At 45.6% G+C, this 72,089-nt stretch overlaps 3 protein-coding genes and 1 pseudogene across 3 annotated transcripts; all 4 read right to left on the reverse strand.

Moving 5' to 3' along the window:
- Window positions 1-7,994: 7,994 nt before the first annotated feature.
- LOC142435692 (PRAME family member 27-like) lies at window positions 7,995-8,990 on the reverse strand. Its single transcript, XM_075539884.1, has one exon. It carries the CDS (start codon window positions 8,988-8,990, stop codon window positions 7,995-7,997), a length of 996 nt encoding a protein of 331 aa, XP_075395999.1.
- A 7,456-nt stretch (window positions 8,991-16,446) lies between these two features.
- On the reverse strand, window positions 16,447-17,369 carry LOC142435693 (snurportin-1 pseudogene; annotated as a pseudogene).
- Window positions 17,370-23,247: 5,878 nt separating this feature from the next.
- Window positions 23,248-43,349, reverse strand: LOC142435694 (melanoma antigen preferentially expressed in tumors-like). Its single transcript, XM_075539885.1, is given in 4 exon segments — window positions 23,248-23,371; window positions 23,373-23,559; window positions 23,562-23,846; window positions 42,311-43,349. Coding segments are annotated over 4 exon segments (1,635 nt in total).
- Window positions 43,350-67,540: 24,191 nt separating this feature from the next.
- Window positions 67,541-68,536, reverse strand: LOC142435695 (PRAME family member 27-like). Its single transcript, XM_075539886.1, has one exon. It carries the CDS (start codon window positions 68,534-68,536, stop codon window positions 67,541-67,543), a length of 996 nt encoding a protein of 331 aa, XP_075396001.1.
- Between the last annotated feature and the right edge of the window lie 3,553 nt (window positions 68,537-72,089).

Raw genomic sequence — 72,089 nt, forward strand, 5'->3', positions numbered from 1 at the left:
TTCCTAATGACTGTCGATCTCTCCAGGAGTAGAGGCCTCATCAAGTCCCTCAGATTGACTGAGAGCTTTGAACCAGTGACTTGGTGGTAAGCACCCCAGTGGATTACCAAACATGCGACCTCAATTGCGTGTCCCTAGAGCACATTAGGGATTATTAGATCACACTGTCCCTGCATCAAGGATTGACTTTTGGAAAGAGCCCTCTGCATTCTCTTCTCAAGTGCTCTGATGGGAGAAACATCACCAATTAGGGTTCTTAAAACGACCAACGTTAATGGTCCCTCTGTTTAGGTAGCTGGAATCCAAATCTAGGGCATCACCTGCAGGAGAAGACTCTCCCTGTGTGCTCTGGGGTGTCTTCCTTTTCTGTTTGCAACATCTCTGCGCTGGACCCCCCTTGGCGAGCACTGTGTGTTTGGGTCTCAGACTTAACTAGGGCCTAAGAAGTTCGCCAGGCGGGAACCGCACGTCCAGAGAAGCTCCCTGGTCTAGGTCTCCTTTCTTCTGCTATTCAGTTAAACACTTATCAATAGTACTATCCCGGCTTTCCTCTGGTTGCTCTATGCTTCATATGCTTTGGGCGGCCTCTGGTTTTAATAGTTCCAGGTCTGGCTGTATGAGGTCAGAGGAAGCATGAGGTAGCATTTGATAGCTTTTGTTTTCTGACCCACCCGCTTCTCTCATTCTGTTAACTTTAGAATTAGTCCATTGACCTTGGGTGAGGTTATTGATATGTATATTCCAGAAATAATGACTTATGTTTGCACGTGTTGTGTGAGAGTGTGTAAGTGTATTGTGTTACGCTTCTTTGTTCTTCATGTATAACATTTTTGCGTGGGGTGTGGCTCTCCATGTGTGTGTTGGTGCTTGTTAGGAAATTCTGACGTCATACTTGTGTGTGGTTGTCACTGATATTTTTCTCACAGTATATCATGTTGTGCTTTTTGTAGTGGTGGTGTTGTATTTTGATTTCATTTCTTCTTGATTGTGAATTTTATTTCTCCCTCTTATTAGATCAATATGTGTTCCAGGAAACAGAATGATAATCTCTTTACAGAGAAAAGTACCAATCACATATGAGGGGAAATACAAGAATTCCCAGACTAGAAGTGCAGTTCTTTGCCCCATGGCTTTGCTGGGTTGGAATGGGTTTGATGGCCAAGAGTGAGGTTGGGGACAGTGACCCATCTTTGTTTTGAGAGATCAGGCTTCGTCCATCACAATTAGCCTTTGTAATAATCACTTACAACGGAATCCTGTCCGTAGTCCCCTCTACCTTTCCTTTCTCAGAACAGTCGTGATCCTCAGCAGTTTCTCATTAAAAACCCATGGTTCGCTGAGAGATCCCAATTAGTTCACTGCAGCACATAGGATTTTAAGGGATTAAGGGTTTTGATGAGGATCCTTAATCATTTCACAGTGATAGAAGCAACACCAACCAGAAGTAATTGTCTTATTATGGTGTGTGAAGCCCAAATTCAGGGCATCTACCTGAGGAGAATGCTCTGTCTTCTTTTGGGTGTATGACCGGTTCCCAGTATACTGATAGCATATGAGAGTGTGAACTGACTCTGAAATCTGACTGTATTTTAGCATCTGGCTTTACCTGGGCCTAGGTAGATCACTGGGAAGGGATTGCCAATCCAGAGTCACACCCCTATCCACACCCCTTTCCTGGCTGCAGACAGCTATGTATTCTATCAGCAGGGTGTTCTGTCCTTGAATCCCATGAGAGATGAAAGTTCTGTTTAGCCACACCTCAGAGAAACTCGCTTCCTTTCTATTTCCTTGGGGTTGTGAAGGGATGAGTGCTTGGATATGCCAGACACAGCTGCCCCATGCAGATCCTGACCTCCCCATCTCCTTTCGTTCTGCAGGGAGATCAGGCTTCTCTCTGCTCACTTCTCTAAAATCACTTGGGAGTTAGAAGGATCAGGATCTACAGCTCAAGAAACTCCCCCGACATCCACGTGACATAAATTGAGGAGGGATTAAGGATTACTATCCCACCCTGATCCTTCTACTAAGGAATGTCTTCACACAGGATTCCATTATAACAGATCCATTCATGGAAGCCACATTATTTCACAAAACAATAACACAAACCAAACTCAGGAGCAAAGGCAATGAGGACAGAAAAATATAGGGAATGACAAGCCTCCCCGTGTCTCTATACCCTGTTTATGCTGAGTAGAGCAACTGAATGCACTCGGATGAACACATCCTGGAACGCATGCAGTTCCTGCAAAACAGAAAGGCTGATGTTCAAACCGTGATCTTCTGGTTTGGATCCCAATAGATAAACCATTGATACAGTGCAGCATCCCATGATGTGCAAGACCCCTCCATGGTTTCTGAGGGCGTAATTAGTGCCTGGAGCATGGAACATGTACTTCTCTGTGGAGCACCTGGTGGGAGTACCCTGTAGATCCGTTCCAGGATCCCACGTTGTCTCATAAAAAATAAAATACACCAAACTCTACGCAATTGCATCCCTTCCACCTCCTTGCCATCCTGCAGGAAACATTAAGACGGATCCCTAGTTTCCTCCTGGCTGAACATGACAGGTTCTCAACCTATGGGTCGCCACCCCTTTAGTGATTGAACGATCCTTTCAGAAGTGTCCCCTAAGACCATTGGAAAACAAGTATTTCTGAAGGTCTTAGCAACAGAGACACTGCTCCTCTATTCATATGCAGATACGCCCACATACTACTGCCAGGTGTGAAGAGAGTTACCCATGCTACACCATGTTTCAAGACCAAATGTCATCTATTTGTAATTAGAAATAAATATTTCACATAGCATGATTACATATTGTTATGTGATTAATGGCTATCCTTTAATTATGTTCCATTTGTGAAATGAAATTCCTACGTGTCTGATGTTTACATTATGATTCATACAGTAGCAAAATTACCATTATGATGTAGTAAGAAACATTATTTTGTGGTTGGGGGTCATCCCAGTAGAAGGAACTGTATTAAAGGATCGTGACATTTGGAAGGTTGAGAACCAGTGCTATGCATCATAGGCTCCCGGGCTTATTGGTATCACTCCATGCCCCCTTCCCAGGAACACAGAAAGAATATGCACACTATTGCTGACAAATGAAAACTTATTTCCTGTATTTTATGATGCACGTTAAAGTATCACAAAATCTTTCTCCCTTTATACAAGGAATAATTCCAAACTATGTAAGGATTCATCAAGCATAAATTCATTCTTCCCTACTATCCCTTGGTAGAAAGATAAACTTAGGGGACTACCTGCAGGTCAGTGGTTCTCAAACTTCCTGATGTTACGACCCTTTAATAGAGTTCCTCATGTTGTTGTGACCCCAACCATCAAATTATTTTCGTTGTTACTTCCTAAATGTAATTTGCTACTGTTCTGCATCATAATATAAATATCTGATAGTCGGGATGTATTTTCATTGTTTCAAATTGAACAGAATTAAACACAATTAAAGCACAGTATTAATCACAAACAATATGTAATTATATATTGTGAAATATTTACGTGTTTTCCGATGGTCTGAGGCCACCCCTGTGAAAGGATTTCTTGACCCCCCACAGAGATTGCGCCCCACAGGTTGGGAACCACTTCTGTAGGGGATGACTGTATCTGTCTGTTGGGATTGGATCAAAGTCTTTGTCACCATTTCACATTTGGTGTCCTGACATTTCACTTCCTGCTCCCTCAGGAAATTTGTTGAATCCAAAATATTTCCAGAGAGTCTGAGACGTCTCACATGAAATGTCTGGTCCAAATAAGAAGCAAACGAGTTCAGGCAGAACAGTGGCAGCTGCAAAACACCACTACACCGTGCTCACAGACTTGTTGCACCAGTTAGAAGAAATCCGCAAAAAGAGGAAGTTAAGGTCTGTAGGAAGCATCCAGCTGACCAAGGTGTTTACTAATGGGTGACTATTTAGTACCCTGAGTCTCTCTGTCTCTGCAGACAAAAGCATTGCAAACTGACTATTTGTGACTTTGCTGCTAAAAAGCAATGAGGGATAACTCAGTTAATTAGGATCTCTTTGAGGCTCTCTTGAATCTTGCATATCCCTGTGATTGTCTTTGAACCTAGTGCTTTTATTATTCTAAGGTTAAGAAACTGTGACTAGTTGAGTTACATTTGCATAGATAAGAGTTTAGGAATGTTTAAGTGCTTTGATGTTTGCTTTGTAACCAAGTCCCTGTGTAAGAAGAGTATATATACCAAGCTTCCAATATACTGTAGACTTCAGTCCATTGGATTGGAATCCTCCCTGTCCCATGCTTTGTACATAGCTCTTTCTTTTCCTTTCATCCACATGCCTCACTTCAAACCCAGCTTGATGCGGGACAGCTGGTCTAATCCCCCGCAAAGGTCCAGTCCCACCAGAGTTCAGCTGCCTCCAACACAAAAGGTGTGCATCATCACCAATTAGGGTAGCGATGAGAAGATGGGGCATTCCAAAACACTTCGTCCTTGCACGGTTACATGGATGAAAAATCGTTTGGGATCACAATAAGGAATTAGTGGATGATTTCTAATCAGCGCAGGTGTGCCAAAAGGACAGGCTTATCTATCTTGAAAGAAATGTGACCAGATTGCTGCTTACAGCCTTGGATGATGGGATTTCAATTGACATACTTTGGACAGGTTTTGGGGAGGGATCATTCCCTGGAGAAGCACAGGGAGACTAAAGAAGTCCCTTGATGTGATGGATTGATGGAGTGGCTGCAACAAGGGCCTGAAACTTACAGTCGTGAGGATGGAACATGAGTGTGCAGTCTGTCCTTCTGTCGTGCATGGGGTCCCTGCACATCAGATGTGACTCTGACACAGAACAACAGCGACGTCGGCCATCATTGAATTCACACTGTTCTCTGTGAGATAACAGGGCTGTTCGCATCCCTCCATGGTGATTACAGGGCAGTCATGTGGAGTGTAATCCACCTGTGATGAACGCAAATGGGCTGTGTGCTTCCCCCTGTCAGCTCTAGTCTACTACAAAGCAGGTGTGCACAACTGAAGCTGCGATGCGATACCATCATTTAGAACAGGGTTATATTATTTACAATCACTGGATTGAACGGAAGGTGTGGAACGTCAATGGGCACTGATTTAGATGCTTGCTTCTTGGGACTTAAAGCTTTAAGAATGCTGACATTGTTCTTTTGAGGGCCAGGCACCTACGAGTTACTATGTTATACTTTGCTATTGCATGTGTTTCTTCAGAGATCTCTTCTCTTGAGGAAATGCAGCATCAAGCATAATTGTATGTATACGGTAACATAATTTTATATATATATATATAATATAACTTTATTGGTAGAGCTGTTACACCTCTTATAAGAATCCATACATCACTTGTATCAAGCACATTTGTACATATGTCACCACCATAATTTTCAAAACATTGTTTCCTACTTGCGCCCGTGCTATCAGCTCCTCTTTACTCCCCTCCTTCCCCCACTCTCCCACCCTCGTGAGTTAGTGATATATTATAAATTATTTTCATACCTTACACTGTCTGCTCTCTCCCTTCACCCATTTTTCTGTTGTTCATATCACTCGGGGGTGGGGTGGGTACTACATCTATCCTTGTGATCGGTTGCCCATCTCCTCCACTTCTGCCCACACCTCACACCTGCCCTCATGGTATCGCAACACCCATAATTGCTTCTGAAGTTTTATCTGTCCTGCATTCCTTGTGTTGAGAGCTCTCATCTGTCCCAGTGTCTTAACAAGAGTACTCAGTCCCATATTTCTCTGGTGGAGAAAGTTGTGGACTTGAATTGTCAGCCTTCTAGATAACAGCCCACACACAAGTCGTTACACCATTAGCATTCTAAAATATATATACTTACCTCACTACCAAAAAAAGTTTTAAATTGTCCACAATTCTTCTCTTGCCTGGATCCACAATCAATGGTATGGAAACAGTATTCAAAATATCAAAACACATTTTATCCTAAGGAAATCTGTTGCACAACACCTTGAGGTGCAGAACAGCAAAGATAGTCCTTTGAGAATTAAGGTATTCCTGACCAAGCCATGGTATTCTCCATGGTCTTCTACACATATGGAAGTTAGACACTGAAGAAGGAAGACCATAGTAAAACCGCTGCACTAGAATTCTGGCGCTGGAGAAGATCATTAAAGGCACCGTGGACAGCTAAAATGACAAACCAAAGTGCCTTCATAAAAGTGTGGCCAGTGTGATCCTTAGATGCATGGAGCGCAAGACTTCTCCTGAACGTACTTTGAACATATTGTCAGGAAAACCAGTCCCTGCAGAAGGGCTTCCTGCTTGTCAGAGTGGAGGGCGGATAAAAAGAGGAAAGCCCTCATGGAGATAGAGTGACACGGTGGCTGCATCAATGGGCTCAGGAATAGGGACAATTGTGAGGATGGAGACGACTGGTCCGTGTTGGTTCTGTTGTGAAGAGGGTTGCTACGGGTGGGGTGTGATTCTACAGTAACTCACACCGACATCAGTAGGTATGCTCAAGGTTTTTATTGTCATGATCATTAAATATTTTGCGACTCTTATCACAATCCACACATCCAACCATTGTGTCAAGCACATTTGTGCATATGTTGCCAACATCATTTTCAAAACATTTTATTTCTACTTGAGCCGTTCATGTCAGCTCCTTATTTTTCCCTCCCTCCTTTTTGAACGCTTTGTTTGTTATAAATTATTATTTTCATGTCTTACATCATCCGCTGTCCCTCTTCACCCACTTTTCTGTTGTTTCTCCCCCTGGGAGGGAGTTACAAGTCGATCCGAGTGATCGATTCCCTTTTTCTCCCCACACTTACACCTTACCCTCTTGGCATCCCTACTCTCATTATTGGTCCAACGTCTTTATCGATCCTGGATTCCCTGTGTTTCCAGCTCTGATCTTTATGAGTGTACATCCTCTGGTCTGGCTGGATTTCTAAGGTAGAAATGGGATCATGATAGTCAGGGGGAGTGGGCAGAAGCCTTAAAGGACTAGAGGAAAGTTGTATGTTTCATTCATACTGCACCCTGAGTGTCTCAACTTCTCCCCGACACACCTTCTGTAAAAGCATGTCCAATTGTCTACAGATGGGCTTGGGCATTCCACTCTGTACTTCCTCCCCACCACCCGCTGCACCCCTATTGAAATTAGTATGATTTTGCTCTGGGTCTCAAATGCCTGTAAAATAATCCCATTGACAACTCATGATCACACAGGCTGGTGTCTTTCCATGTGGACATGTTTGCTTTTCAGCTAGATGGCTGACTGTGTATCTTCAAGCCTTTAAGTCTCCGAATGCTATATCTTTTGATAGACACGCACCATCAGTTTTCTCCAACACATTTGCTTATGCACCCACTTTGTCTTCAGCGATCCTGTCTGGAAGGTGAGCATCACTGGGTGTTCTTAAGTTCGGCACTCTTGCGGCAGGAGAAATGAATAGCACGGGTGCATGGCTTTGGAACAGGCGTTTATTTTCTACTATTGCAAGTGGTAGGAGACAGAAATGTGGGGCAGGGCTCTCGGCACTTGGTTTCTCCCTGGAAAGGAGTCAGTGGAAGGTCATGTCGCTTTTTAGCATCGGGGACACCTGCAGGCCTGAAGAACTCCATGCGCCTGGGCATCCATGTCGCCAAGGTCCTGCATATGCCCAGGGAAGGGGCCGTGGGTGACAGGGATGTATTTTGCTCCTGGCTTTGATTCGTGATGTGGGTGAGCACATCTGCTACCTGCTGCTGAATCTCCTTTTCCATCACTTCCAGAAGATGGATGTGAAGCAATTAAGGCTTGACTTCAGGAAGGCTGATCACGTTAGATGCATCCTCTGACCGATACCTCCAACCTCCTTCGTCATCATGGCAAACTCAAGCTCAAGCTCAAGAACTCAATCCAAACCGCTCTAATTTAGGAAACACTAGTCTTTCCAAATACGACATTGGGATCCCAAGGTAGAAGTCAGGATTGAGAACAGATGGCAAAGGGTTGTGGCACTAGTTGTCCATACGGATGCAGATTGCATCGCACAGGGTGCGACAGTGCCTGTAAGCAAGGCGTATTCTTTGGGGTCCATGGAGCTGCAAGGTCAGCCTCAGCTGCTCCATCACCTCTGCAAGGGTATGCCACGGCAGAGTTAACTGGTGGTCCATGTAGCAATTGAGGGGGACAGGAAGCTCTAGAAAGGCAAAGTTGCACCTTGGGAAAGTGTGAAACAGCAGGGTCTGTAGGACAGCCATGGACAACGGGTTTCCGCAGAGTTTCAAGGTTCTGAGTTGAGAGCAGTGACCCAGAGCAGGCTGCAAGTAATCGCAGTCCGAGTCCGTGATGCCACAGTCCGCCAAATCCAGGTGGGCCAGGGTGGCTGAGACTCTGTTCAGCAGAGCAGGGAGGAACTCGTAATTGGAGCCAGGCCTGCGTACACCACTCAAGTCAAGGGATTTCAGGTGGCTGGTGCAGGGACATGAGGACAGGTATGTCAAGTCCTGGTCCATAAGCAAGGAACGGCGTATGTGCAGGGTCTCTAAGGGCGCCTGCAAGCTTCTGAGCAGCTGGTGGAGGTGGTTACCAAAGAAGTTCACAGAGTGCAGCATGAGGGTGTGGAGCTGATGCAGACTGAGGAGCTGAGTGGTGAATTGTTGAAGTAGCTTCTGCGCCTCGTCCTCATCGTTCTCCCCGGGGACGATGCAATACAGGGTGCATTCAGAGAGGAGGAGTGTATGCAGTTGGACCATCTGGGACAGGTAAGGAGAGAACCAGTTGAGGCTTTGCAGGTCCCAGCTACCAAGCAATCTCATCTCCTGGACAGAGTCTAGCTGCACTTTGTTGAGGATCTCCCCAAGAATGGGAAGCGGGGCAACATTCCGAACAAGCTCGAGCTTCCTGCAGCACAGGTGTGGCAGGTCCTTCGTCTGCTTGACCCTTTCGATGAGGAAGGTGAGCATTTCATTTGGGATGTCTTCCTGAAAGCACAGGTCAGTGAGCACCGTCATGCCAGCCAAGGCTGGATATTTCTCCACTGACCTACATTTGTCTTCTTTGAGGATCTGAGTCTTGGGATGGGTGGACTCTGGATCCTCTGATGACATTACAGAGGCAGTAGACTGGCGTCCAGCCCACACTTTCCAGAAGTTGGTCCCAGTGTTCATTTGTAAATCCAGCACTTTCAGTTTGCATCTCCTGTGCTTAACCTTCTGGGAAAGCAGTATAGCAAGGCCATCAAGGGCAGCCTTTAAGATGTCAGGGGGAGACTGACAATCTTCCATCAGAGCCCCCAGAGGGAGCTTGAGGAAGGGCCACACCCCAACCATGGCCTTCACTGTCTCTCTGTAATCTCCGACAACAGCTGCCACGAACAGGGGAGGGAAGAGCTCTGTGGGCAACCACTCCAGAGAGGCAATGGCTGAGGCCTCATTCTGCAACACGCTCTGGATGGCCAGGTCCAGGAACCTGGGTGGGTTCCTGCTGCTCATGCTGATCAATCTGCTCCAAGAGCGATCCTGACCTGTGAATGAAGAGAAAGGGTCTGCTCAGTGTTCTGGGAGAGCCAATCTGGTTGTCCTAGCCCTCCACACTCTGGACTCCACTGTCATCCCCTTAGCCCCTCAGAGAGCAGCTCGCTGACCATGCTAATCTTTCCAGTAACTCACACTGGTAGAGGCTGGTCCACGTGGGCTTAGATTTCAAACTGGATTCTTCTTCTTCTGACTCAAGTTGACCCAGAGGCTGTGGAATCCAAGATGGGCAGTCAGGAGTCTGATGGCAGACAGTGACCTCAGCAGCTGGGGAGGTGAATGAAGCAAAAATAAGTAGGAAATTTGGGGGACGCTACCTCAAGTTTCAAAGACTGAGAGTGAGACGAAAGGGCCCGACATTTCAGAGCTAGGGAACACTTATCCATGGGACTGGAGGTCTCATCCTTTCAGCTCAGGGGCTCTGACAACAGATGGTTTTGCCTCTCTGGATTCATCTGCATCGCTCATTCCCTAGATCATGAATGCAGAATATTCAAACATCACAACAGAGTGAAATCATCTGGAAATAGAAATTCCACTCAAAACTTACTTTCTGAGTAAGAAGCCGGATGTCCGCATTCACTTTTTAAAAATTTCTTTTAATGGAAGACAGATGTTTCTTTCCTTTTATTATATACGTTTATTGGGGGCTCTTACATCTCTTATCGTAAGCCACACATGCATTCATTGTGTCAAGCACATTTGCAGGGATGCTAATATCATCGGTTTCAAAACATTTTCTTTATACTTGACCCTGTTTATATACAATGAGAGGGAAACCGATCCATGTACTTATATCTATATGTTAAGAATTAAGGTTGCAGATGGACATGGGGCCTAGATTCAAGTACTACCTCAACAAAAGTCACTTGGTCCTAATTATCTGCATTCTGTGATGCTCACCTTCCCGATACCATAACGTAAGATGAAATGTGGGCATAAGCAAAGGTGGGGAAAGCTGCCTGTCTATGAAAAGATATAGCATTTGGGGTGTTAAGGGCTTAAAGTTAAATAAGCAGCCATCTAGCTGAAGTGGTTTTCTTGATTTGACTGGTATTGATAACTTATTGAAAATGAAATGTTCTGACTGAAGCCCTTACCTAAAAGACATTTTGTGGGAGTTCATTATCAGCAGGCAAAAGCAAAGCTGGGGCCATGAAGCTGAAGACTTGAATCAGATGCAGGAGAATGCAAATATAACCTCAGACACATTCCACTTGAATGTCAAGAGCATCTCAACAACAGATGTGATCAAGTGAATACGATCGACAGAAAACTGAACCAGCTATAGCATGACATCAATAGTATCATGTATGAAAGAAAAATCCTTCACAAAACAGAAAAGAATGAATGACCTAGCTGGACGCAAAGGAGACTCTGAATCCTGAAATTGGTAGAAGCATCCCTAAAGCCAATGGAAGAAACCATCAAGAGCTGAGCAGAACATGTAAAACAGAAGACAAATTACACTATTATAGTGAGATATGCTTCTCAATGTGAACATCACCAGTGATAATAGGAGGTCAAAGAGGTGGTAAGAGGAGTCCATTCCGTGCATGTAACAGATAAAGGAGAGGTGGGAAGGAGGTGAGACCCAGTTAAAGCTTTGTCTGACATAAAAGCAGGAAAAATAAAGGCAGAGCCAATTAAATACAGATTCGTTTGGGGTTTCCTCCTGTCGACAGGAAAACTAAACATAGTCATTTCTGCCAAGATCTTTGTTAATAGCTTTGTAATAAAGAAGGGACTTTCTTTTATCCATCACATCATCATTGAGGAGGACAAAAGACTAAGCTTTCGCTCATTTACATGTCTTAGTCTACAGGAGACCTCCCTTAAGTCTACACTCTCATTCTTCCCCTGTGCTTCAGCATCATTTACCTGTCTTTCCCAGAGCAATCTGTTCCACCTTGCTTCCAGGACACGGTGAGATTCCGAGCTACTGATCTTCCCCGTGTCCTTTCAAGTTCAACATGAGTATTTGGTGGTCAGAAAATGAGTGTTGGTTCTCAAGAAGGCAGTGGGACTATTCCCTGCATTAGGACAGACTCGGGAGCCTTCACAGGCAGTGGTTATGCATTGGGCTGCTGTGACCTGCATGGTCAGCAGTTTGAAACCACCAGCAGCTTCGCAGGAAAAACACTGGGCTTTCTTGTCCCATGAAGAGTTATCGCACCAGCATTTCTAAGGGGCTGCTGAGTCAGCAGTGACTCCATGGCAGTGTGCTTCAGTCTGAGAGGCTGTCAGAAAGTGCTCGACATGTAAGGTCAAACCCAATGCAGACAGAGCTGAAGAACCTTCCTTAGAATTTTTTAAGCACAAGGAACTGAAGAAGACCACAAGTGCTAGAAGCAAAACAAAACAAGACAGAACAGAACGAATCAAAAGTGCGAATTTCACAATCAAAACTCTATGGTTCCCAATTTTGAAAGATGCTGCTTTTGTTAGGACCATTTGTGTCATTCCAGATGCACAGAAATCCTATAACCTACGAAGGAAGCACTGTTCTGTCCTGTCCTCCCAAGCCACCACTGTGAAACAAATTACCACACAAATATTCTATGAAAAATGCAGGGGCCACAAAAACAAGATGAAGGAACACACAGAGTGGGTTTCCTAAAAGAAGGAGACATTCAACCATGACAAGAAGTAGCGTATGAAACAGGGATTCTAGGACAAGACCCTTTCCCTCTGTCCATCCATGGATCTGGTCTCCCACGGAGAGGCCGCTGTGTTCTCCCATCTCCTTACACCAGCCCTCCAAGATCTGCGTCCCTCCCCATCAGCTCCTCGCAACCATTCAGGTAGTTTTCATGTAACTCTCATTCAACTCACAGTTGCAGACGCTGACAAGGCTCCAATTTCAGTCTTGGCCACGGTCCTTGTTGAAGTAGATCCGGTGCATGAAGAATCCAAGAAGGCAGGTCGAACGGCAGACTTCTTCGTCAAGAATGTTGAGCCTGAAAACTTCCAGAGAAGCCAGGAAAATGTTGACAAGGTTCCGTCTCAAGTCCAGAAACCTTCAGGTCAAGTGAAGGGTCTAGGTGCGGAACAAAGCTCCAGAGCATTCAGAGAGTCCTTTTAAAGGATAAGACCACACCCACCAGGAAGCTATTGCTTCCCCTTCATTGGCTGTTCACAGTAGGTCTCATCATGGAAGTGATGGCATTTCATGAGATCTCATCAGCCGGGCTGATGCCATCAGAACGGACCAACTCCTGAGAATCCAGACCCAGCCCTGTTCACACAAGCCCTCGGCCATCAGCCCTTATGCACTGGGAGGGAGAGGACACAGAAGATGGTGAGGGTTGTGTTGGAGGGTGAAAAAGGATTAAGTGGGTGTTTATAGAAATAGCTTTATTGGCCCGTTTCTCATACATGCAATATAGTTTTGTCATTATGGATGCTCCTCTTTGTAGCGCACTTCCTGAAGCACAAACTTTCTTCCACTGTAGCTCCTCCGACTTATGAAAAACGTATGAAAAGGAGTACAAATGCCTCCTTGGCTTCCTACTGACTGTCAATCTTTCCAGGAGTCGATGGCTTCATTAAAGCACATGGACTGGCTGACAGATTTGAACCAGTGACCTGGTGGTGTCCTGACCAATGTTTGAAGGACTGACCTCTGCAGAAGGATCCCACACACTGTCTTAAATCTCAAGTGCTCTCAGGATACAAGCATCAACCTAAGAGATTCCATGACTGTAACTCTGTGTGGGAGTAGAAAGCCCCATCTTTCTCCCATATATAAAGTGTCTTGTCTGCTTTTGCCCCATGGGATGCTTTCCACTTTCTCTCAAGGGCTGTATGAGCTTTGTTGGTAAACAATGCTGTGTGTCTTTGAGGTGGCAGACTCTCATCTTTCTCCATTGTAGAAGCTAGTGGTTTTGGAAGCCTCCAACTATTGATTAATAGACAAGCACAGCCCACTACCTAGGCACAACTCCAAAACTGACATCCTTCCGTGCCCATTTCTGTTAGGTCGAGGGAACAGAGCCCAAAATTGAATGCACATTTTTAATAGTGTTGCTCCAGGAGAAGTAAGTACCACAAGAGGATAGCTTTACAAAGAGACATTTATTTTATCTTAGGCAAAATATGTTAGTGTCAGAAGCTTAGACATGGATATGAAAGATTGGATGTTGATTGTCTTGTACTGGGATGGACTGGTAACTTTTCAGCATCTGTGTGCATTCCATGGGGATTCCACGAGTTTTGGCATCCAGGTTCTTCTGAATCTATAAGGTTCCCCTGCAGGGACCCTGGGTTCCAAGGACATGCTCTGCTCCCGTCTGTTGGCCTCTCTTTTCATGTCTTGTAGATGAGAGATGTGAAGCCAGCAAGGAATGACTGGGCTAAGGGTGTAAATGTCAGATGCTTCCTGTAATCGTCAACCCCAATCACCACATTGTTAGAGCAAAGATAGCCTAATCCTCTTGAACCTAACTCCAAATAATATCATTTGCATAGTGAACATGAGGGTTTTCCAAGTGTTACAGTAAACCAGAAGCATAAGTGAGGATTAGTAAGGAAGGCAATCACATTAGCTTTCCACATGCATGATGATTTCATCCCAACTTCCCTTACTGGGAGAAAATCATAAAGTAAGGAATCTGTAGCCTGCAGGGTCGCCTTGAGATCCTCCATTGCCTCTAAAAGAGTATCCTAAGACAGAGAACTTTCCGTGTCCTCATAGCAATCCTGAGACACAAGGAGCCCTAGAAGGGAGAACTTACACAGAGCTTGTGTGCTGAAGCAGGTCCTGCAGCACAGCCATGGAGACTGGGTTTCCACCCAACTCTAAGGTGGTGAGCGCGGAGTACTGGCACAGAGCAGGCTGCAAGGCAGTGAGCTCAGAGTCATCGATGTCACAGTCAGCTAAATTCAGGTGGTTCACGGTGGCTGAGACCCTCTCTAGCAGACTTGGGAGGAATTCATGTCTTAAGGAATCCGTGAACATACCACTCATATGCGGGGACCTTAGTTGGCTGCTTCAGGGACAAGAGCACAGGCTGTCAGGCCAGAGTCCAAAGCAATGCAGTGCTTTTAAAGAGAGAAACTGCGAATGTGTAGCCCACAACTGAGCAGCTGATAGACGTGGTCATTGAGGAAGAAGACTGCTTCCAGAACGAGGTGCTGGAATAATGCAGACTGAGGATATGAGAGGCCAATTTTGCAAGACACTTCTCCACTTTGTCCATGGTACATGACACCAGGGGATCTGGACTTATGTGGGACTTACGTGGGAAACATGGAGTGTGCTCTGGTGACCCATCTGGGACAGGTAAGCAGTAAACCAGTTGAGCCTCTGCAGGTCCCATCTGCAGTGGATTCCCACCTCCTGCACAGAATCCATCTGTACCCCATTTAAGATCTCCTCAATAATCAGAAGCTGTGACAGATCTCCTTCAAACGCTAACTCCTGACAGCAGAGGGTAGGCAGGGTCTTTCCACAGTTGACTCTTGTAATGATAATAGTGAGCAATTCATCTGGTACTGATTCAAGAAGGCAAATGCTTGTGAGCAAATACATAGAGGCCAAACACTGAGGCTTCTCTCCTGCTATGGGATCCTTCCCTTTGAGAGTCACAGTCCTGGGTTGGGTTGTTACTGGACGCAATGGATTGGGTTTCAGACCACACTCTCCAAAACTTGGTGTCAGTGTTCAGGCATATATCCACAACTCAGAGTTCACATCCCCTGTGTGGAATCATCTGGGAAGCAGGATATCAAAATATCCTGTTGAGAATGCCAAGACTTCATGAGAGCCCCTAGCGAGAGCAGGATAAAAAGCCAGGACACTACCGTGGCCTTCGCTGCGTGTCTGTATCCACCGACCACAGCTGCATGACAGTGGTGGGAAGAGTTCATGAGTAGCGACCCCAGGACAGCCATGGCTGAGGCCTCATCCTGCCACACACTCTGGATGGCCAGGTCCAGGAGCCTGGGTGGGTTCCTGCTGCTTATGCTGATCAATCTGCTCCAAGAGCAATCCTAACTTGTGAATGATACGAGACGTCTGCTCAGACTTCTGGGAGAACTACACTGGTTGTCCTTGCCCTCCAAAACTGGGTCATGGCACCCAGAGCTCCTCAGAAGGGAGCTTTCTGGCTTTGTTACTCCTCTTATCAACTCACAGTGGGAGAGGCTCTCAAGATCCATGTGAGGCTTACTTTTCAGTCTAGCTACTTCCTCTGCGTACGTTGGCCCTAAGGTTTTCGAACCCAATATGGGCAGGCCGATGATAGACCTCAGCAGCTGGTGAGGTGGATAAATCAAAGATCAGTAGGAAATATGGTCATTGCATATTGAATCAAACCATCCCAAGGCTAACTAACTCTACAGGAAAGGCAAACTCAAGAGGCATAATGGTGCGTTCATCAAACTGAACTTGGAGATCTGTATTGAACTACAACACTCTGGGTGATGGGGTATCTATGGGAGTACAAGAAAGTCTTGTCAATACAATGATGAGTAAAATTTCCTCACGAATCACTAATGAAGACGCTGAAGTAGTTTTCCAATCACTTCAGTATGAAATTGACCCAACATGTAGTCAAGCCACATAGATAATTATTGGTAATTGGAGTGAGAAATTAGGAAACAATGAGGTAAGGAAAACAGTTGGAAAATATGGTCTTGGTGATAGAAGGATTCGGGAAATCACAAGGTAAATTTTGCAAGTATACTTTAGACAAACATTGGTCACAATAAGGCAATCTTGTTGACTGATGAATAACCTGACTCCTTCCCCCCTTTCATGTCAGAGAGTCCCAGTAGTCATTTATTGTAAAATATGCTCCTATGTAATCAAAATTAAAACATTTTAATTAATATCATTGTTCCCTTTAATGTTTTAGCCATGATGGTACTATTTTTATTTTATTGACCAGGATGTTGTTATCAATGCTATACCCTGCAACATTCACTAACTCTAAAGAATAACAGTATTAATTTTCCTGGCTGATTTGCAGAAGCTGGTGCCTTGCGTACTCTTGCTGGGTGGTCTGCAGACCAGGGGCACCATGTAAGGCCATAGCCAGCCCACCAGGGGGATGCTGCCCGGGATGTAGTGGATCTTCTTGTGGTAGAAGAGGAGCCCGTCCACCTCAAAAGGGAAGCGTGTGGCCAGCACCTCACACAGCCTCTTGGGGTGCACTGGAAGTTCTGGGCCCCACAAACTAAAAAGGATTGAGCTTTGTTTGCTCTCCCAGGTCGCCTTCCTCGGCTAACTTCACATGCATCCAGTAGAACCAGAAATCAGTGGGGCAGTCATAAACGGGATGTCCCCGCTAACACAACAGGTCCAGAACGTAGTAGGTCTGCTGCACCTCGCTGTGAATGCAGTGCACAATGGTGTCCATGAGCTCTGCCTGCTGCCTCCGGGCAGGAGGGAAGGAAACCTGTCCACACAGTAACCGCTCTTGGTGTAGGTGCTGGTGCAACCCCTGGAGGCCACGATGAACGCTCTTTTTCCAACGGGGCACAAGACCACAATCCACTCCTGCCCCAAGTCCGCGGGGACATCAATCAGCCACTCAGAGAGCATCAACTGATTGGCAAAGTGCTAGGGGAGTTTCTCGTCAATGTCAACATCCATGTCTTCGTCATCTTTCCTGTGTTCCTCCTCCTCACTCTGCACTCCAGTCCAGTCATCTTCAGCCAGCCTTCTGGCCTGGTTCACAGAGGCGAGTCGCTTGTATTTCTGCAGTTCAAATAACGACGGTGCAGCTCATCCTGCTCCAAGGAACTGCACTTGGGCTTGTACTGGGACAGGAGCGGGTGTGAGGCTGCACATCCGTTCAAATCTCGGGACACAGAGAATCTGCTAGCCAGGGCTGGACTCAGCTCTTCCATCATTCCATCAAACTTTTTGAACAAAATAAATGGCAGCTATGCACGACTGACTTCTGCCTGTGCAATCCACGGAAATCAAGTCCACTACAGAAGTTGGACAAGTGTTTCACTACAAAAGAGACCCTAACACCAAGATAAGTTAAGGACAAAGTGCCTTCGTTTATGAAGGACACAAAGATGCAGACACATTAGGGTTGCCATTCCCATGAAGTCTTCATACCATCAGGCTAATCAAACACGGGATTTTACTTCACTAAGTCCTGGAATGCAGGCAGCTGTACAAATTCATGAGTAATTGTAAGACCACTGATCACAATAAGAGGGGGATTATGGAAGCCAGAGGAGGACCAAGATTGGGACACATAGTTTATGTTCTAAAGACTTTGGCACTTTCAAATGAAGCAATTGAGCAAGATGCTAGGGTAGGACTCCTGATTATGCAACCTACAGTCCTGTCCATCAAGGACATGCCCAGGGAGCCCTAAAACACTGCTCCTCCCTGGACCATCTTTAGAAGCATGCAAGTAATGCAATTTCCAATGCACCCTACCAGAGCGCAAGATGAACAACTTCATTGTTACATGATCTCAAGGCATTTCCGGAAGTGGTTTTTGGTTTGGGGTTTTTGTTTTGTTTTTGACATTGGAAAGTTATGTGTAACATCCAAAAAACTTAGTGCTGAGACATAAGCCCTAACTTAAGAGATTTTGGAGGAGGTCATTATGTGCAGTCAAAAATGAAGCTGGGGCCATGAAGATGAAGAAATGAATCAACTACGTGAGAGCACAAATATAACCTGAGATCCATCCCACATGAATGGCAAGGCCATCTCAAGAACAGATAGGATTGAGTGAACACTAACAGCAGGAAACTGGACCAGCTGTGTGATGACATCAATAACATCATGTATGAAGAAAGCAAAGTCCTCCACAAGACACAAAAGGTAGAATGACAAAAGTGGACATCTAAGAGACTCTGAATCCTGCCATTGGTAGAAATGTAACTAAAGCAAATGGAAGAAATGATAAAAGAATGCTGAACAGAACATTTCAAAGAGCAACTTCAGGAGAAAAATTAAAATATTAACATGAAACATGATGCCCAAGGGGGAATCCTTCAAGTTATAGTAGTGAGAACATCGGGAATGTCATTCGGTAGATGTGGCACAGAAAAGAGAAGCGGGAATAGGCTCACACCCCAGGAAAGCTTGGCCTGACTTTATCCAAAGAAACATAGTCAGACAGGCATTTTCTGCACAGCTTTCAGTTAATAGCTTAGTAATCAAGAGGGTCTTATTCATCCACCAGGTGAGAATTGACCACAGAAGACTAAGCTATCTCTGGTTTACATGTCTAGGACATGTTTGTCTACCCTCCTTAAATTTTCTGTTTTAAGGGTTTGTGGTGGGGTTGTGAGAGGGTTGAATAGTAAGGGTTCAACTTACTCTTCAGACACGAGAGTCTCAGCAGCAGTGCTGTGGGTCCACAAAAATGACGGCCACTAAAACGCCTTGATAATTTAGAAGAGTTGTTATTCAGTTGTCATCCTACATTGAGAATCTAAAAGAAATTCCAGGATTGAAGTCTTGAGTGGATATTTAAGTCCATCATTAAAAGCAAACACTCACTTAGAATCTGTCTATAATTATTAAGCAAGCACATGGTTTGCACTAAATTGCATTCTCTCAAACAAAGAGTAAAAGGAGCTTCTTGCCACTGTCCATGCAGATGAATGGAAACCACACAGGACAGAGTAAACCACCCCTGTGGGATTCCACGACTGTAATTCTGAATGGGAGAAGAAAGCCCCATCTTTCTCCCCTATTTAAAATACAGGTATCACTGAATTGGCCATTCCATTTCACCTCAGTGGACGGGATCACCTACTTGGGGACCACTATTATATGTCTTTATGGGAGCAGGCTGTCATCACTCTGAACTGGAAACAGCGGTGGTTCTGAAAACAACAGTTGATTAATAGATGAATAAGTCCACATTGGAGCCCATCCCCCAAACTGACACCCTTCTTTACCTGCCACACTACAGAGAATCATGATCTCAGCAAGATGATACATTTAAAAAGAGGACCTGATGCAAAGGGCTTAAGTGGAGAGCAAATGCTTTGAGAATGATTGGGGCAGGGAATGTACAGATGTGCTTTATACAATTTATGTGTATATATATGTATGGATTGTGATAAGAGTTGTATGAGCAGCTGATAAAATGTATTGTAAAAAGATGATACATTTAATGAACCATTGCACAAAAGCAAGCTATTAAGATGCATCAAGTCCCTGAATAGGTACTGAGGTGTGAAGGAGATAGAGGGTAAGCACAACCCCCTGATCTGTTTACCCTGATTAGACTGGGTAGAGCAAATATATTTATATGTTCATAATGCAATATTGAATGCACTCAAATCACATAGGCCTCAAAGAAAGACAAGTTTGGAATGCCACACCTCAACCTCTAGGACCTTCCCCACTTAGCACCTCAGAACTATTTAGAGAATTTTCCTGTAACTCCCTATTTCAAATCACCATTGAAAAGGTTAACAAGGCTCAGATTTTAATCTTGACTCTTATCTTTGATAAAGTATTTCCACTGGGTGATGAATCCAAGATGGCAGGTCAAAGGACAAACTTCTTCCCAAGGGTGTTGAGACCAACAATTTCCATAGATACAGAGATAATGGCAGGATTAGGTCTCAAGTCTCCAAACATTCAGGACAGAGGAAGGGTCCAGGCCCAGAACAAAGGAGAGAGCTTTCAGAGTCATTTTAACTCATAAAACCACACCCACAAGATAGCTAGCTTCCCCATCATTGGCTGTTCACAGTAGGTCTCAGCAGGGAAGTGATGGTATTTTTGGTCGTTTTATCCACCAGGCTGATGCCATCCTAACAGAACACACCCTTTGCGTCCAGACCCAGCCCTGTTGAGATAAACTGTCAGCCATCAAACCTCACCCCCTGTGATTGATAGTACATAGAACATTTTGAGGAGATGTGTCAGCAGATGAGAGTGGATTAAGCAATTGGTTACAGAAATGGCTCTAGTCCACAGATTGTCACATATGCAAAATAATACCCTTATTGATATTCATTTGTGTAACTCATTTCCCATAGCACAAACACACTTGTACTGTGTCTCTTCCAACATAGAGCCAACTTATGGGAAAGAGTAAAAGTGCCTCCTTGGCTGCCTACAGACTGTTGATCTCTCCAGGGGTAGATGACCTCATCAAGCCCCACAGATTGTCGGGTAGGTTTGAATGAGTACCCTGGTGGCAATCAGCCCAATGCTTTACCAAGCATGCCACATCAATTGCATTTATCTGGAGCACTGCAGGGATGATTGGATCACATTGGGCATGTTTAAAGCATGGACCTCTTGAGAAGAGCACAGTATATTCTCTTCTCAACGGCTCTTATGTCAGAAGCATTACCAATTAGGGTTTATAAAACAAGGAAACATCATTTTCTTACTGTTTAGGTAGGTGGAATCCAACTTCAGGACCTCACCTGGAAGATAAGGTTCTCTCCCCGTGGGTTCTGAGGTACCTTCCTTATATCCTTGCAACATCTGTGGGATGCTAGATCCTGGCCAGACTTTCTCTCCCATCTGCATCAGGAAGTGCTTCAAGTCTGGCTGCCTTCCAGCTAGTTGGGTTGCATCATTTGCATTTGGTAGGATGTGTGCTTGTTCTTCCAATCCTAAACTTCCACTCCAAACAGAGATGCTTACATACTTTCCACACTGATGAAATTCGTGACCTCAGCAAGTTGACACAGATCTTGTACCCTTGCACATAGGCAAGTTATAAAGACGTATCAAGGACCCTCAATGGGTATGGAGGTGTGAAAGATAGAGGGCAGTGGTTCTCAACCGTCCTAATGCGCGACCCTTTAATAGAGTCCCTCATGTTGAGGTGACCCGCCCAACCATAAGATTATTTCCCTTGCTACTTCATAACTGTCATTTTGCTATTGATATGAATCGGACGACCTCTACGAAAGGATCCTTTGAGACCCCAAAGGGGTCAAGACACACAGGTTGAGAACCTATGTATTATAGAAGGTAAGCAATACACTCTAATTTTTGTATTGTTTCTATTGAGCAGAGCAAGTAAATACATAGGTGAATAATACAACATAGAACACATTCACTTCACCCAAAATGGAAACATGACCGTGTTGTGTTTCACAGGCCCATTATACAAGAACTAATTGCAATATATGTAAGGTTTTCACAAACATAAATCCATTCTTTACTAATATCCCTTGTAGAAGGCTAAACGTAGGGGACTCCCTGTAGGAGATGACTGTATCTCTTTGTCATCATTGTACATTTGGAGTCCTGGCTCTCCACCTCCTATGTGTTTAGCCCAAGATGTTTCCAGACAGTCTGAGACTTCTCACATGAACTACCTGGTCCAAACAAGAGGCAAATCAGCGCAGGCTGAGCAGTTCCAGCTGCAAAACACTGCCACACTGTGGACACAGTCTTGTTGCACCCGTTTGAAGATATCCTCAAAAAGAGCAAGTTAAGGACAAGCGTCAATAGACCCTGGCTGCCTCCAAGGCAGAAACTGTGCATGATAACAAAGTATGGATAGCCATGAGAAGGGGCATTCCCAATACTTCGTCGTTGAATGGTTAAGTGGATCAAGAGAAAGTTGTGGCAACATAGCAAGGAAGCAGTGCTCAATTTCTATTGAGGAGGTATGCCAAACGGACAAGTATATATACTTTTATTTGTGTTTATAATATTATAACATAACATTATCTATATATAAAGAAGTATAACCAGATTGCTCCTTACAGATGTGGATGATGGGACGTCAAGCTACATATTTTGGACCTGTTTTTTGGAGAGATCAGTTCCTGGAAAAGGACAGAGAGACAAAAGCAGGCCATTGACGTGATGGATTCAGAGTAGCTGCAACGAAGGCCTCACACTTACACACGGTTGTGAGGATGGCCCAGAGTGTGCAGTCTTTCCCTCTCTCCTGCGCGGGTCCCTGTGCGTCGGAGCCGACTGAATGACGCTGAAAAAAACAATGTCTGCCATAATCGAATTCACGTGGTTTCCTGTGAGATAACAGGACTGTTCACATCACGCTCCTTTTTTCAGAGGGACATCTTGGGATGGGAAAGGCTAGATTAGCTGCGTCCTTGTCTTCTGATCCCAAGGAATTCAGTCGGGTGTGGTTAATCTGCAGATGATTTCAGTCTTTCTTTTCTCTTAAAGTGTCGTCCAGACTGTGTGCTCAGGATCTAGGCTCTAACAAAGATAAGATGCTGGAGAAGATTCTTATCAACAGTCAAACTTTTTTAGCATTATTGGTTTTACCTGTTTCATTTTCACTGCATCGAAAATGGGATACGATTCAATAAGATCAAGGAAGAGCTGTACCTCTGCCTTCAAATTCAATTCTAGAACATTTTCTACAGACCCTGTAGTAGTTGCTCGTGTACTTTTCTTGTTGGTTTCTCCAAATGAAGTAATTATATACAAAACAGAACAGTCCCATTCTACAACTTCAGCGCCAAGTCCCCGGGTCACAAAATATGGGAGGTGGGGCTCCAGGTCCTGCTGCTTGTTAGGTCCCAGTTCTGCGAGCTCTGGCCCAGCTAGCATGGTTGGACTTGTGGTGGAGGCTCAGGGATGGGCCTCTGGCGCGACTGTCCTCAATCTCGGGATAGCTGCCTACCCGCTCCAAGCAGGGACGGGAATTGGCACCTCAGGGCCAGTGGTAGACTGCTATCCACACCCATCTTTGTTAAAACTACCAGGCGAGGCAGCTGACACCTTGTGCTGTCCAGACTCCCCAGCTCAGCTCATAGCTCTCTTACCTCTTAGCATTTGGCAGCTGGTTCAGGATGGCGGGAGGCCCGGCCCGGTGACTGCCCCTAGTCGATGCTTCTTTACTTCCTCCATCAGGGCCGCCACCTCCTTCTGGTCTCCCTCCTGCTTCTGCCTCTGCTGCTCCTCTGTCAGGCTGCTGCATCACGACCTCGAAATCCACGTGGGCCTGCCGCTGGTCCAGTCGCTGCAGGATCTCCCGCACCTCCATCTCCAATTGGGAGTCCTCGGTGCGCTTCCCCATCACCTTCACGGGGTGCTCCGGCTCCTTTGGCACCCTCTCTTCCTGATGCTTCTCAGTCTGCAAGTTACACGAGGCTCCAGCTGCAGGGCGTCGTCTGTGCTCTCAGGGTCTGTCTTGAAGGTCAACTCCTCCCCACAGTGCTTGCACTTGATGTAGAAGCAGGAGATCGTCAGGCCCGCGTAGTCCTCATGGTTCACCGTCTCTTTGCGCGCACTGACCTTCGTGCCCTTGTAGACATACTCTCCGCACGTCTTACATTTCATGTGGAAGGGGATCCTCAGTTGCACCTTATACAGCTGGTACTTGGGCATCATGAGCTTGGGGATCTTCTTGGGGTGCAAGTCTGGTCGGCAGTATTTGCTCAAAACTCTTCACTCCTGACAATTCAGCCTCTTTCTCTGCTCACAAGCACTGGAGAACTCGGTAGGCTCGGGTTTTAATCCCAATTCCACAATGCTCGGAGCACTTCCGGTGACGCACTTCCGGTGACGCAAAGGCGTTGGCGTATTCATTTTTTCAACTGCTTTATGTGGATTTAGGAATTCCCCGCTGAGATGGATAATGAACGGTGTAGGATGCAACAATTGGGGGGGGGGGGTTCCGCGGGAAGATATGGATGATAGTGCTCTGCATCGAAGAAGGCACAATACTTCATGGAAGAGTAATCTATGGAACTAGGTTTTGAAGGATAAGTAGGAGTTGTCCAAGTTAGAGAGGACACAGATATTTGGACCACAGTAACAAAAATCTAGAGATGATTAACCAGCAAGTGTTTCTTCCATTATGCACTGCCTGAGTTCTCTCTCTGTGATTGGAAGCTATTTGCTGAAGTGTGGGGGCTTCTGTGTGTCTATGATTCTGGAATCTATGTCACCAGCATTTGAAAATACAGCGATGAATTCCAAGTGAACGGGTTTCAGCTGATCTTAGAGACTAAGAACAGACAAGAAGGCAGGAGGAAATGGTCCCCTTCTGAGGGATTAGACACTGAAGAGTAGCAGAAATGTGTCTGATATAGAGCCACGGATACGATGAGATGCTGCCACTGAAAAGTAGCTGAAGAGTGACTGGGGTGCGGTTGACGCTAATGAGGAGGATCGAGCAGTTTGCTGGGCTTTCAATTACTGAGGGTACTGGACTCCGCAGGAGGAGAATCACCTCAAGGGATGCTGAGTGGTGTTCAATCAGGAAAGGTGGTCATTATCATATTCAGAATCTGAATTCTGATCAAATGTGTAATAAAGTTGATTACATGAGGAACAATGTGGCCTGAGGATTGGGAGAAGACACACTATAAACCTTTGAAATGGAGACCATACAAGCCAGCTCGATGGAAAAGGAGGAATCGCTTGCAGTACTTTCTGAGGCAGATTAAATAGTGCAGCTTTCAGTACGGAGAATAATTCATGAAGAAAGCAAAAATTCTCATAACTAGAGCAGGAAGAGGATGATACACAGGGGAAAGATTGAAGTTATCCAGAGTCCCAATTCACAGATATCTACAGTCAATGCTCACAGACGCAACCGTTAAGAAATATGGTGATCTACTACATTGGTCTCTAGGCTATCGACACACTACTACTCTCTGTCCACCTGTCGTCTCTATCACTTGCTCCACCTCCATCCCCTGTATTCATCAGTTTCCATCGCTCTTGTTCGGTGCTACGTCATCCTTTCTGAGTCATATGGAGCAATGGACAACAGAAGGAAGCACTGGCTGGTCCTGCACCACCGTCAATGTGTTCTTAAGTTCGGCTCATTGTTTCACGCCATGTGGCAGCCTATCTTGTTGATGATTTTCTTATCCACTGCCCCTCTACTTTACCAAGCGTGGTGTCTTTTTCCAGGGATTTCTCTCTGCAGATAACTTCGCAACAGAATGTAATACACAGTATCTTCATTGCTGCGCCTAAGGAATATTCTCTTTGTCCGTCTTGCAAGTGAGATTTATTGATTGGCCAACCACAGTACTTTTGATGTTATTGGCCACCACAGTCATTTATGTGCATGCATATTTCTTTGGTTTGCCATATTCGATGTTCAACTTACCACCACTAGCTTTTCTACACTCTCTGTCTCTCTCCATGTCTAACGCTACATAATAGGACCAAACACATCAAAAGGGCAGAGATGAATTAGGTTCAAATATGCCTTTCTTTCAGTGGTTTATATTTGTGTAATCCATGTCAAACGTAGTTTACAAAGGGAGAGGACAAGTACTTTTGTATAGAATATGCAGACACAGCCTCACTCAAAGGGGTCCTGGGAGGAGGAATTTCCTGGGAGCACAGCTCTGACCCCATTGGCAGTTCTTGGCAGGAAGCTGGACAGCCAAGCACTCCCGCATCCAGGTGTACTGCCAGCCTTGGCTTCAGCTCAGTGCCCGTTCCCTGCCCCCAGCTCTGAAACTGAGCCCCATGAGCTAAGACTAAGGAGAGGACCATGTCCCAGGCATCGTGTGCCCCATGTCCAGGAGGAGAAATATACACCACTGAACACCTAGCATATGGATTAGGTAGGGGCGCCATGCTGGGGATGGGGAGACAGGCACCCCAAGAGGCCTGTGGGCTGAGCCCCTAGTCAGCCAAGAGGGAGACACAGCTTCAGATATTCTTTTAAAAAACAAAAATAAATCATACAACAAAGAGGTTTGGAGGGCTGTCCCATTTATACACCACATTGTAAATATACAGGGTTTATAATACATGTGCTTCGGTCTGGAGCTTGCATGTCTGTCTGTACATCTGGTCAGTCTTGGGGCTGGATCTCAGGAGCATTTTAAAAAATCATTCTACTGGGGGCTCTTACAGTCTTAGAACATTCCACACATCAATTGTACCAGGCATATTTCTGTAAATGCTGCCTTCATGATTTCCAAAACATTTTATATTTAAGATCCTCGTTTTGCACCCCCTTCTGCCACTCACACCCTCGTGAAGATTTGCCATTTGTCTTCCACAGAAATTATTTACAGAATATACCTTAACAAAATCTTGTTTTCAAATAGAAGGGATTTTGATGGTTATCTCTTATTTTAACAGTCACATGGAGAAGCTGGGGCATTAGTGAAGACAAGGATTAGTGAACGGATTGAAGGAGATAAAAAATAGAAATATTATTAAGTAATCCTTAATGTTACTAACAAAAAGTGTGGAATTAAGTGACTAACAGTAATAAAAATGTTAAGTAAATGGAGTGTAGTGATACATATTTCTGAGGGTCATGTGGTTCATTCATGGCCATTCTGTATATTTAGCTATTGCATGGCTCTCTAGGCCATCTACCCACCTCTTTCTTCTCTAGCCAACTCTGGCGTCTCTATCCACCTCTGTGCCCTCATTGGATTAGGGACCTCACTGACAACATTCTTCCCTTTCACCAGAGTATCATTGCTGAGAGCCTTACCTTTACCCATCTTTGCACTGTAGGAGTAGGGTCTACTCATTTAGGACTATGCCCATTAGACATTATTCCATGTGATTACTGTCATAGAAACAGCCTAGACCCATCTATTTTGTTTACATTTTACTGTGGCATTCAAATTAACAACCATCTAAAAGCGGCACCAACTAAGTCCACATGGAAGAAGCACAGCTGTCTATGAGACGTCCCAAGAGAATGGAGAACAAAATGCAAGTATGGAGAAGGGGAAGGTATCAGAACTGAGGTTGTGAGCCCCTCTTTGTAGAAGGCATTGGAAGAGAGAGCGCCTGACGTCCAGCTGCAGCGCACCTAGTCGGACTCTGCCTCTGGCAGATCTCCTCTGGTCACAGTTTAGGGAAGTGAAACGCGTCTCTGTCAGAAGGAGATTGCTGTAAACTTTCCTGTAGTCGATGGGATTGTGGTATTATGGAAGACCTGCTCAGGTGACCTCCCTCTGGACTCCTCAGAAAGTTCTCTCGGTTTTTCCATGAGAGAAATCTTCCCTCTCACTTATTTTAATATTTAAGGTGGTCTTTTCTTTCATACCCTTTATTTATTTGAATTTAGTTGAATGCTTCCACGATGCTTCTGAATGTATCAGTTATCCCTTTCTACCCCAACCTACCCCTTGCCCTCCTTGTGTCCCTACTCTCATTATAGGTTCTGAGGGGTTTATCTGTCCTAGATTCCTTGTGTTTCCAGTTCCTGTCTGTGAATGAGGGGGAGTGCGGAGTGGAGGCCCAAAACCCATCTGTAGGCAACTGGACATCCCCTAACAGAATTGTTTCAGGGAGGAAACGAGCCAGTCAGGGTGCAGTGTAGGACTGATGAAACGTACACATTTCCTCTAATTCTTTAATGATCCCCCGCCCACTTCCGCGCTATCATGATCTCGATTCTACCTTACAAGTCGGGCTAACCAGAGGATGCACGCTGCTTGCAGATAATTGATCACAAGGATCGTTATATAACCCCCTCCAGGGGGATGGACAAGAGAAAAGTGGGTGAAGGGAGACATCAGACAGTTTAAGACAAGACAAAATAATACTATTTTATAAATTTCCAAGGGTTCGTAAGCGAGTCAGTGGTGGGAGGGAGAGGGAAAAAATGAGGAGCTGATACCAAGGGGTCAAGTGGAAAGCAAATGTTTAGAGAATGATGATGGCAACAAATGTACAAATGTGCTTGACACAATGGATGGGTGTTTGGATTGTGATAAGAGTTGTAGGAGCCCCCAATAAAATTATTTTAAAAAGAAAAAATAAAGAGTATTTCAATAAGGTATGGAACACAGGAAATTGTCAAAAAATCAATCCAGGTCAGATGATCCCTTCAGGGCCAGTGGTAACAGTGGTGATACCTGGAGGGTGGAGGGAAGGTGGGGTACAAAGGGGGAACCGTTTATAAGGATCTACATATAACCTCCTCCCTGGGGGTTGGACAATAGAAAAGTTGGTGAAGAGAGCCGTCGGGAAGCGTAAGATATGACAAATTAATAACTATTTATGAATTAAGAAGGGTTCATGAGAGAGAGGGAAGAGGGGAGGAAGGGGGAAATTAGGAGCTGATATTAAAGGCTCAAATCAAAAGCAAAGGTTTTGATAATGATGATGGCAACAAATGCACAAATGTGCTGGACACAATGGATGTATGGATTGTGATATAAATTGTATGCACCCCCAAAGAATGATTAAAACACTAAGGGGAAACCACAACAGGGTCATGAATGAGACATGCATATTTTATTAGAGATTACAAGATAGGTACTTGTAACCATGCAGTCAGTGTATATCCGCTAGGGTCTGACTCCTGACCAGGGGTTAGCAAACTTGGGCTTGAGAGCCTTAAGAGTAGCGGTTCTCAACCTGTGGGTCCCAACCAATCTGGGGGTGGAAGGAACCTTTCACAGGGGTCGGTTGCCAAAGGCCATTGGAAAACACATGTTTCCAATGGTCTTAGGAACCTAGACACCACTCCTCTATCCGTCTCCAGATGGGTCCGCCCACATGCAGATAAGTTCACATAACAGTACCCGGTGTGAAGACTGTTCCCCATGCGACACCATGCTTCAAGAAAAAATTTCACTTATTTGTCATTAGAAATAAATATTTCACAATTTAGAGTTACATATTGTTTTTGTGATTAATCACTATGCTTTAATTATGTGCAACTTGTAACCATGAAAATGCCTCCGGCATATCAGATCATTACATTATGATTTACAAAAATGGCAAAACTACAGTTATGAAGTAGCAACGAAAATAATTTTACAGGTGGAGGTGACCACCACATGAGAAGCTGAATTAAAGGCTTGACGCACTGGGAAAGTTGAGAACCACTGCTTAAGAGGATCTTTCAGTACATACATGTGTCTCTAAAATAAAATTGTAAATTAACTTATCATAGTTGTATTTGAAGGGTAATATTTCCATCATGGTGATTTCATTTGTTTGTAAGACTAGCTTCAAGACACTGGAATCCTTTTTATATTGTTGCTCTTCCAGCTCTAAAGTTTGCTAGCCTCTGCTTCCTGACTATGGAAACTTCATTAAGCCCATCAACGACACACCCAAGACCCTAAGAGACCACTTTCCCCGAGGCTGCTGGAGAAAGAGGGAAGTAATCCACTTCTGATTCACTTTGCCTGAGGGGGAGATGATCTGCTTCTGTGGATACTGATTGCAAAGGAATTCAGTGAGGCTGAATTAGTGTGGGGACTCTGCACCTACATCTCTGGCTATATCTCTCAATAACCGGGCACCATCAGCTTTCTTCACCACGTTTGCTTACGCACACGTCTGTCTTCAGTGATATCAACAGTAATTGTAATGACCACAGGACCATTATAATTGGGAATAAACCCGATGACCAGTGAGTTTGGTTTATTTCATATTTTTAATGGCAGACTTTGGCATCTAACGATCTCCTACATGGTCAGCCTAGGTGATAAATAAGCCAGGTGTGACAAGATGCAGGGTGGGACACTAAGAACTTGATATCTTCAGAGCACAGATTAGATTCTTGGGAGGGGAGTTTTCTGTGGAGGCGGCTACAGAATTTGTCATTTGACAAGAGAGGATCAGTTATAACAGCCAGCAGAGAGAGAGAAATTCACAGCAACCCAGAGAGCTGACCTGGATACCGTGCTCCGGTGAACCTGAAAATTCTACCCACTTCCTGACCCAGTTCCTAGACTCAAAGTAAGTTGATGGGAAGACACACGGCCTCTTCAAGGGAGGTCAGATCCATGGATATTGAACAGCTAAAAAGACCCATCCCCAGACACATTGGCTGCAAAGGTTTTCTCTTTGTACCACTGTTTCTTGGTCACATGCTTTCTCTTGAAATGGTTGATGGTCTAGCTCTCTTTGGTTTGGCGACTTTGTGTCCTTACATCTTCTACTTATGGTCCCTCCATCTCTCAACAACCACTTTTCTGCCAGCTTGTTGTACCCTGGTCCCTTGTGAGGATGGCACAGGACTGGGCAGTGTTTCCTTTTGTTGGGCAGAGTGTTGCTTTATGGGTCAGGAAGCACACAGTGGCCGATAAAATTAACATTTCAAACTTGTGACCGTGTATTTTTAGTTGTGTTTAATTTTTTTTCCTCCACTTCTATCAGCTAAAGGTCTTCAGTTTGTTCAGCTTAAAAAATTTCTCAGGGGGTTCTTCAGTTTCCCCAAAGGGTGAGTGCTTATACCTTACAGGCATTTTGACAATCCTCTTGAAATAAAACCTACTGGCAGGGGGTCAATGCTCACTGAAATAGACCCCCTGTGGATTGCTGACACTGTAGCTGTTTATGGGAGTAGAAAGCTCAGTCTATCTCCTGGGAAGCTGCTGCTGGTTTCAAACTGCTGACTATGTGAACTAGTAGCCCAACATATAACGATTTCCATGTCAGGGCTCCTCAGTTTTTCCTAAGGCCTGGAATAGTCATACTGCCTTCTTGACAACACCACACTCACTTTCTGACCAACAAACTCTAGCATTGAATTTTCAGGGATACAGGTAAAAGCAGTAGCTCTGGATCTCCCTGGTAGTCCTGGAAACCAGTAGGAACAGATTTCTATGAGAAAGACAGGTAAATGAATGAAGGTACCCCAAAATTGAAGGGTAGACCTAAGAAGGTTCCCCTGTAGTCTAAGACATGTACATGAGAGAGCTCAGTCTTTTGTCCTTCATTCTGACCTGATGGATCCAAAAAGTGCCCTCTTGATTACAAAGCTATAAGCAAAGATCTTGGCAGAAGTGTCTGTGTATGTTTAGTTTGTTGAAAAGAAAAAACCACAAACAGATATGTCTGTAAATGCTTCAAATGCCTACATTTTCCTTTGGTCTATGTCAGGCAAAGCTTTGTTGGGGTATCTGCCCTTTCCCACCTCTGTTTTCTGTACTACATATATGGAATGAAATTCCCTTTGTCCTCATATTATAGATTTGATTATTTTCCCCTTGGACAGCATGCTTTGGCATGATAGTTTATCTTCTTACATTGCCCTTTGAAATGTTATGCTCAGTCTTGCTCCTTCATCATTTCTCGCATTTCCTTTAACGACGTCCCCACGAATGGCAGACTCTGAGTCTCTGATTTCCACCTTGATCGTTCTGTTCTGTCTGGTGAATGATTTTGCTTCCTTCATGCATGTTACTGATGGCATCCTACAGACGGCCCAGGTCCCAGTCCCTAGTGATCACTTAGTCAAATCTGCTCTTGAGATGGTTTGGACATTCATGTGTGATGCGCATAAGTTTACATTTTGCTGTATTTGCATGTCAAGGCTGTGGGCCAGAATTCTCAGAGGTATTTCTGTTAGGTTGTGGACATTCTGTCTAATTCCATCCCTACTCTGATGAGATCTGTTGTGATCAGACAACCATGGAGAGGTAGTATCTGTGAGGCTGTGACTCACAAAGCTCTCTGACTCTTGACTGGATCTCCAGGGCCCTGGAACTGAGAGAGTAATGGTTCTTAATGCCCATTTATCTTGGATTTGTCAACTTGCACGGTTTCTGCAGCTTTCAAAAAGCAGCCTGCGACTCACCTGCCCATCTTGGATTCATCAACTGGTGGAGTCACGGGGGTTAGTAGAAATTCCCATTCTGATATCCCAACTTATATTGAGGGCTTCCCAGGCACTACATTTGTGAGTTGAAATGAGGACTACTGGGATGAGAGAGGCCCATAGAGTCTCTAGGAAATCAGGGCGAAGGAACTAGAGTTTGGAGTGCGGGTCTCAGTAGCTTGACTCTAATTGAGGCTTTGGCACAGGTCCGTATCAAACAACGTGTGAGCAGGAGTGGAGAGATTTGAGGCAGGCTGGACATCAGTTCACTCATAGACACAACGAAAAAACATCCCATACCTAAAAAAGTACACCGACCACCACCCACACCCATGGAGCCCTGATGGCTTAGCTGCTAAGCATTGGACTACTCACTGCAAGGTCAGTGGTTTGAAATCACCTGCACACCTTGATTGAACTATGAGACTTTATACTCCTGTAAAGACTGACAGTCTCAGGAGCCCAAAGGGGTTGTTCTACTCATCCTACAGGGTTGTGATGACTCAGAGTGGATACGAAGGTAGTGAATTGGGCTTGGAGTGTCTTACTTGTGTGTCAGACGGAGACTGGAGGATGAAACCCTGCAACGTCTCCTGAGTAAAGATGACTCTTTGTTACTGTGAAAGTCGGCAGCCTTGGAATCCCTAGTGATTTGGAAGAGACTCAAAGAGAGTGAACTTTGCGTGTTATCATTTTGGACGATGTAGCTCTGCTTTGTGTCAATTTCCAGCATAGTGAACTATGAAATGATAAGGCAATGTTTGGTAAAGGGACTAAAGGCAGAATTCAAACATTTAATGCCTTTAACAGTGCTGACAGAAGCCTGGGGATTTTCCCTGTTGTTGATTCCAGCACATTTAAACATGAAATGAATTATCACTACGGGAATACAGTCCACAGAGACTTGGGGTAAAAATTACTATCTGGAGGATAGAACGAGGTGCATTCAGTGTGGCGTTTGGACCCCCAGTTCCTGCACTGTCGTCCTCATACACCTGGAAACATGGGTGCTACAAGAAAAGCCCCCCCAGCACCGAATGATTACAATGAGGGGCAACCCTTCCTGTGCATTGCCTCCAGGAACAGCTGCAAGGCAGAGTTAAATGATCCCCATATGTTTGTAAAGTTGAGTGTGAGGCTCTAAGCAGATCCATCCGAAGTTGATGTAGTCACTGGGGGCACATGACTGATGGAGTCACTTTTAACAAGAAGTGTCGTCTCACAGCACTGGATCAATTAATATGTCTAATGTCTGCTCAGAAACTCTCTACTCTCAATGGACTTTATTAAACTTTGGGAATGATTTAACACCGTTCTCATATTTGAAGAGGAATAAATATGACTGTTTGTCTAAGGGGAATCTGTTTCATAAATCCCAGCAGACTTAATCATATTGGCATATGTGAAGTTCACGGTGATGAGGCCATCTCTGGAACTATGGCTTCTCAACACTCCCTTTTCTACATGTCTTATGTTTTCTACAACACAGGTGTTGGTTGCTAGTGAGTATTGTGTGACTGGGTAGATTCTGTGTCAGGTTTATGGGCTAGAATTCTCAGAGAGTTTTCCTTATGATGTTGTAATTGGCCCTGATGTTGTCTGTTGTGGTGCAATCACCTCTGTGCTGAGATCACTCTGTATGCATGTGTGGACTCTCTCTCAAAACTGTCTACGTTGTTGGTCAGCTTGCACAGCCTGTGCGGGAGCAGTCTGCCACGTGAATTGCCCATCTTGGATTGATCAACTTGAGTCAAGAATAGCCATCATCTGGCATCTGAACTTCCATTTAGGCCTTGGCAAAGTCTAACTGGTGAGTTCAGAAAAGTATTGTATCCCTTCTCTAGGTACATGTTAAAAACTGCTCTGACAGAGGAGACCTCACCTGAGCTGGGGTCAGTGTTTCCAGAATGAGGGGGAAGGATGCATTTGTTGACGTACTGAACTGCGCACACAGGTGAATCCAAGTCACCAGAAAAGAATGATGTTTCCTAGAAACATTAGTCCCACAGGCTGGGTCATGGATCTCAGTGGTTTAGCAACACTGTCATGATGAAGTCGCCCCTGAACTTGCAGTTGGCTATAACAACGTCGTTTTGTTGATGAAATCTCATATGCTACAATCCCCTCTGTGGTGGGATTCTATAGGAAACACAATCGATAGGGAATTCCCTGGTGCTGTGTTTGACTCAGCAGAAATGAGACCTTTCTGAGCGCATTCTTTGTTTCCCTTTCCATGGTTAGGATACTACAACTAGATTGGCATCACCTGACTGACAGCTTGGACCCCACAGGCCTTCTGACCTGGCATAAGATTGTGAAACGACAGTAGTCAGAAGAGCCCAAACTTACACCCAACCTAAAACCTTGAGACGCTTCAGCACCTTGGCTGTCTTCGAGTTGAGGGAAGTTCCTGGACACTTCTCTGGTCAACAAGGATTCACATTCCTGCTGGAGCACCTGAATCAGCATGAAGAGGTACAGCCCACCCAGTCTTGTGGACCTTGCAAGCCAGAGCTTCCTGAAGGACGAGACCTCAGCCATTGCCAAGCTGCGCTGTCTACCCCGTCCTCTCTTCCTGCCTGTGTTCAAAGCAGCTGTTACTGGAAGGCACCTTGCAACATTGAAGGTGATGGTGGCTACCTGGCCTTTCACACGCATGCCCCTGGGGACTCTGATAGGAGCTCAGAAGCTCCCCCAGGACATTTTAAAAGCTGTGTTGGATGGACTAGATGTCCTGCTTGCCCAGAAGGTTCACCTTGGGAGATGTCAGCTGAAAGTTTTAGATTTTTGCGCACACGCGCACAGCAATTCCTGGAACCTGTGGTCTGATCCAGGTGCCCAAGGTTCATCAGACGACCTAGAGGCAGCCCAGCCCCCTAGAAAGAGGGCCAGAAGGTCTAAATCAATGTCTAACAGGCCTTCTGTGGAGTTGGTCCTAGACCTTTGCTTCTTCGAAGCCACTTTGGATAAAGTGCTCACATTCCTCCTTAAAAGGGTCAGTCAGAGACAGGGCCAGCTCCTTCTCTGTTGTAGGAAGCTGGAGATTTTTAATACGTCAACTAGAATGGAAATTATTGAGAAGGTCCTGAAAATGACGCAGTTGAACCGTGTCCAGGAGGTGGCAGTGAATTGCACGTGGGAACTCTCTACCCTGGCCAGGCTAGCTCCTCTCCTGGGCCAGATGGTTCATCTGAGAAGACTGATTCTCTCTGGAATCGTCTTGAACTCCTGGAGGGAGGAGGATGAAGTGAAGAATCTAGTCTCCCTATTGGCTTCACAGTTACACCATCTACACCAGCTCCAGGAGCTGTATCTGGACCCTGCTCAGTTACTGGTAGGTCACATGGACCAGGTGTTCGCATGCTTGGAGGCCCCCTTGAAGATGCTCTGGATAACGGAGTGCTCACTTTCTGAGTCTGACTTCATAGATCTGTCCTTGTGTCTGAGCACCAAGTCCCTAAGATCCCTGAATTTGAGTAGAATCAAGTTGACTGGCTTCAATCCTCAGTCGCTGCAAGTTCTGTTGGAGAGCGTCTCAGACACTCTCCAGATGCTGAACTTGGGTGGCTGTGGGATCACAGACTCCCAGCTCAAATCCATCCTGCCTGCCCTTGGACACTGCTCCCAGCTCCAGCTCTTCAGGTTCTATGGAATCCCGGTCCCAGTGGCTACCCTGGAGGGTTTGCTGCGGCACACCCTCCCTCTGTGCAAGCTGCAACTCTTGCAGTTTTCTATCCCTCTCGAGTGTTACCTGGACCTCCAGGGCCCTCTCCAACAGGAGAAGCTTCCCGTGTATATGGCCAAGCTGAAGCGGACACTCCAGGACTTGGGAAAGTGGAACAGCTTGCTGGTCTGCCAGCATGATACTGCTATAGACGACCATTCAGTCACCTGCATTTTCCAGGACTGATGTGACTATCCTCTAATGCAAATGCATTTATGTAAAAATTGTAAAATTAAAAACATAGACTACACTGTGTAACTTTATTAAAACATGTTTACTTGGATATCATTAAAAATTAGTTCACAATGCCAGGGTATCCTTAGCTGAAACAAGATGTGCTTCATGTCTTATTGTTATGTACATTATGATGATGGTGTTGAAGAATTCTCAGTCACCAGGACACTCAAATAACACACAAGGCATTTTTGCAATCATTCTGTAGGGGAAAGCAATGCTATAGCTGCTGTTTTAAACATGGACACAGTCAAACCATAAAAATTTGAATCCAGTTCAGTAGCATGTTTCCTGAGCAGATTGCATGCACCGTTTTGTCTCTTGCCTGACCTTGTACTTGTTGAAAGCAGAGTGTTCTTTAGAAACGAAGCTGGTGCCGCTATGTTTTGAGCTCTTTGAAGGTGTGATCAGGAGAGTGGTCTCTGGGGAGGGACATCATACTTGGCAATCTGGAGAGGCAGTGAAACGAGGAAGGCCCTCAAGGGGATGGATTGACCCAGGGCCTGCAGTGCTGTGCTAAAACAAAAAGATTGTAAGAATGGCCCGGGTCATGGACGTGTTTCCTTCTCGGTCTCTGGTACATAGATTCCAGATGTTTGTAATCCAACTCTAGAACCACTAAAAACAGGATTTATACTCTCAGAAACCCACGAGGACAGTTCTGCTCTGCCCTACAGGCTCACTAGGCCTGGGAAAGATCTGATTCCTTTAATCAGAATAAAAAATTTAATGATTACAGATATAAAAGTTTCAGAACTGCTAAAATAGTAGTGCATAATTTATCAAGGTGTCACGACGGTCAGGGGAGGGAGGAAAAAAGAGTAGCCAATATCAAGGGCTCAATACAAAGTATATGTTTAATCATTGTAAATGAGGGTGATTGCAGACTGCAGACCCAAAGCCCATTTGTAGGCAACTGAACACCCCTTCACAGAAAGGTTGTGGGGAGTAGACCAGTTAGACAGAGTGCAGGGAATCAGCGATGGAACATACAACTTTCCTCTGCCAGGAATGTAAAGTTGAGAAAGATTTTATTCAGGTAGGGAAAGAACTCCTGGGAAGGAAGTGAGAGCATGGAAGGACGGGCATCTTCAGCCCCCGGGCAGGTTCTGAGACATACGAGTTAGATCAGGGAAATCGCTGCTAGCAGTGAATCTTGGGACATATATAGGGCTTGAGCCAAGGATGTATGTGCTCATGAGGGGAAGGAAGGCCTTCTGGGGCTGCAGGTGCAGGGTCTGAGTCAGGATGTGGTCTGTGAGTAAATCGTCCCGGAACACTGAGGGAAGGGGCTGTACAGACCCGGCCTGGAGAGATGAGCTCCTTAATATGCTGGAGGCAGGGACTGCACAGTCCAGCTCTGGCCTTGAGAGCTGGGGGGAAGGGGCCCCAGAGAACAGCAGGCCATCTTCAGGGAGAGTTAGAGGAAGAGGCTGCATGGTTCGGACCTGGCCCAAACATCAAAACTCTTAATAGTGGAAATAGGTGTGGTGTTCTATGGTTCACTACTTCCTGCTGTGATAGGACAAAGAAGGGGGGATTAAGAGCTGGAAAGTTCGGGCCCGGTTTAGTTGGCAGCAGACTATAAGGGCGAAGCAAGAGTTGGCTGAAGGGCAGGTTGGAGATGGCTTTCATTTGGTCCTGGAAAAATTTAAACAGAGGGAGGCAACAGTAACAGTACACAAATTATTCCCAAAGGTCCCTCGAGGGGCATAATCCAGGACGTGGTTTTACAGAACTCCGTGACAAGGGGTTGATGGTGCCCCACTGAGGTTTCCTTATTTCCCTGACCATGTTATAGAGTCCTTTAACATTTTATTTAACAGCTTTTGACTCATTGATAGAGTGTGTGTACTTTTTTGTCAGCTGTTAGCGGATTTAATGCATGGTGGTTCTGAAGGGTTACCTGAGCCAAGGATGCAATTTGTTGCTTCAAGGAGGTGAGAGACTCTGAGGAAGAGTTTATGACCAGCCGGAGTTGAGAGAGGGAGCCTGGCACAGGGTTCTATTAGGGTTTTCAATAAACTTAAGGTGGATTTTTTGTAGGTTGTTGGGAGACAGCAAAGACAGGACTTGGTGTGAGGGAAGGTTTTGCAGTTTGTGGGTAGATAACGTCTGGATAGGCTCTCTTAGTGTTAGTTTGACACCTTCTTTTGTAAGGGCGGCAGCTTCTGCCAGGTCCCAACGCACGGCTGCCCGCCTCTGACTGTCATATCTGTCTGTATAGACTTGTAAGTTACTGGAGAGTGGGTGTGTCCCAGGACCTGAGTCAAGACTTTAACTGCTATTTCCTTGGTTTGCGTTCATGTAAAGTAAAAAAGGTTTACTGGGTTTGGTAAATGTAAAGGCGGAGATTGGAGGAGAGTTTGTTAAAAAGTTGCTTTGAGTAAATGGGGAGGACTCTGCAGGTTTAGCAGAGGTGGCTGGTTTGAATGAGTGACCTTGTCTGTTTTGTTGCTTTCCTGTGTTCGCGAGGAACAGTCCACTTGATATCCTTTACATCTTTTTATTAACTAAGTGTCAGCAAGGAGTTAACGGTCTGCTGGGAATCATTTGGGTTGTAGCACAGGAAGGCTGCTGCTTGGAGGGAGAGAGAAGTTAAGGGAGTTGGGCTGTGTCTGCTTTAGAACTGTTTTAGGAGAGGCTGCAGGTAACGGCAAATGAATGCTGGTAAGCTGGGTTAAGGGGGATGGTAATACAAAGGCATCATTAAAGGTGGGGTGGCTAAAGGCTTGGAGAGATGACCATCAGCTCCCATAACTGAGACCTGGCAAGGGGAAGTCGGGCTCGAGAAGGAGGGGAGGACTGAAAAGACCGTGTCCACCAAAAGGAAACCGGCTTACCTGCTGCCCTGGTCACTACCCTGAGCACGGAGAAGGAGGGGTCAATGAGGATGCTGAGTGAGGGGCTTCTTCATCAGTCATTGGAGGCCAGGTCAAGCAGTGTTAATGGTGGTTCAAGGTTTGGAGGGACTGACTCTCCATGACTAGGCACTGAAGGACAGTCACTTCTCCAGTGGCCCTGCTGACTGCACGATGGGCAAGGCTAGGTGGGTGGCCGGGGATGTGGGCAATGCTTAGTCCAGTGCCCTTTCTGGCCGCCTGTGAAGTGACTGCTGAAGTTGCTGTTTCCTGAATTCTTCTGACCCCTCCCACCAGACGACTTCAAGACTTGGGCTTGCCATCTTGCCTCAGAATTCTCAAGTTGCCTCAGCCTGGTCTTCTCAGGTGCTAAAAACTTTAAATGCCACATTGACTAAGTCACGTATTGGCATCTGAAGTCCATCCTCAGCTTTCTTACGTTTCTTTTGAGTATTGGTGACTGACTATGTTATGAGTGGCTAGCACCGGAGGCCTCGTTCGAGAGGGAGCGTCTAGCCTGGTGTACTCAGGTAAGGCTCCAGCTAGGCGAGTGAGGAAAGCTGCCGGATTCTCACTCGGTTGCTGGGTAATTTCCTGGAGCTTGTCAGAGTTTACTGCTTTATGAGCGATGGCTTGTAAGCCTGAGTAAGGGTGGGCGACTGAGGGGTTTGGGAGGCTGTGGATGTCACCACTGAGAGCTCAGGGAGGTGGTGCTGAGGGGCACCCAGAATATGGATGAGGCCTTACTGGGGGTGCAGACAAGGAGTCAGGGGGGTTAGAGAAAGATCAACGGGAGTAATGTCAAGGGCCTGATTAAGAGAGTGTTTGGTTAAGAGAACTTGAGCCGGGTGACAGGCAGTACATAGAGAGGGAAGGGAGCGAAGAAAGAAAAGGGCCTGAACATTGGGAACCTCAGATCATTTTGGAGTCTAGTGACAAAAATTGTGAGGTCTCAGAGAATGTTGGAATCGAAAGCCCTGGCCAGTGTGACTCATTGTCCAATTGGGATTGTGGCCACACTTGCTTACACAAAAAGACCGGGTGCTTAGGGGGAATATCCGGAACCAGGCCCCGTTCAGTGAGGTTGGTCAGGAGGCTTCCCAAGGGACTGGTCTTGGGAGACTTAGAGAGCGAGCTCCCCATGATGTCTTAAGCTGCAAGGGGTAGGATCAGAGAAGGGCGTATACTGGTCCCTGTCCACACCCGTCAGTCAGGGGGTGACCTGGTATCCTTGAGAGGCGTCCGGGTCAGAGCTAGGGGCCCCGTGGGAGAGTACTGGACTCCCCGTACAGGAAGGTTCCCTGGCACAGTTTTCGACTTTAACCAGCACACAGGGACTTTGGGTCAGTGACAATGAAAGACACTGCAGGAAGCGAGGGAGGGGAGTGGCCTGGCTTTTGGGCCAGATGTATGAAGAGCAGTCAGAGGAGTTGTTCAGGAGGGAGTTGATTTTAGATAAGGTCTGAGAGCAGGCACTGCAGAACTGGTAGGCAGAAGGAGGAAGTAGATTTTAGAATAAATCTGAGAGCAGGCACCACAGAACTGCCAGCAAAAGATACACAAACAGGTAGAAAGAGCTCAGACAGACTCTGAACTCTAGTCCAGTCAGAGGTGCAGGGACTGCTAGGTACTCACTTGTAGATGCGGAGGATGGCAGCTGAGAGGTCCTGGTTCAAGGGAAGTTGGGAAGGGTGGGTGGGGCGCGTCAGCAGACCTCTTACTCCAGCAGCATTCATGCACCAAGTTGAGAGGTTGAAAACGGAGGACAGGACTGTGCACTCCCCAGAGGATGGACAGGGTCCCCCCCTGTCAGTCCTGCGTCTGTCAGCACCAAGATGAGAGGTTGTAGATGGAGGCATGGAACAGAAAGAATTTAGCCAGGAATGTGAAGTTGAGAAAGATTTTATTGAGGCAGGGAAAGAATTCCCTGGAGGGAAGGGAGGGCAGGGGAGCATCTTGAGCCCTTGGGCCGGTTGTGAGAAACAAGGAATTAGGTCAGGGAAATCGCTCCTGGCAGTGAGGCAGCGCTTGAGCCAAGGACTGATTAGGGGAAGGGAGGCCTTCTGAAGATGCAGTTGCAGGGTCTGAGTCAGGAGGTGGTCTGTGAGTAAATCATCTTGGAACAATGAGGGAAGGGGCTACAGAGAGATACGCTCCTTGGAAAGCTGGAGGTAGGGACTGCACAATCCATTTCTGGCCTTGAGAGGCGAGGAGAAGGGGCCGCACGATCCAGCAGCCCATCTTTGGGGGGGAGCTAGGGGAAGGTGAAGCATGGTCCGGACCCAGTTCAAACAAGTCGAAGAACCTCTTTGGCTTCCTAAGGACAGTCAATCTCTCCAGGAGTAGATGGCCAGACCAAGCCCCATAGATTGGCTGTCCTGGTGCTCTATGTCTCTGTGGAGGCAGACTCTCATCGCTTTGCATTGTAGAAGTTACTTGTTTAGAAGCCTCCAACTAGTGATTCATAGACCAACACTACCCACTACCCAGGCACAGCACCCTAATGGGCATCCTTTCATGCCTACTTCTGCTGGAAAGACGGATCACCTCCCAGGTCATGAATGCTTGATTTTTGTATTTAGTCTGTAGGAGAAGTGAACATGATAGTTAGTAGCTTTACAAAGAGATGTTTATTTAATTGTAGGCATGGAGAATGGGTTTGGAGAAATTTGAGCATCTGTAGTGGGAGGGAGTGGTCTCTTTTCAACGTCTGGAGCGCCCCTCTCCCTTGGAAATCTCCATGAGTCTTGTTATCCACATTCCAGAGTCCAGGAGGTTCCCAAGGCAGGAAGGGACCTTGTGTCCACAAAACAGGCTGTGCTCTGTCTCCTATCTGCACCTATCTGTGTGCTGGCCTCTCTGTTCATGGCTTCAGAAGAGAGATGGGATGTCAGCAAGGGTGGTCTCGGGTGAAGCTGCTGATGTGAGACGCCTGCCGTAATCGTCACCTCCACGTAGTCACATTATCATAGCACATATGTCATGATCACGAACCCAGTCCCAAATGATCCCGTATACATCAGAAACATGAACATTCGACAAATGGGGTAGAAACTCAGAATCAATGGTGAGGATTGAGAAGACCCGGTACGGAAGGTGAGCTGTCTATGTGAATGATGATTGCATCCCAATATCTGTAAGGAGTGCTGCCAGCAAAGCTTACATAGAGAGGCTCATAGGCTTGCAGGGTCTCCCTGAGCGCCTGCATTGCCTCTATAAGAGAATCCTGGCACAGAGACACTTGGAAACCCTCATAGCAATCCTGAGGGACAGGCAGCTCCAGAAGGAAGAACTTGCACAGTGGCCAAGTGTGACGAAGGAAGTCCTGCAGGGCAGCTAGGGAGACAGGGTTTCCACCCAACACCAAGGTGCTCAGCAGGGAACAGTGGCCCAGAGCAGGCTGCAAGGCACGGAGCTCAGAGTCCTCAATTTCGCAGTCAGCTAAGTTCAGGTGGGTCAGGGTGGCTGAGACCCTCCCTAGCAGACTTGGGAGGAATCTAGGGCTAAAGCCTGCACTGAGCGCACCACTCAGATCGAGGTAGCTGAGGAGGCTGGTGCAGGGACACGAGCACAGACTTCTCATGTCCGAGTCCACAGGCACGCAGTACGAGAGGGTGAGGGACTCTAAGGGGGCTGACAGACTTCTGAGCAGCTGGCCGAGCTGTTCATCCCTGAAGAAGTCCGATTCCAGGATGAGGTGCTGGAGCTGATGCAGACCGAGGAGCTGACAGGTCAGTTTTTCAAGTAGCTCCTCCACCTTAGCCATGCGATCTGGTACCGGGCGTTCCAGGATTATTCCCGTGAGGTGAAGTTTGTGAAGCTGACCCATCTGGGCCAGGTAAGGAAGAAACCAGTCGAGGGTGTGCAGGTCCCATCTGCAATGCAACGCCACTTTCTGCACATCGCCCAGCTGCACCGCCTTCAGGATCTCCTCCATAACGGGAAGTGGTGGGAGACCAACAAACTCTAGCTCCCTACAACACAGATTGGGCAGGTCCTTTCCCTGTTGGGCCCTTTCCATGAGGAAGGTAAGCACTTCATCTGGGCCTGTCTCTAGGACTCGCAGGTTTGTGAGGAACATGGCGGGGGCCAAGGGCTGAGGCTTCTCCCACGTTCTGGAATCCTGCCTGGTGTGGGTCAGAGTCCCGGGACGGGTGGTCACTGGATCCTCTGATGAGGTCACAGAGGCAATGGATTCGGTTCCAGACCACACTTTCCAGAAGTTGGTGTCAGTGTCCAGGCATAGATCCAGCACTCTCAGCTTGCATCTCCTGGGGGGAACCTTTGGGGAAAGCAGGATGGCAAAAGCATCCAGGGCAGCCTTTAATATGTCCTGGTGAGAATGCGAAGACTTCATGAGAGCCCCTAGTGGGAGCCGGATAAAAGGCCAGGACCCCACCATGGCCTTCACTGTCTCTCCGTGTCCCCCAATGACAGCTGCCATGAACAGCGGGGGGAAGAGCTCTGTGGGCAGCCACTCCAGGGCAGCAATGGCTGAGGCCTCGTCCTGCAACACACTCTGGATGGCCAGATCCAGGAGCCTGGGAGGGTTCTTGCTGCTCATGTTGAACAATCAGCTCCACAGAGAGTCTAGACCTGTGAATAAAAAGAGGGGTGTGCTCAGACTTCTGGAACAGCCACACGGATTGTCCCAGCACTTTAAAACCCGGAACCTGCCCGCCTTAGCTCCTCAGAGGGAAGCTTCCTGGCTATGCCACTCCTGTTATGAACTCACAGTGGTAGAGGCTGGCAAGGTAGGGGCTGGAAAGTTTTCAAACTGGATACTTTCGCTGACTCAAGTGGGTGCTCGAGTTGTAGAATCCAAGATAGGCAGGGCCGATGGTGTGCAGTGACCTCAGCAGCTGTGGAAATGCATAAATCAAAGATCAGTAGGAAGTATGGTGGTTGCATATAGAATCCAACAATCCTATGGCTTACTGTGCAGGAGAGATCAATTCAGAAGGAATGACTGGGCATTCCTCAAATGGAAATTTTACATCTATATTGAACTAACATGGTCTCTGTTTCGGGATATTATCTATTGGAGGACATGAAAGTCTCGTCAATACAGTGTGCAGTCAAATTTGCTCACCAATCGCTAAACGAAAGAACTGAAGGATTCTTCAAACCATCTCAGTATGAACTTGATCACCCGTGTAGTCAAGAGGCAGAGATGAAGATAGGTGATTGCAATAGTAAATTAGGAAACAGAGAGGAAGGAAAAGAGGACAGGAAATATGATCTTGGTGACTGAAAGAAACCTGGAAATAAAGGGTAAATATTTTAAGGCCAATGACTTCTTCCCCAAGCACACCTGCTTTAACAACACAAATGGCAGCTACACATGTTGACTTTCTATGCAGATATGATGGACAGATCTCAAATAGACTTAATCTGAGGAAAATGTTTTAGGGTACAGAAGAGACCCCAATGAAAAATGTCAATTAAGCAAAGCAAGCACTGTCATAAACGATATTAAGGCAAAATGAAACCAAACATACATGATCTCAATGAAGAATGCTATTAGCATGAAGCCATGGTAGAGACCAAAGATTCAGTAAGGATATTCTGTCACTAAGTCATGGAATACAGGAAACTGTCAAGTTCAGGAATCATTGGAAGCTCATTAATCACAATAGGAGGAGGGATTATGGAAACCCAAAGATGGCCAAGACTAAAAAAAGATACCTTAGCCTTCATATAGCTTAGATGATTGATCTTTCCAAAGAAGGCCGCCTAAGCAACAGAGCTAGGGTATGCCTTTTGACTGAAACTTCCAGTACTGGACTAACCATCAAGCACACACCCAATCTGGTAAGAGACTGCTCCTCCCAGGACGACCTGTAGGAGGGTGGAGGTAATCCACTCTCCAATGCACTCTCCCTGTGGGCAAGATGATCTGCTTTATTGTTCCATGATCTCAAGGAATTTAATAAGGGATTTATAGGTGTTTTGGGGTTTTTGGTTGTTTTTTTTTGCATTTCAATGTTATGTTTACCTTCCCCAAAAGGAAATGTTCAGACTTAACCACTAACATAAAGGAGATTTTGGAGGAGCTCGGTATGTGCCGTCAAAAATGAAGCTGAGACCATGAATCTGAAGAAATGAATCCAATACACAAATTTTCAAATATAATCTGAGACTTAACACGCATGAATGTCAAGACCATCTGAAGAACAGGTATGAGTAACGGAGCACTAACTACAGGAAACTGGACCAGCTGTGGAATGACATCAATAATATCACTATGAAGAAAACATCCTTCACAAGGCAGAAAAGGAAGAATGACCAAGGTGGACATCAAAGAGACTCTGAATGTTGCCTCTGGGAAAATCATAGCTAAAGCAAATGGAAGAATTGGTGAAAGAACGAGCTAACAGAACAATTCAAAGACAAACTGAAGTATTAGAGTGAAACATGCTGCCCGGGGGTTTAATCGTGCTCTACAGACATGAGCATTTTGGCAGATTTGTTGGTTCCAATAGATGACAGCCATGAGCATGTCTTGATGATTTAGAAGAGTCTTTATTCGGTTATCTACTAAAGGTGACTCTGGTTGCAGTCTGAAGTGGACATTTGAGTCTATCTTTAAAGGCAAAACACTCATACATCATTTGTCTAAGACTCAATCAACAGTGGACAGAACCACAAAGGAAAATGAATGTTATTATTCTATATTGTTAGCGAGCCTTACATGGTACAACATTGATATAACATCGCGGTTAATAAAACAAAAATAGCAATATCCTGGTTATGCATCAAAATCCACATTATTGAGAACAATGTTCTGATCTGTAGAACATAAGAGCGCACTTTAAAACCAATCACTGTCCGTCCTCTCCACCCCAACCCAGAACTATCAGACCAATTGTTTTCTCCTCCACACTGTTCATCCAGCCAATCTCATCTAGAGAGAGCTGAAGAGATAATAATACTTACCAAAAATACGAGGCATAGCAAGACAAAGTGACAAAAGAGAACACAGCGATGACAACAGAAGGGTTGTAGCGAGGAGACGAGCCAGTCAGGGTGCGATGCAGCAAGGATGAAACATACAACTTTCCTCTAGTTCTTAAATGCTTCCTCTCTGCCACTATCATGGCCCCAATTCTACCTTACAAATCTGGCTAAACCAGAGTATCTGTAGAAGGGTACAGATAGGAATTGGAAACACAGGGAATCCAGGGAAGATGACCACTTCAGGACCAGTGCTGAGAGTGGTGATACTGGGAGGGGGGGAGGGAAGGTGGGGTAGAGAAGGGGAACCGATTACAAGGATCCACATATAACCTCCTCCCTGGGCGAATGACAACAGAAAATGGGTGAAGGGAGACATCAGACTATCTAAGATACGAGAAAATAATAATAATGTATAAATTATCAAGGGGTCATGAGGGCGGGGAGTGGAGGATGGAGAGAGAAAAATGAGGAACTGACATTAAGTGCTCAAGTAGAAAGCAAATGTTTTGAGAATGATGATGGCAACAAATATAACAAATATGCTTTACCCAAATGATGGTTGTATGGGTTATGAGAAGAGTTGTAAGAGCCCCCAAAGAAATTATTTTTAAAAAACAAACCAAAACCAATCACTAGGTGGACTATCCATGATGGGAGGGTAAAGGTGGCAGGTCACTCAGCAGTCAACAAGATGGCATATAGTGGCTACTGCTAGTCTGTCTCCGAACAGATAATAGAAATAATTCTGTTGTATTTTCTGTTGTGAATTGATTCTTGATTGTGAATCAGTGGGCATTTATGCTGGAAATCATCAGTTCAGATTCAGAGATTTAAGCTATGTGTTAATTCTGTAATGCTAACTATCCATCCCCGTAGTCCCTCTTGAAATGGACTGTGCGAGCGCACACGGCCAAAGTGCTCTTTAGAGGCAAGAATGGCAACACATTGGTGGCACTCGATTCACATAGGCCCTCAGAGACGAGCTTCAAACAAACATCCAGGCTCCTCCCCACACAGATTCTCATGCCACTCCCAAGTCCAACTCACCGTTGCAGAGGCAGACAAGGCTCAGATTTCAGTCTTGACTCTTATCCTTGATCAAGTAGATCCAGTGGATGATGAATCCCAGATGGCAGGTCCAATGGCAGCCTTCTTCCTCAAGGGTGTTGAGACTGACAACGTCCAGAGAAGCAGTAATGATGGCAAGATTCTGTCCCAAGTCCCAAAACCTTCAGGTCAGAGGAAGGGTCCAGGTCCAGAACAAAGCTACAGTGCTCTCACAGAGACCTTTTAAATCATGAGACCACACCCACAAGGTAGCTCTCTTGCCCCTCATTGGCTGTTCACAGTAAATCTCAGCTGGAAATTGATGGTATTTTATGAAATCCCATCAACAAGGTTGATGCCATCGTAAAGAACCAGCCCCTTAGAATCCAGACCCAGCCCTGTTGACACAAACTCTCAGCCATCACACCTTACCCACTGTGGTTGAGACAACATAGTAAACATTGAGGAGTGGGTAAGCTGCTGAGAGTGGATTATGCTATTGGTTACAGACATGGCTCTAGAGCACAGAATCTCACCTTTGCGACAGGGTTTTTTTTTTAATTTTAACAATTTATTAGGGGCCCATACAATTCTTTTCACAGTTCATACATATACATACATCAATTGTATAAAGCACATCTGTACAGTCTTTGCCCTAATCATTTTTTTCTCCTCTTTTCTTTTTTTACATTTTATTAGGGACTCATACAACTCTTACCACAATCCATACATATACATACATCAATTGTATAAAGCACATCCATACATTCCCTGCCCCAATCATTCTCAAGGCATTTGCTCTCCACTTAAGGCCCTTGCATCAGGTCCTCTTTTTTTTCCCTCCCTTCCCTTTCCCCCCTCCCTCAGCGACAGGGTTTTATCCATGTGGATATCCATCTGTGTAATTAATTTCCCAAAGCACAACATTACTTGTATTCTGTTTCTCTTCCAACTAGGAGTCAACTATGGGAAAGAACTGAAGTGCCTCTTTAGCTTCCTAATGACTGTCGATGTCTCCAGGAGTAGAGGCCTCATCAAGTCCCTCAGATCGGCTGAGAGCTTTGAACCAGTGACTTGGTGGTAAGCACCCCAGTGGATTACCAAACACGAGACCTCAATTGCATGTCCGTAGAGCACAGTAGGGATTATTAGATCACACTGGACGTGCTTTAAGGATTGACTTCTGGAAAGAGTCCTGTACATTCTCTTCTCAAGTGCTCTGATGGGAGAAACATCACCAATTAGGGTTCTTAAAACAACCAACGTTAACGGTTTTCTGACCCATCTGCTTCTCTCATTCTGTTAACTTTAGAATTAGTCCATTGACCTTGGGTGAGGTTATTGATATATATATTCCAGAAATTTTGCTTTATATTTGTGCATGTTGTGTGAGAGTGTGTAAGTGTATTGTGTTGTTTCTTGTTCTTCATGTATTACATTATTGCGTGGGGTGTGGGTCTCTCTGTGTGTGTTGTTGTTTGTGAGGAAGCGCTGGTTTCAGATTTGTGTTTGGTTTTCACTGATATTTTTCTCACAGTCCGTTACTGAGTGCTTTTTCTGGTTGTGGTGTTGTATTTTGATTTCAGTTCTTCTTGTTTGTGAATTTTATTTCTCCATCATATTTGATCAATATATTTACCAGGGAACAGAACTATAATCTCATTACAGAGAACAACATCAATCACATATGATGGGGAAATACAAGAATTCCCAGACTAAAAGTGCAGTTCTTTGCCCCATGGCGTTGCTGGGTTGGAATGGATTTGATGCCCGTGAGTGAACTTGGTGACGTTGACCAATCTTTGTGTTGAGAGATCAGGCTTCGTCCATCACAATTAGCCTTTGTAATAATCACTTACAACAGAATCCTGTCCGTAGTTCCCACTACCTTTCCTTTCTCAGAATAATCGTGATCCTCAGCAGTTTCTCTTTAAAAACCCATGGTTCGCTGAGAGATCCCAATTAATTCACTGTACCACATATGATTTTAAGGGATTAAGTGTTTTTCCTAGGATCCTTAATCCTTTCACAAGGATAGAAGCAACAGAAACCAGAAAAAATTGTCTTATCAAGGTGTGTGAAGTCCAAATTCAGGGCACCAACCAGAGGAGACAGTTCTGTTTTTCGGGTTGGGTCTGGGGCCAGTTCCTAGTCAACTGGTAATATATGAGAGTGTGACCTGCCTGGGAAATCTGATGGTATTTTAGCATCTGCCTTAACTTGTGTCTAGGAAGCTCACTGCAAAAGGATTCCCAATCCAGAGACACACCTGACCCTCACTCCTTTCCTGGCTGTAGACATCTGTGTGTTCTATCATCAGGCTGTGTTGTCCTTGAATCCCATGCGAGACGACAATTCTGTTCAGCCACATCTCAGAGAAACTCGCTTTCCTTCTATTTCCTTGTGGTTGTGGAGGGATGAGAGCTTGGATGTGCCAGCAGAGCAGCCCTGGAGAGTTCCTGATCTCCCCACGCTTGCTGCAGTAAGATCATGCTTCTCTCTGCTCACTTGTCTAAAATCTCTTGGGAGGTAAAGTGATCTGGATCGACACCTCCGGAAAGTCCCCGAACCTCCACGTGACAAAAATTGAGGAGGGATTAAGGATTACTATCCCACCCTGATCCTTCTAAGGAATGTCTTCACACAGGGTTCCATTATAACAGATCCACTCATGGAAGCCACATTATATCACAAAACAATAACACAAACCAAACTCAGGTGCAAAGGCAATGAGGACAGAAAGATATAGGGGATGACAAGCCTCCCCGTGTCTCTATACCCTGTTTATGCTGAGTAGAGCAGCTGAATGCACGTGGATGAAGACATCCTGGAATGCATGCAGCTCCTGCAAAACTGAAAAACTGGTGTTCAAACCGTGATCTTCTGGTTTGCATCCCAAAAGATAAACTATTGATACAGTGCAGCATCCCATCATGTGCACCACCCCTCCATGGTTTCTGAGGGCATAATTAGTGCCTGGAGCATGGAACATGTACTTCTCTGTGGAGCACCTGGTGGGAGTGGCCTGTAGATCCATTCCAGGATACCACATTGTCTCTTAAAAAATAAAATGCACCAAACTCTGCGTGATTGCATCCCTTCCACCTCCTTGCCATCCTGCAGGAACTATTAAGATGAATCCATTCTTTCCTCCAGGCTAAACATCACGTATTTTCAACCTATGGGTCGCTACCCCTTTAGTGGTTGAACGATTCTTTCACAGGTGTCGCCTAAGAGCATTGGAAAACACTTATTTCTAAGATCTCAGAAACAGAGACACCGCTCCTCTATTCCCTTCTCTTGAGGAAGTGGAGCTTGAAGCAGGAAGATGTCCTAAAAGCTGATTGTTCTGAGAATGGGGCAAGAATTAAGTGCAAATTCACTCACCATTCATGCATCTAAATTTTATATATGTCTGATTCACCTTAGAAAAATCATTGTCATTTTATGTCAGCGAACGTTATCAGTCATCCTCCTGGGCATCACATCCATTACCCTAAAGACAATGCTGTCTTAGAGAGACTATATTTGGCAGCGTAGAATGGCCCCTGTGAGTCTCCAAAGGATCCACAGCATAGCTAAATTTGATGGTATGTATACGGTAATATAATTTTATATATAATTCTATTGGTAGGGCTCTTACACTACTGATAAGAATCCATACATCAATTGTATCAAGCACATATGTCACCACCAACATTTTCAAAACTTTGTTTCCTACTTGAGCCCATGCTATCAGCTCCTCTATACACCCCTCCTTCCACCACTCTCCCATTCTCGTGAGTTAATGATAAATTATAAATTATTTACATTTCTTACACTGTCTGCTCTCTCCCTTCACCCAGTTTTCTGTTGTTCGTCTCACTCGGGGGTGGGGTGCATTATACATCCATCCTTGTGATTGGTTGCCCATCCCCTCCACATCAGCCCACACCTCAACTCTACCCTCATGGTATCGCAACACGCATAATTGCTTCTGAAGTTTTAACTGTCCTGGATTCCTTGTGCTGACAGCTCTCATCTGTCCCTGTGTCTTAATAACAGTAGTCAGTCCCATATTTCTCTGCTGGAGAAAAGTGTGGTTTTGAACTGTCAGCCTTCTAGATAACTGTCCAACACATAAGTCGTTACACCATTAGAGCTCTAAAATATATATCCTTACCTCACTACCAAACTACAGAAACTCCTGTCCCGTCCAAGTAGACATAGAGAAAGCCCCACCGCAAGTTGATGGGATATGCAGAAAAGACAAGACAGACAGCTGCTGCAGGAACCGTGAGTGCAGCAAGGTACAGGGGTGACCAGCTCCGACGTCCTTATACCCTGTTGATGCTGAGTACAGCAACCATGTGCACTCTGACGAATGCACCCTGGAATGCACTCAGCCTATGAAATACAGGAAGACTTATGTTCAAACCCTGATCTCCTGGTTTGTATATCAATACAAGCACTGGCAACAACCACCTCTTCCATCATAGGCAGCCACCCATCTCTGATATCTGAGGTCATAAATGTTTGAAGCAGATAAATTCGTCCTTCCCTGTGGAGCACCTGGTGGGATAATTCCATAGGTCTTGTGCTTATCTGCCCAGAACTTCCTTCACAGCACCACCTGGGATAAGGCTCTATGAAGCGATGCAATAGGAACCCCAAATGACATCAGGGAATAACTGAAGTATCCCCTAGGAGCACTACTGAAACATGTCGTCCTGATACTTGGGAAGGTGGCCAAAGCCCAGCTTTAAAGGTGGTAAAATTTGAGGAGATAAAGAGGGAGACCAGTACCCCCAAAAGTGGATGCCCATTTCTGCTGAATGTGCAACCACAAACCATGTCATGATTACTTAAAGTTCAGACAGTCTGCAAGAGAAATAAATACCACAGTGAATGGCTTTACGGAGAGATGTTTATTTGAACACAGAGTACAGAAATGTAGGCATGACTTTTAACAACGGGTTTCAGTTGGTTGTAAGGAAAGGGGCTGGTCTCTTCTCGACAAGGGGGGTTCCTGAATTTCTTGGAGAGTTTCCTAGGTCGTGGAATCCAGGTTGAACTGAATCGAGAAGGAGGCCAAGGCCAGACCTTCAATTCCAAAAACATGGTGCCGTCCTGTCATCCTTTATTGAGGGTGGGGTCAGCATCCAGTCTGCTGGAATCTTTCTTTCAATGCCTTGTACAAGGCAGGTGTGAAGCAAGCGAGGGTTGACTTGGATGAGGGTGATGTCCGATGCTGCCTGAAAACTTCAACTCTAAAGGCGACTTTATCACAGAGAAGACTCCTGATCCTCATGCACCTCAAGAACAAATGCTTAGGCATAGGGAACAGGAACACTTTACAAAGGGGATAAGGGACTCACAGCTGGATATTTTGGACTGAGAAGATACCGGGGAGGAGATGATGGCATCAGCTGTCCATTTGAATGATGATGGCTTGCGATGTTTTGTTAGTACCTCTGTGGTTACAGAATTCTACACAATCGACTCCGTTGGGCATCAGGATCACCATCAATTCCTCCATCACAGGAAGGAGAGCATCCATGTCCAGCATTCCTTGGGGGCCCACGTAGCAATGCAGTGGGACAGGGAGCTCCAAGAACTTGCACTGAGGGGGGGTGTGCTGCAGCAGCTCCTGCAGAACATCCCAGGACACGGGATTTCCACATAACATCAAGGTGACCAGCTGGGAGCAGCGGCCCAGTGCATTCTGCAAGGCCCTGAGGTCAGGGTCTTGGATCCCACAGCCAGCTAAGTTCAGGTGCATAAGGGTGGTGGAGACAATCTCTAGCAGACCCGGAAGGAATGCATAACTTGAGCTAGGCCTGAATACACCACACAATACCAGGGTCCTTAGGCGGCTGGTACAGGGGCATAAAGACAGGTAAGTCAAGTCCTCGTCCAAAAGCACACAATCAGTCAGGCTGAGGGTCAGCAAGGGAGATGGCAAGCGTGTGAGCAGCCGGATGAGGCAGCCCCTGGGCAGGCAGGCAGAGTCCAGGAAGAGGTGCTGAAGCTGATGCAGATTGAGGAGCTTAGAGGTCAATTGGGCAAGGAGTTGCTCCATGTTGCAGTCTTTGCCGAAGTCCTTGCAACCCAAGATGACTCCAGAGAGAAAGAGGGTCTGCAGGTGACACATCCGCGGCAAGTAAGGAGCAAACCAGTTGAGGCTGTGCAGGTCCCATTTGCCATGAATTTCCACCTCCTGGACACAGTCCAGCTGCACCATCATCAGGATGTCCCCAAGAATGTGAAGTTGTGGGAGAGGTCCAAGAAACGCCACCTTCCTGCAGCACAGCGTTGGCAGGGCCTTCTTCTGCTTGACCCTTTCAATCAGGAAGGTGAGCAGTACCTCTGAGGTAGCTTCCTCAAACCACAGGTCTGTGAGCACCTCCACGGAGGTCAGGGGCTGGTGCTTCCCTCCTGATCTGGAATGGGGTCCTTTTTCCATCTGAATTCTGCGGGGTGTGTCCTCAGGCTCTTCTGATGACATCACAGAGTCAGTAGATGGGGCTCCAGCCCAGACATTCCAGAAGTTGGTGCCAGTGTGCAGCTGTAAATCCAACACTTTCAGTTTGCATCTCCTGTGCTGAGCATTCTGGGCAAGCAGGATGTCAAGGCCATCGAGTGCAGCCTTTAAGATGAGCTCTCGAAACACACAATCCTCCAACAGAGCCCCAAGTGGGAGCTTTCTGAAGGGCCAGTAGTGCACCATGGCCTTCACCACCTCACTGCGTCCCTTGGCAACGGCTGCCATGAACAAGGGAGGGAAGAACTGTGTGGGCAGCCACTCAAGAGCGGCAATGGCTGAGGCCTCATTCTGCAACACGCCCTGGATGGCCATGTCCTGGAGCCTGGGTGGGTTCCTGCTGCTCATGATGATCAGTCTGCTCCAAGAGGAATCCTCACCTGTGGATGGGAAAACAGGTCTGCTCAGATCTCAAGGAGAGCCACTCTGTGGACCCCGCCATCCGACAACCTTATCCTTCTCCCATGTTCGCCTCAGAACCATTTACAAGTAGAGGGCTTTCATGTTAATGATACATATTTCACGCACAGTGGCAGGGACTGAGAAGACTCAGATTTCATTCCTGACTCTTACCCTTGAGAGACAGTGGCTGACAAATCCAAGCTGGGCAACTCAGATGACAGGCTTCTTCTTCAAAGGACGTTGAGACTGACAACTCCCAGAGAAGCAGGAGGGATGGCAAGATTCTGTCACAAGTTCCCAAACCTTCAGGTCAGAAGACTGGGCTAGGAGAGAACAAAGATCATTAGCTTTCAGAGTGTCCTTTTAAATCATACGACCACCCCCACAAAGACGCTATATTCACCCTCATGGGTTGATCGCAGTAGGGCTCAGCATGGAATTTTGGCTTTTTGATATCTGCTCAACCAGGTTGATGCCATCAGAACTAACCAACCCCTGAGAATCCAGCCCCAACCCTGTTGACACAAGCCCTCAGCCATCTCTGTGCACACTGTGCGTGAGAGAACATGGAAAACTTTGAAGAGTGTGTTAGTAGATTATGTGGATTTAGCAATTGTTTCCAGAAAAGGCTGCATCACCAAAATTCTCATATGTGCAGTATAGTTTTTCCTTTGCATTTTCATGTGGGTAGCTCATTTCCCAAAGCAAAACCTTAAACCCACTGACTCTCTTCTGACTTTGAGAAACCTTATGGAAGCGAAATGCCTCTTTGGGTTCCTACGGATTGTCAATCATTCCAAGAGAGCCTGGGCTCATCTGTCATCACAGATCAGAATTGAACTGCTGACCTCACGGGGGGGAATCCCAAAGCCTAAAAAATATGCCACCGAGATTGCATCCCTCTCAAACACAGTAGGGATTCGTGTACCCCACTGGGTGTCTATGCAGCATTGCTCTCTGGAGAAGAGTGCAGCACGTTCTCTCAGATTTCAAGTGAGATTATGAGAGAAGCGTCACCAACTGGGGGTCTTAAAACCCCCAAGATGTGCTGTCTTATTGTTCATTTGTATACAATCCAAATCCAGGACCTCAGCTCATGGATAGGTTTCTCTCCCTGTGTGTTCTGGCCCAGTTCCTTGTCTTCTTGCAAAATGTCTAGGCTTGACTTGCCTAGGGATCACTGCGTCTCTGAACATCAGCCTTAATAAGCTCAGGAGCTTCACCAAGCAGGGGCTGCAGGTCTACAGAGGCACCCAGATCCAAGTCACCTGTCTTGCTGCAGACAGATCCTGCTTCTCTCTGCCAACTTTTCTCCAATCCCTAGCTGGGTGAAAGGTTCTGAATTCACACCCCAGGAACCTCTGCTTATATCAATCTGGTAAAGATTAAGAAAGGATTAAGGATTGCTATCCTACACAGAATCTTTTGACCCTGGACCAGCTTCCTACAGGATCCCATCATAGCAGATCCAATCAAAGATACCACAGTTTAATGTAATAAAGGAAATAAACTGAATCCAGTGTCATTTCATGCTATACCCCCTCATGGCTATACTGTAGAACATGTTACAACTGCTCTCTAGTCCACTCAAGGTTACATATCACAAGCTTGTACACTTACTAGACCTCCTGTGAGCCGTCTTCTTAGGAAAACAGAAAAGTTACTCATACACTTTGTGGTCATTGAAACCTTTTGTGGGAAAGCTGAAATAAAGTATCAAGACCTTACTGTCACTGTCCCTGTCCATGAATGGTAGCCACATAGAACAGAGTAAACTGCCCCTACGTGTTTCCAATGCTATAATTCTTAATTGGAACGGAAAGCCCCATGTATAAAGTACAGGCATCTCTTTTGCAATGAATGGGCATTCCCATTTAACCTCAGTGGGCAGAATGACCTACTTTGGTTAACGCTGCTGTATGTCTTTCTGGGAGCAGACTGCCATCGGTGTGAACTGCAGAGTCTGGTGGTTTTGAAGCCTCCAACCCTCGATTGATGGAGGAATAAGCCCACACTGGAGCCCAGCTCCCACACTGACATCCTTACATACCTGCCACGCCACGGAGCACCTCTACCCAGCAAGTTGATAACATAATGGACCATTGCACAAAGACAAGATATTAAGACACATCAAGTCCCTGAATAAGTTCTGAGGTGTGAAGGGGATTGAGGGTGAGCAGGACACCTTAATCTGTTTACCCTTCTTATATGGAGTAGAGGAAACACATCCATATGTTCAAAACACAATATAGAAACACTCACTTCACGTAGGTCTCCAAGAGGGCCAAGATGGGTACCCCGTGTACAAACGCCTAGTTCCCTCCCAACTTCATTCCTCAGAACCACTTAGAGAATTTTCTGCTTTCTCCCTATTTCAACTTTCAGTTCCAGAGGCTGGCAAAGCTCACATTTCAGTCTTGGACTCTTACCGGTAATCAAGCAGATACAGTGGATGATGAATCCAAGATGGCAGGTCCAATGGCAGCCTTCTTCCTCAAGTGTGTTGAGACTGACAACTTCCAGAGAAGCAGGAACGATGAAACGATTCTGTCCCAAGTCCCCAAACCTTCAGGTCAGTGGAAGGGTCCAGGTCCAGAACAAAGCTACAGAGCTCTCATGGAGACCTTTTAAATCATGAGGCCACACCCACAAGGTAGCTCTCTTCCCCGTCATTGGCTGTTCACAGTAAGTCTCAGCTTGGAATTGATGGCATTTTATGAAATCCCATCAACAGGGATGATGCCATTGTAAAGAACCAAGCCCTGAGATTCTGGTCGCAGCCTTGTTAATACAAACTCTCAGCCATCACACCTTCCACACTGTTTTTGAGACAACATAGTAAACTTTGAGGAGTGGGTTAGCTGCTGAGAGTGGATTAGGCAATTGGTTACGAAAAGCCTCTAGCGCCCAGAATCTCACATTTGCCACAGGGTTTTATCCATGTGGATATCCATCTGTGTAATTTATTTCCCAAGGTACAACATTACTTGAATTCTGTGCCTCTTCCAACCTACAGCCAAATATGGGAAAGAATTGAAGTGCCTCTTTAGCTTCCTAATGATTGTCGATGTCTCCAGGAGTAGAGGCCTCATCAAGTCCCTCAGATTGACTGAGAGCTTTGAACCAGTGACTTGGTGGTAAGCACCCCAGTGGATTACCAAACACGAGACCTCAATTGCATGTCCGTAGAGCACAGTAGGGATTATTAGATCATACTGGCCGTGCTTCAAGGATTGACTTCTGAAAGAGCCCTCTGCATTCTCGTCTCAAGTGCTCTGATGGAAGAAACATCACCAATTAGGGTTCTTAAAATGACCAACGTTAATGGTCCCTCTGTTTAGGTAGCTGGGATCCAAATGTAGGGCATCACCTGCAGGAGAAGACTCTCCCTGTGTGCTCTTGGGTGTCTTCCTTTTCTCTTTGCAACATCTCTGATCCGGACCTCCCTTGGCGAGCACTGTGTGTCTGGGTCTCAGCCTTAACTTGGGCCAAGGAGGTTCACCAGGCAGGAACCGCACGTCCAGAGAAGCTCCCTGGTCTAGGTCTCCTTTCTTCTGCTATTCAGTTAAACACTTATCAATAGTACGGTCCCGGCTTTCCTTTGGTTGCTCTATCTATGCTTCATATGGTTTTGGGCGGCCGCTGGTTTTAAGTAGTTTCAGGTCTGTGTATATGAGGTCTGAGGTAACATGATGTAGCATTTGATAGTTTTGTTTTCTGACCCACCCGCTTCTCTCATTCTGTTAACTTTAGAATTAGTCCATTGACCTTGGGTGAGGTTATTGATATATATATTCTAGAAATTTTGCCTTATGTTTGCACATGTTGTGTGAGAGTGTGTAAGTGTATTGTGTTAAGCTTCCTTGTTCTTCATGTATAACATTTTTGCGTGGGGTGTGGCTCTCCATGTGTGTGTTGGTGCTTGTGAGGAAATGATGGCTTCCGACTTGTGTGTGGTTGTCACTGATATTTTTCTCACAGTATATCATTGAGTGCTTTTTGTGGTGGTGGTGGTGTTGTATTTTGATTTCATTTCTTCTTGATTGTGAATTTTATTTCTCCCTCTTATTAGATCAATATGTTTTCCAGGAAACAGAATGATAATCTCATTACAGAGAAAAGTACCAATCACATATGAGGGGAAATACAAGAATTCCCAGACTAGAAGTGCAGTTCTTTGCCCCATGGCTTTGGTGGGTTGGAATGGGCTTGACGGCCAAGAGTGAGGTTGGGGACAGTGACCCATCTTTGTGTTGAGAGATCAGGCTTCGTCCATCACAATTAGCCTTTGTAATAATCACTTACAACGGAATCCTGTCCGTAGTCCCCTCTACCTTTCCTTTCTCAGAACAGTCGTGATCCTCAGCAGTTTCTCATTAAAAACCCATGGTTTGCTGAGAGATCTCAATTAATTCACTGCAGCACATAGGATTTTAAAGGATTAAGGGTTTTGACTAGGATCCTTAATCATTTCTCAGTGATAGAAGCACCACCACCCTGAAATAATTGTCTTATTATGGTGTGTGAAGCCCAAATTCAGGGCATCTACCTGAGGAGAATGCTCTATCTTCTTTTGGGTGTGGGACCGGTTCCCAGTATACTGATAGCATATGAGAGTGTGAACTGACTCTGAAATCTGACTGTATTTTAGCATCTGGCTTTACCTGGGTCTAGGTAGATCACTGGGAAGGGATTGCCAATCCAGAGTCACACCCCAATCCACACCCCTTTCCTGGCTGCAGACAGCTATCGCGATATTTGAAGGTTGAGAACCAATGCTATGCATCATAGGCTCCCGGGCTTATTGTTATCACTCCATGTCCCCTTCCCAGGAACACAGAAAGAATATGCACACTCTTGCTGACAACTGAAAACTTATTACCTGTAGCTTATGATGCAGGTTAAAGTATCACAAAATCTTTCTCCCATTATACAAGGAATAATTGCAAACTCTGTAAGGATTCAACAAACATAAATTCATTCTTTCCTACTATCCCTTGGTAGAAAGATAAACTTGGGGACTGCCTGCAGGTTCTCAACCTTCTTGATGCCATGACCCTTTAACAGAGTTCCTCGTGTTGTGGTGACCCCAACCAACAAATTATTTTCATTGTTACTTCCTAAATGTAATCCGCTACTGTTCTGCATCATAATGTAAATATCTGATAGTCGGGATGTATTTTCATTGTTACAAATTGAACAGAATGAAGCAGAGTGATTAATCACAAACAATATGTAATTATGTACTGTGAAATATTTACGTGTTTTCCAATGGTCTGAGGCCACCCCTGCGAAAGGATTGTTTGACCCCCACAGGGGTCGCGCCCCACAGGTTGAGAACCGCTTCTGTAGGGGATGACATTATCTCTCTGTTGGCATTGGGGCAAAGTCTTTGTCACCATTCCACATTTGTGTCCTGACATTTCACCTCCTGCTCCTTCAGGAAATGTGTTGAGTCCAAAATATTTCCAGAGTCTGAGATGTCTCACATGAACCGTCAGGTCCAAATAAGAACCAGACGAGTCCAGGCAGAGCAGTGGCAGCTGCAAAACACCACCACACCGTGCACACAGTCTTGTTGCAACAGTTTGAAGAAATCCTCAAAAAGAGCAAGTTAAGTTCTGTAGGAAGCATCCAGCTGACCAAGGTGTTTACTAATGGGTGACTAGTCCCCTGAGCCTCTGTGTCTCTGCAGACAAAAGCATTGCAAACTGACTATTTGTGACTTTGCTGCTAAAAAGCATTGAGGGATAACTCAGTTAATTAGGATCCCTTTGAGGCTCTCTTGAATCTTGCATATCCCTGTGATTGTCTTTGAACCTAGTGCTTTTATTACTCTAAGGTTAAGAAACTGTGACTAGTTGAGTTACATTTGCATAGATAAGAGTTTAGGAATGTTTAAGTGCTTTGATGTTTGTTTTGGAACCAAGTCCTGTGTAAGAAGAGTATATATACCAAGCTTTGAATATACTGGAGACTTCAGTCTATTGGATTGGAGTCCTCCCTGTCCCATGCTTTGTACATAGCTCTTTCTTTTCCTTTCATCCACACGCCTCAGTTCAAACCCAGCTTGATGCGGGACAGCTGGTCTAATCCCCCGCAAAGGTCCAGTCCCAATAGAGTTCAGCTGCCTCCAACAGAGAAACGGTGTGCATCATCACGAATTAGGGTAGCGATGAGAAGATGGGGCATTCCAAAACACTTCGTCGTTGCACGGTTACGTGGATGAAAAACCGTTTGGGAACACAATAAGGAATTAGTGGATGATTTCTAATCAGCGCAGGTGTGCCAAAAGGACAAGCATATCTATCTTGAAAGAAATGTGACCAGATTGCTGCTTACAGGCTTGGATGATGGGATTTCAATTGACATAATTTGGACAGGTTTTGGGGAGAGATCATTCCCTGGAGAAGCACAGGGAGACAAAAGAAGTGCCTTGACGTGATGGATTGATGGAGTGGCTGCAACAAGGGCCTGAAACATACAGTCGTGAGGATGGAACAGGAGTGTGCAGTCTTTCCTTCTGTCGTGCATGGAGTCCCTGCGCATCAGAGGTGATTCAGTGACACAGAACAACAGCGACGTCGGCCATCATTGAATTCACACTGTTCTCTGTGAGATAGCAGGACTGTTCGCATCCCTCCATGGTGATTACAGGCCAGTCATGGGGAGTGTAATTTACCTGTGATCAGCGCAAATGGGCTGTGTGCTTCCCCTGTCAGCTCTAGTCTACTACAAAGCAGGTGTGCACAACTGAAGCTGTGATGCGATTCCATCATATAGCACAGGGTTATATTATTTACAATCACTGGATTGAATGGAAGTTGTGGAACGTCAATGGGCACTGATTTAGAAGCTTGCTTCTTCGGACATATAGCTTTAAGAATCCTGATATTGTTCTTTTGGGGCCAGGCACCCACGAGTTACTACGTTATACTTTGCTATTGCACTTGTATCTTCAGAGATCTCTTCTCTTGAGGAAGTGGAGCATCAAGCAGGAAGATGTCCTAAAAGCTGACTGTTCTTAGAATGGGGCAAGAATTAAGTGCAAACTCACTCACCATTCATGCATCTAAATTTTATATATATAGATATGATTCACCTTAGAAAAATCATTGTCATTTTACGTTACAGAACGTTATCAGTCATCCGCCTGGGCATCACTTCCATTACCTTAAAGACATTGTTGTCTTAGAGAGACTATATTGGGCAGTGTAGAACTTCCCTGTGAGTCTCCAAGGGATCTACAGCATAGATATATTTAATTGTATATATACGGTAACATATATATATAATATAACTTTATTGGTAGAGCTCTTACACCTCTTATAAGAATCCATACATCAATTGTATCAAGCACATTTGTACATATGTCACCACCAACATTTTCAAAACATTGTTTCCTACTTGAGCCCGTGCTATCAACTCCTCTTTACTCCCCTCCTTCCCCCACTCTCCCACCCTCGTGAGTTAATGATAAATAATAAATTATTTACATATCTTACACTGTCTGCTCTCTCCCTTCACCCATTTGTTTTTAGTTTGCTTCACTCGGGGGTGGGGCGGGGGTTCTACATCCATCCTTGTGATCGGTTGCCCATCCCCTCCACTTCTGCCCACACCTCAACTCTACCCTCATAGTATCGCAACACCCATGATTGCTTCTGAAGTTTTATCTGTCCTGGATTCCTTGTGCTGAGAGCTCTCATCTCTCCCAGTGTCTTAGTAAGAGTACTCAGTCCCATATTTCTCTGGTGGAGAAAGGTGTGGATTTGAACTGTCAGCCTTCTAGATAACAGCCCACATATAAGTCGTTACACCATTAGCGCTCTAAAATATATATACTTACCTGACTACCAAACAACAGAATATCCTGTCCCGTCCAAGTAGACATAGAGAAATCCCCACCGAAAGTAGATGGGATATGCACAAAAGATAAGACAGACAATTGCTGCAAGAACCGTGAGTGCAGAAAGATACAGTCCAAACTTTATACCCCATTCATGCTGAGTACAGCAACCAAGTGCATTCTGATGAATGCACCCTGGAATGCACTCAGCCCATGCAACGTAGGAAGACATGTGTTCAAGCCATGATCTCCTGGTTTGTATATCGATACAAGCACTGGCAACAGCCACCTCTTCCATCATAGGCAGCCACCCATCTCTGATATCTGAGGTCATAAATGTTATTTGAAGCAGATAAATTCGTCCTTCCCTGTGGAGTACCTGGTCGGATAATTCCATAGATCTTGGGCTTATCAGCCCAGTACTTCCTTCACAGCACCACGTGCGATAAGGCACTATGCAACTATGCAATAGGACTCCCCAAATGACATCAAGGAATAACTGAAGTATCCCATAAGAGCACTGGGAGGGTAGAGGATAAGTGGGTTGGAAAGGGGGAACTGATTACAAGGATCCACATGTGACCTCCTCCCTTAGGGATGGACAACAGAAAATGGGGTGAAGGGAGACGCCGGATATGGCAAGATATGAAAAAATAATAATTTATAAACTACCAAGGACTCATGAGGGAGGGGAGAGCGTGGTGGGAGGGGAAAAAGGAGGACTTGATGCAAAGGGCCTGAGTGGAGAACAAATGCTTTGAAAATGATTAAGGCAAAGAATGTACAGATGTGCTTTATACAACTGATGTATGAATACGATGGATGGTGATAAGAGTTGTATGAGTCCCTAATAAAATGTTTTAAAAATAATAAATAAATAAATACAACTGCAGTGTTTCTCTTCATTGCTAAAAAAATAAAGAAGGAAAGAGAACGAAAGAGAGGAAGGAACAAGAAGCTGTGTCACATCCACACAATGAATCCTGCGCTTTCCTAAACACGGTGGATAAAAGGATGAAACCCCGCGAGACATGGGAGGACCTGGAACCCGTTAGGCTGAGTGAAGTCAGTCCATCACAGAAGGATAGGTATTGTGCGAATCCACTAGTATAAGGAAAGACACCAATTAAACAAATCTTAGAGGCCGATTCAAAACATGCTGGTAGAAAGTCTGCCTACGGACCCTAATGCAGAGAGCACCGTCCTTATAAGCACTTCGTACCATCCAACTGGAAAGAGGCCTCACCTCAGCGAGGGTCATCCTATGGGAAGGAGGAACAGGGTGAAGACCATCCACTTGATGCTGTACAGCATCGAGACAAGGCTGGGACAAAATCAGCAGGCCCTCCACAGGACTGAGAGGAGAACCTTACTGGGCAATCAGATTAAGACCAGGGCAGGGGGCATGTCCATTTCAGAGGAGGCACTGACCAGTCTGTTGGTGGGTCAATGGAGAGGAGCATCCTCATAGGGAGAAGGTAGGCTAACCAATAATTTTAGGGAATTAAGGGAAGATTAAACCCAGTTCTATGATCCTGAGTAGAAACGTTTGAATAAGTTTCTATGAAAACGTCATTGATCCATGCCACGGACTAAGGACTATGATGACCCCAGGTGCTGACCGTACAGGGAACATGGCTTCACAATAGAAGAACTCGGTGTGGAAGCCTGACTGAAGGCGAGGGAACATCTCAGTCAGACCTTGCTGTGGCTTCTGACTTAGGACTGAGATTCCTTGATGGGAGTGCTAGCAAACAACGGCCACCCCACACGGTGGAAATGGCCAGCTTTGGATTTTGGGTGGGACCCCTGGCTTCTTGGGTGTCCAATCAAAGGGCCCCCAGAACATACATATATTTACTACTCAGCTCTCTCCTTGCATTCTTCTGACAGGTATGAATCTGATCGACAAGGTGCCACCCTTGTAAAGAACGTTACAGGAAATGCAACCCTGACTCAATGAAAACAGAGCTCGATCATTTCAGCATCCAATGCATGCAATGAAACCACGCACAGACTGTGGTTCACACCTGCACTGGGCTCACATACACTCTTCTCCACATTACCTCGCTATCTAAGCCAATGGATCAATTACTGCCCCTGTCAGCACAATTGCACTATACCCCAAGGGGATGACAGTTAATGTTTTCGTTTTGCTTTGTTTGTTCGTTTTACACTGTGTGTTTTCTTTGTTTGTTTTCCACAAACAAATCAAAACAAGACCCCCAGTAAACCGGTGTGGTTTATAATCAGTGGACAAGCAGAAAGAGTGGAAGCATCGAGATAATATCTGACGCAATGGTTTATCAGTGACAGAGGATGGAGAGGGTGAAGGGAATAGGGGAGCAAGTAATGAAAGTAGGAGGGGGGCACAGAGTCGATTGTGAGGATGCATATGCAACCCTTTTTAAAAGCAACCAAACTATGGAGGTGTAAGATATGTGAAATTTATATCAATAAAACTATACAGGCAGGCGAGGTTTTGCAATGTCAGAATGGAAATTGTGTCAAATATGAATAGGTAGTGATGTGATACAGGCTACATTCTTCCACTGACGTCTTCCCAAATATTCGTTTGTTTTTAAAAATCATTTTATTGGGAGCTTACACAACTCTTATCAAATTACCCCATAACCACAGTGTGGGTGTCAACTTTTGTGTTAGTGTTTATTCCTACAATAGTGTTCTCATACAGTATTTGTGCTTTTGAGATTGACTGAGCACAACACCAGAAGTTGTAAATGATGACTCACTTCGTGGGGTAAGTGGAGGCTGTGTCAGTCCCGAGGGGCAGTTGCTCCCTGTGGTGTAGGCTCCCTAGGTGTTGGAAGCACCCTGATTGTGGGGGCTATGGCTTGTGCTATAGGGATTGAGATAGACAGATGTATATCCAACAGGACTAAACTATATGTAGACCTGAGATTGAGCATGATGATTCTGTTTCAGGTGACTAATGTTTAGCCTCCTCCTCCTACACTTCCTTTCACATGTTCCTTTATGTTCTTAAATGAATCCCTTGTCAACACATGCAGTCATGGAGAAGGGTTAAGGTGATGTGTCAGCATGTCTGTTCTAGCATGCTCACGGACTGGGCTGGTATAATGCACTGGTCTTGGTGGTGAGGTTGATATCACATGATGAAGTCCAGGTGGAGATGTACTGTGAGCCAGGGAACTCGGAGGTAATTTCCTCATGACCATGGTCTCCCCATGTTTAAGGATTCTATGAAACTCTATGACTTTGAACTGGATCTGGTCATGATCATCTTTGAAAAACATGGGATATATCTAAGGGCCCCAGAGCAGGGAATATACAGCCTACCAGATCTAAGAAAGGGAGCAGACACCATGGAGAACACAAAAGATGAGTGGAACCTGTTAAAAGAAAATATATGTACATTAAAATATTTCCTCAAAAGATTAAGACAAGAATCCAGACACTGGGAAAATATATTTATTGATAAAATAATGGACAATAATGAAATCCCATGTAATAACCAAAACTGTATCTCAATTAATAAAAATAAAAATTTAAAAATAAAGAACAACAAATGATTGAAGTGGTAGAGATAGTGGAACACTATCCATTGCTGGTGGGCATTTAAATATGTACAAACACATTTAGGAATCTGGTGATTCCTAAAAGAGCTGGCAATAGAAATAGCATACAACCCAGCAGTGCCATTTGGGGGCATACACCCCAAAAGATATAAGAGACCACTGAGGAACAGATGTATCTTGTCCTATGTTTGTTCCAGCAGCTAAAATCACGAAACCTAGGGATTAAAAGTCAATGTCAAAAAACCCAAAATTGTCATAACTGAACCAGTATGTCACAGCATGATCAATGGAGAAAAATTTTAAATTGTCAAGGATTCTTTTCTTGTTTGGATCCACAATCAATGGTATGGACACAGTATTCAAAATATCAAAAGACATTTTATCCTAAGGAAATCTGTTCCACAACACCTTCTTGAGGTGCAGAACAGCAAAGATAGTCCTTTGAGAATTAAGGTATTCCTGACGAAGCCATGGTATTCTCCATGGTCTTCTACACATATGGAAGTTAGACACTGAAGAAGGAAGACCATAGTAAAACCGGTGCACTAGAATTCTGGCGCTGGAGAAGATCATTAAAAGTGCCATGGACAGCTAAAATGACAAACCAAAGTGCCTTCATAAAAGTGTGGCCAGTGTGATCCTTAGATGCATGGAGCGCAAGACTTCTCCTGAACGTACTTTGAACATATTGTCAGGAAAACCAGTCCCTGCAGAAGGGCTTCCTGCTTGTCAGAGTGGAGGGCGGATAAAAAGAGGAAAGCCCTCATGGAGATAGAGTGACACGGTGGCTGCATCAATGGGCTCAGGAATAGGGACAATTGTGAGGATGGAGACGACTGGTCCGTGTTGGTTCTGTTGTGAAGAGGGTTGCTACGGGTGGGGTGTGATTCTACAGTAACTCACACCGACATCAGTAGTTATGCTCAAGTTTTTTATTATCATGATCATTAAATATTTTGCGACTCTTATCACAATCCACACATCCATCCATTGTGTCAAGCACATTTGTGCATATGTTGCCAACATCATTTTCAAAACATTTTCTTTCTACTTGAGCCGTTCATATCAGCTCCTTATATTTCCCTCCCTCCTTTTTGAACGCGTTGTTTGTTATAAATTATTATTTTCATGTCTTACATCATCCGCTGTCCCCCTTCACCCACTTTTCTGTTGTTTCTCCCCCTGGGAGGGAGTTACAAGTCGATCCGAGTGATCGATTCCCTTTTTCTCCCCACACTTACACCTTACCCTCTTGGCATCCCTACTCTCATTATTGGTCCTACGTCTTTATCGATCCTGGATTCCCTGTGTTTCCAGCTCTGATCTTTATGAGTGTACATCCTCTGGTCTGGCTGGATTTCTAAGGTAGAAATGGGATCATGATAGTCAGGGGGAGTGGGCAGAAGCCTTAAAGGACTAGAGGAAAGTTGTATGTTTCATTCATACGGCACCCTGAGTCTCTCAACTTCTCCCCGACACACCTTCCGTAAAGGCATGTCCAATTGTCTACAGATGGGCTTGGGGATTCCACTCTGTGCTTCCTCCCCACCACCCGCTGCACCCCTATTGAAATTAGTATGATTTTGTTCTGGGTCTTAAATGCCTGTAACATAATCCCATTGACACCTCATGATCACACAGGCTGGTGTCTTTCCATGTGGACATGTTTGCTTTTCAGCTAGATGGCTGACTGTGTATCTTCAAGCATTTAAGTCTCCAAATGCTATATCTTTTGATCGACGTGCACCATCAGTTTTCTCCAACACATTTGCTTATGCACCCACTTTGTCTTCAGCGATCCTGTCGGGAAGGTGAGCATCACTGGGTGTTCTTAAGTTCGGCACTCTTGCTGCAGGAGAAATGAATAGCACGGGTGCATGGCTTTGGAACAGGCGTTTATTTGCTACTATTGCAAGTGGTAGGAGACAGAAATGTGGGGCAGGGCTCTCGGCACTTGTTTTCTCCCTGGAAAGGAGTCAGCGGAAGGTCATGTCGCTTTTTAGCATCGGGGACACCTGCAGCCTGAATAACTCCATGTGCCTGGGCATCCACGTCGCCAAGGTCCTGCATATGCCCACGGAAGGGGCCGTGGGTAACAGGGATGTATTTTGCTCCTGGCTTTGATTCGTGATGTGGGTGAGCACATCTGCTACCTGCTGCTGAATCTCCTTTTCCATCACTTTCAGAAGATGGATGTGAAGCAATTAAGGCTTGACTTCAGGAAGGCTGATCACGTTAGATGCATCCTCTGACCGATACCTCCAACCTCCTTCATCATCATGGCAAACATGACCTCAAGCTCAAGAACTCAATCCAAACCGCTCTAATTTAGGAAACACTAGTCTTTCCAAATACGACATTGGGATCCCGAGGTAGAAGTCAGGATTGAGAACAGATGGCAAAGGGTTGTGGCACTAGTTGTCCATACGGATGCAGATTGCATCGCACAGGGTGTGACAGTGCCTGTAAGCAAGGCGTATTCTTTGGGGTCCATGGAGCTGCAAGGTCAGCCTCAGCTGCTCCATCACCTCTGCAAGGGTATGCCAGGGCAGAGTTAACTGGGGGTCCATGTAGCAATTGAGGGGGACAGGAAGCTCTAGAAAGGCAAAGTTGCACCTTGGGAACGTGTGAAACAGCAGGGTCTGTAGGACAGCCATGGACAACGGGTTTCCGCAGAGTTTCAAGGTTCTGAGCTGAGAGCAGTGACCCAGAGCAGGCTGCAAGTAATCGCAGTCCGAGTCCGTGATGCCACAGTCCGCCAAATCCAGGTGGACCAGGGTGGCTGAGACTCTGTTCAGCAGAGCAGGGAGGAACTCGTAATTGGAGCCAGGCCTGCGTACACCACTCAAGTCAAGGGATTTCAGGTGGCTGGTGCAGGGACATGAGGACAGGTATGTCAAGTCCTGGTCCATAAGCAAGGAACGGCGTATGTGCAGGGTCTCCAAGGGCGCCTGCAAGCATCTGAGCAGCTGGTGGAGGTGGTTACCAAAGAAGTTCACAGAGTGCAGCATGAGGGTGTGGAGCTGATGCAGACTGAGGAGCTGAGTGGTGAATTCTTGAAGTAGCTTCTGCACCTCGTCCTCATCGTTCTCCCCGGGGACGATGCAATACAGGGTGCATTCAGAGAGGAGGAGTGTATGCAGCTGGACCATCTGGGCCAGGTAAGGAGCGAACCAGTTGAGGCTTTGCAGGTCCCAGCTACCAAGCAATCTCATCTCCTGGACAGAGTTTAGCTGCACTATGTTGAGGATCTCCCCAAGAATGGGAAGCGGGGCAACATTCCGAACAAGCTCGAGCTTCCTGCAGCACAGGTGTGGCAGGTCCTTCGTCTGCTTGACCCTTTCGATGAGGAAGGTGAGCATTTCATTTGGGATGTCTTCCTGAAAGCACAGGTCAGTGAGCACCGTCATGCCAGCCAAGGCTGGATATTTCTCCACTGACCTACATTTGTCTTCTTTGAGGATCTGAGTCTTGGGATGGGTGGACTCTGGATCCTCTGATGATGTTACAGAGGCAGTAGACTGGCGTCCAGCCCACACTTTCCAGAAGTTGGTCCCAGTGTTCATTTGTAAATCCAGCACTTTCAGTTTGCATCTCCTGTGCTTAACCTTCTGGGAAAGCAGTATAGCAAGGCCATCAAGGGCAGCCTTTAAGATGTCAGGGGGAGACTGACAATCTTCCATCAGAGCCCCCAGAGGGAGCTTGAGGAAGGGCCACACCCCAACCATGGCCTTCACTGTCTCTCTGCAATCTCCGACAACAGCTGCCACGAACAGGGGAGGGAAGAGCTCTGTGGGCAGCCACTCCAGAGAGGCAATGGCTGAGGCCTCATTCTGCAACACACTCTGGATGGCCAGGTCCAGGAACCTGGGTGGGTTCCTGCTGCTCATGCTGATCAATCTGCTCCAAGAGCGATCCTGACCTGTGAATGAAGAGAAAAGGTCTGCTCAGTGTTCTGGGAGAGCCAATCTGGTTGTCCTAGCCCTCCACAATCTGGACTCCACTGTCATCCCCTTAGCCCCTCAGAGAGGAGCTCGCTGACCATGCTAATCTTTCCAGTAACTCACACTGGTAGAGGCTGGTCCACGTGGGCTTAGATTTCAAACTGGATTCTTCTTCTTCTGACTCAAGTTGACCCAGAGGCTGTGGAATCCAAGATGGGCAGTCAGGAGTCTGATGGCAGACAGTGACCTCAGCAGCTGGCGAGGTGAATGAAGCAAAAATAAGTAGGAAATTTGGGGGACGCTACCTCAAGTTTCAAAGACTGAGAGTGAGATGAAAGGGCCCGACATTTCAGAGCTAGGGAACACTTATCCATGGGACTGGAGGTCTCATCCTTTCAGCTCAGGGGCTCTGACAACAGATGGTTTTGCCTCTCTGGATTCATCTGCATCGCTCATTCCCTAGATCATGAATGCAGAATATTCAAACATCACAACAGAGTGAAATCATCTGGAAATAGAAATTCCACTCAAAACTTACTTTCTGAGTAAGAAGCCGGATGTCCGCATTCACTTTTTAAAAATTTCTTTTAATGGAAGACAGATGTTTCTTTGCTTTTATTAAATATGTTTATTGGGGGCTCTTACATCTCTTATCGTAAGCCCCACATGCATTCATTGTGTCAAGCACATTTGCAGGGATGCTAATATCATTGGTTTCAAAACATTTTCTTTATACTTGACCCTGTTTATATACAATGAGAGGGAAACCGATCCATGTACTTATATCTATATGTTAAGAATTAAGGTTGCAGATGGACATGGGGCCTAGATTCAAGTACTACCTCAACAAAAGTCACTTGGTCCTAATTATCTGCATTCTGTGATGCTCACCTTCCCGACACCATAACGTAAGATGAAATGTGGGCATAAGCAAAGGTGGGGAAAGCTGCCTGTCTATGAAAAGATATAGCATTTGGGGTGTTAAGGGCTTAAAGTTAAATAAGCAGCCATCTAGCTGAAGTGGTTTTCTTGATTTGACTGTTATTGATAACTTATTGAAAATGAAATGTTCTGACTGAAGCCCTTACCTAAAAGACATTTTGTGGGAGTTCATTATCAGCAGGCAAAAGCAAAGCTGGGGCCATGAAGCTGAAGACTTGAATCAGATGCAGGAGAATGCAAATATAACCTCGGACACATTCCACTTGAATGTCAAGAGCATCTCAACAACAGATGTGATGAAGTCAACACGATCGACAGAAAACTGGACCAGCTATAGCATGACATCAATAGTATCATGTATGAAAGAAAAATCCTTCACAAAACAGAAAAGAATGAATGACCTAGCTGGACGCAAAGGAGACTCTGAATCCTGACATTGGTAGAAGCATCCCTAAAGCCAATGGAAGAAACCATCAAGAGCTGAGCAGAACATGTAAAACAGAAGACAAATTACACTATTATAGTGAGATATGCTTCTCAATGTGAACATCACCAGTGATAATAGGAGGTCAAAGAGGTGGTAAGAGGAGGCCATTCCATGCATGTAACAGAGAAAGGAGAGGTGGGAAGGAGCTGAGACCCAGTTAAAGCTTTGTCTCACATAAAAGCAGGAAAAATAAAGGCAGAGCCAATTAAATACAGATTCGTTTGGGGTTTCCTCCTGTCGACAGGAAAACTAAACATAGTCATTTCTGCCAAGATCTTTGTTAATAGCTTTGGAATAAAAAAGGGACTTTTTTTTATCCATCGCGTCATCATTGAGGAGGACAAAAGACTAAGCTTTCGCTCATTTACATGTCTTAGTTTACAGGAGACCTCCCTTAAGTCTACACTCTCATTCTTCCCCTGTGCTTCAGCATCATTTACCTGTCTTTCCCAGAGCAATCTGTTCCACCTTGCTTCCAGGACACCGTGAGATTCCGAGCTACTGATCTTCCCCGTGTCCTTTCAAGTTCAACATGAGAATTTGGTGGTCAGAAAATGAGTGTTGGTTCTCAAGAAGGCAGTGGGACTATTCCCTGCATTAGGACAGACTCGGGAGCCTTCGCAGGCAGTGGTTATGCATTGGGCTGCTGTGACCTGCATGGTCAGCAGTTTGAAACCACCAGCAGCTTCGCAGGAAAAACACTGGGCTTTCTTGTCCCATGAAGAGTTATCGCACCAGCATTTCTAAGGGGTTGCTGAAAGTCAGCAGTGACTCCATGGCAGTGTGCTTCAGTCTGAGAGGCTGTCAGAAAGTGCTCGACATGTAAGGTCAAACCCAATGCAGACAGAGCTGAAGAACCTTCCTTAGAATTTTTTAAGCGCAAGGAACTGAAGATGACCACAAGTGCTAGAAGCAAAACAAAACAAGACAGAACAGAACGAATCGAAAGTGCAAATTTCACAATCAAAATTCTATGGTTCCCAATTTTGAAAGATGCTGTTTTGGTTAGGAGCATTTGTGTCATTCCAGATGCACAGAAATCCTATAACCTACGAAGGAAGCACTGTTCTGTCCTGTCCTCCCAAGCCACCACTGTGAAACAAACTGCCACACAAATATTCGATGAAAAATGCAGGGGCCACAAAAACAAGATGAAGGAACACACAGAGTGGGTTTCCTAAAAGAAGGAGACAGTCAACCATGACAAGAAGTAGCGTATGAAACAGGGATTCTAGGACAAGACCCTTTCCCTCTGTCCATCCATGGATCTGGTCTCCCACGGAGAGGCCGCTGTGTTCTCCCATCTCCTTACACCAGCCCTCCAAGATCTGCGTCCCTCCCCATCAGCTCCTCGCAACCATTCAGGTAGTTTTCATGTAACTCTCATTCAACTCACAGTTGCAGACGCTGACAAGGCTCCAATTTCAGTCTTGGCCACGGTCCTTGTTGAAGTAGATCCGGTGCATGAAGAATCCAAGAAGGCAGGTCGAACGGCAGACTTCTTCGTCAAGAATGTTGAGCCTGAAAACTTCCAGAGAAGCCAGGAAAATGTTGGCAAGGTTCCGTCTCAAGTCCAGACACCTTCAGGTC

The sequence above is a fragment of the Tenrec ecaudatus genome, chromosome Y (assembly GCF_050624435.1).
Source record: "Tenrec ecaudatus isolate mTenEca1 chromosome Y, mTenEca1.hap1, whole genome shotgun sequence".
Taxonomy (NCBI): domain Eukaryota; kingdom Metazoa; phylum Chordata; class Mammalia; order Afrosoricida; family Tenrecidae; genus Tenrec; species Tenrec ecaudatus.

Bases quoted from the DNA above. Each gene is read 5' to 3' on its own strand.
- LOC142435692 (XM_075539884.1), bottom strand. From the start codon at position 8,990: ATGACGGTGCTCACTGACCTGTGCTTTCAGGAAGACATCCCAAATGAA.
- LOC142435695 (XM_075539886.1), bottom strand. From the start codon at position 68,536: ATGACGGTGCTCACTGACCTGTGCTTTCAGGAAGACATCCCAAATGAA.